Genomic DNA, 72,089 nt, shown 5'->3' on the forward strand with positions numbered 1-72,089 from the left:
CGCCCCCTCCCCCACCATCCCAATGCCTTAGAGGGCAAGAGCCCAGAAACATCTTCCTTTTTGGAAGGAAGTGAATTGGTTAACAACAGGAAGATGCCTGGTTAACCCAGTCCACAACTTGAATGAGGAAGCTGTTTGAACTAGTTTTTTTTCTTGAGTAGTCACTGATGAAGGCAAGGATTTTTTAAAGCTAAAATGTGGTTGTTGTTTTTGGCAAGGCTGTTACATATAATAATAGTAATGAGCACTAATATTTCCATTCTTTTCTTTTTCTTTTTTAAAATTTTTTTATTAGTTGTTCATGGACCTTTATTTATTTATATGTGGTGCTGAGGATGGAACCCAGTGCCTCACACATGCTAGGCAAGTGCTCTACTACTGAACCACAACCCCAGCCCTCCATTGTTTTTTCTTAAATAAGACCCATTCATCAAAGATTTTTTTCTTTCTTCATTCTTTTTTCTTTTCCATTCTTCCTTCCTTCCTTCCTTTCTTTCCTAGCGTTGGAACCCAGGGCCTCATATATGCTAGGCAAACTTTCTACCTCTGAGATATATCATCCTCTTTTATTTTTTATTATTGAGACTTGCGTCTCCTTAAGTTTCCTAGGCTGGCCTTGAACTTGTGATACTCCTGCCTCAGTCTCCTAAGTAGCTGCAAGAGAGGGTAGCTGCTATGGGATTGAGAAACTGAAGTTAACAATGGCTCCCAATTCCCTTCTCTGCACTATTTCCTCAGGTTCCCAGGGGAAGGAGTTCTTGAGACATCAAGAAAAGGATATGCTGTGGAAATGGAGGTTGAACTCTACAGTGTGTAATTAGAATTTCACACCTATTAACCAGAATAAACAAATAAATATCAACTCAATAGAGAAACAGACAGTCTCCTGTCTTTAAAGTTGTTCAGATGAGGGAACAAAGTCATTGGCACCTTGTCAACTTGGTGAGGTAGAATCTTATGGTTCTTAGAGCTGAGAGGGGCACTAGAGATTTTATTCCATCCTCCTTTTGACAGATAAGGTAAGAGGAATCAACTTGCCTAAATTTACACTATAAATGTATTAACTCCCCTTCTAAACTACACTATCCAAGGGATAAAGGTTAGCCATGGATTGTAAATGTCTGTACTCTTTCTTCTTCTTCAAATACATTCCCAAATTCCCCACCATTCACACATTCTCCTCTGCTATGGTTGCTGACACCATTCTCCCTTCCATTATGCAGTATCTTCCAAATATCTCCCATCCCAACTTTGCTAGTCTTTCCACTACCACACTTAGGTCAGTTTTTCTAGAAGGAAAGAAAGTCTTCTACCCATTGATATTGAGGATATTTTATTAGATTTTCCAAATATGGACTTGATTTTTATAATTTAGAGCACCTTCAGGCATGGAACCTGGGAGAAGTTTCCTGAGACTGGACCAAAGGAAAAGGGTTGGCAATTACAACCTGCAGGCCAAGTTCTGCTTTCTATTTCTTTTTTGTATGGTATGCAATCAAAGAATGTTTTCTTCTTAAAATTTTTAATTGTGTTAAAAAAAACCCACATGACATAAAACTTACCACCTTAATCATTTTAAAGTACATAGTTCAATAGTGTTATATAGTTCATGCTGTCATGCAACATATTTCTACAACTTTTTCCATCTTGCAAAACTGAAGCTCTATATACATTAAATAACTTTCATTTCCCCATTCTCATGGCCCTGGTAACCACAATTCTTTCTGTTTCTGAATTTAACTACTTTAGATGTCTCATATAAGTGGAATCATATAGTATTTACCTTTTTGTGACTGGCTTGTTTCACTTAGCACAATGACCTCAATGTTCATCCTTGTAGCATGTGACAGTATTCCCTTCCTTTTTAAGATTGAATAATATTTCATTGTGTGTACACACTACATTTTGCTTATCCATTTATCTGTCCATGGACATTTGGTTTTTCCCTACCACTTGATTATAGTGTATAGTGTTAACATGAAGATGAATACACAAATATCTCTGTGGGACCCTGCATTCAATTCTTTGGGGAATATTCCCAGAAGTAGGCTTTCTAGATCATATATAATTCTATTTCTGAGGAAACACCATACTGTTTTCCATAGTGGTTGCACCAAATTATAGTTTCAGTAACAATGTACAAGGGTTCCAAATTCTCCACATCTTTGTCAACACTCATTGTCTATTTTTTTTTTGTTTGTTTTGGTTTGTTTTTTTGATGGTAGCCATCCTAAAGGGTATGAGGTGATATTTCATTGTGATTTTGATTTGCATTTCTGTATGATTAATGATTTTGTATATCTTTTCATATGCTGATTGATCATTTGTATATCAGCCTTGGAACTATACACATAGTTCCTCTAAGTTCTTAGCTCATTTTTCTTGGCTGTTGAACTATAGGATTTCCTTACATATTCTGAAATATTAACTCCTTAACTAATATGTCATTTACAAATATTTTTCCCACTGCATATGTTGCCTTTGCATTCTCATTTGTGTCTTCTGATGCATGAAGATTTTGAGTTTCCAGCTCCATTTGTCAATTTTTCTTTTGTTGACTGTATTTCTGGTTTCTTATATAAGAAATCACCATTAACTCCAATGTGATGAATATTTTCCCCTCTGTTTTCTTCTGGTAAGAAAAGTTTTTAATACTCTTTTAAAGAGAGAGAGAATTTTTTAATATTTATTTTTCAGTTTTCTGTGGACACAACGTCTTTATTTTATTTTATTTTTATGTGGTGCTGAGGATGAAACCCAGTGCCCCGCACATGCCAGGCGAGCACATTACTGCTTGAGCCACATCCCCAGCCCTTTTTTTAAATATTTTTAATGGATGAAAAATATCAAAAGAAGAAAAATATTTCTTGACATGTGAAAATTATATGAAATTCAAATTTCAGAGACCACAAATAAAGTTTTATTGGAACATGGCCACACTGATTCATTTATGTATTATCTGTGGTTACCGTCATGCTATAATAGTAGAAGTAAGTAGTAGTTGCCACGGAGACTAAATATAGGTCTCTCATCTCACACTGCTGCTCAGTGAGCTGTAAATTACAGAGATGCATTTATAACTGTAGCATTTCAAGTGTCATGCTTACTTCCACACTACAGCCTTTTAAAAAAATGTCCAGCTATTTGGGAGACTGAAGCTGGAGGATCAGAAGCTTGAGGCTAGCATGGGCAACTTGGCAAGACCTTATCTCAAAGTAAAATAAAAATAAAAGGGTCTGGGGATGTATCTCAGTGGTAGAGTTCCCCCTGGGTTCAATCCCTAGTGCCATAAAAACAAAACAGTGCATATATATTATGTCAAATAAGAAAAACAAAATGGACTTTGTCATATTTTTAGGGCATATTGAAGTGTGGATTATTTAGTTATCTAATGAGATAGCTAAGCATTGTGTTTATTATACAATGACACTATAGCTACAGTATACTAGAAGAATAAATACATGTCGACATTACCATACTAAACACTCTTCACAATATTCAATATTCCCAACTCACAGGGAAGCAATGGCCAGAAAATTAGAAAGTTAAAAATGGACTATCTCATCACAGCAGAATTTCTTCACATGAATTAAAAAATGAAAATGAGGCTGTCACTAAAAGTAAGTTTCCAAGTGGCTCATTTGTTAGCCAAGCAAAGAAATCCATTTACTAATGGTGAGTTAATTAAATCATGTTTTCTTGCAACAGCTAAAGAAGCATGCCTAATGAAAATAAACTTGGTTAAAACTATTAGCCTTTTGATGCTAACAGTTGTTCAAGAGTTGAGGACTACAGGAACAACATCAATAATCAATTAAAAACAAGCAAATAATTTTGAGTAGTTTTCTTTGATTTTTTTTTTTTTTGGATGTGGTACCCAGGGATGCTACTGTTTTTAAATTTTTATTTGAGAGACAGAGTCTTGCTGAGTTCCCTGCCAATGGAAACTGTTTTAGTCAGCTCTTTCACTGCTGTGATTAAAAGACCTGACAAGAACAATTAGAGGAGGAAGAGTTTATTTAGAACTCTTGGTTTCAGAGGCCTCAGTCCATAGACAACCAGCTTCATTGCTCTGGGCTCAAGGTGGGGCAGCACATCATGGCAGAGACATGTGGTGGAGGGAAACAGCCACCAGGAAGCAGAGAGAGAAACCTCCTCTCACCACGGACAAAATATAAACCCCAAAGTCATGCCCCCATTGACCCACCTCTTCTAGCCATATCCTACCTGCCTACAGTTACTGCTCAGTTAATCCTCATTAGAGGGTTAATGCACTGATTAGTTTAAGGCTCTCAAAATGCAATAATTTCTCAAAAATTTATATTTTCATGCATTTTCTCACACACGAGCTTTTGGGGAACACCTCATATCCAGACCGAAAAAGAAACTTAATGTCTGTGACAGTGCTTAGGCTCCTTAAACGAATTCTGCTTTGGGGCTCCCTAATCATTCTTCTCTCTGCTCTCCACACTCTTTAAGATTGAGGCAACTATTGTCTCAATCTGTTGTTTGAGGTTCTTAATCTTTCTGAAACAGGGAACTACTATCAGTCAAAAAGTCATCTGTTTTACTCTCATGAGACCTGATGGGTATTAATTTGAACAGGATGTGATTGTCAACACCAATGATCCAGATTTTCTGAGGCTAGATTTGCAGTACAAGTATCCCCACTAGAGGGACAAAAGCCTGGCTTTCTGTCACACAAGACAGAGAGCTTGCTACTACCTTCTTATTTTGTCACCTTTTTATTCCTGTATTGAGTTACATGATATAAAGAATCCCCATAAAGATATCACCTAGTGATGAACTGGAATAGATAACTGCCCAGAGAGCTATTAAATTGTAGCCTCCAGTTATCTCTGTCTTTGTTTATAAGAGCAGTAATTTAGAAATTACAGATGTGCTGAGTTACTAAATACTCTTTGGGGGAGTATACTAATTCAGCAGTATCTAATGCAGTAACTATGCTCCTTTGAAACCACTTTGGCAAAAGTGATTTTTAGTGGACCTAGAATGGACAAATAATATGCTTTTATAAGTTTTAATGACTTGAACTTTGGCTGCATGTTAAGCAAATTGCCTTACATTCTTACTGCTTATGTATTACTTACACTACTTTACTCTAATATTTTCATTCAGGCATAAGAGAAATAAATGCCACAAAGTAGATATTAAAACAATGACGAAGCTTAAAAGTAATTTGTGACCAAGAAATAAAAGGCAGATAATTAGTCTCCAGGGTACATATTATGTCCCCCACCCCGCAGTATTAGGGATAGAACCCAGATGCACTCTACCACCAAGCTATGTCCCCAGCTTTTTTATTTTTTATTTTGAGACAGAGCCTCACTAAGTTGCTGATGCTGGCCTTCAACTTCAATCCTTTTGCCTCAGTCTCCTGAGTTGCTGAAATTACAGACATGTACCACCACACCCCTCTATTATGTACTTTGTTTTTCTGTTTTAGTTTAGAAAACACAAATTCACAATTTTTCTTGCTTCTTTTGCAGAAACATGGTCTAATTCAAAATTTGTGGTTTGGTAATTTTAGGGATAGTTGTTTATTTTTATTAGCCATCTATAGTGGCTATTAAGCTGAACCTTAATGGGATCAGTCATTTTAGATTACCCAAGCTTTTTGAAAAATAAAGCTTCAGTCACCAGCCCAGCCCCCACAACCCTTACCAAGGGAACATCTGTTTCATTAAATGGTGTTTTATTTTGGTATTCTTCATATGAACTCCCCTTTTTTAATTATAAATGGCCCATCAAGATCCATGTTGACTTCTGGGTAGAGAGTTTATGTTCCAGAAAATTTAAGCAAAGCCAAATATTCTATGCTTATGCCATCTTGACATCTCCAGGATGTGGGTGCACTCTCACAGCCACATTAGTATCTTTAGCAGAAACCGCCCCCCCCCAAATTGGGAAACATCTAATCATGTTTAATTCAAAAGCTTGTCTTGTTTATATGTACTAACGGCTGTGCTTTTATATTTTATACTCAATCCACAGTTTTTTTTCTTTGTTGCTTAAATTGTTCCTCATTTATAGAAAACAATCAAATAAATCAATATTTTATAGTGTTTTTTGAAGAACCCTGTAACTTCCAGGTATATTAGCATCTGAACAAGTCCCAGGTCTGCTAATGGAAAACAATCTCCATTTTAAAGGAGCTTATTTTCATCATGGACTAAAATGGTGGTTTTCAATCCTAGCTGTATGTTAGGATAGACATCCTGGTGAACTTTTAAGAATCCCAATCTCCAGTCTTCATCTAAGACCAATTAAATAAGAATCTCTGGGGTAGAACTCATGCATCAATGTTTTTAAAGCTCCCCAGATTTTTCCAGTTGGCAGCTGTGGTTGAAAATACTGGACCAAATAAGCACATGACACGGAGACCAATACAAATTAAGAAGTCTGACATTTCATGGTTATGGTAAAGAATGTACAGTGAATTCAAGAAAGTGTCTTATTAGTTGAGGAGGAGATGAAAATGAACTGAACCTTGAAAACTGAGCAGAGGGGTAGAAAATATTTCTGGAGTCTAGAAAATGGAAAAATCTGAAAGTTTTCATAATGGGATAAAAAACAAAACTGGTGATGAAGGGAAGATATTCTCCAGCCTCTATTTATTTTTGGGTTCTCCCCCCTCCCACCACATCTAGTTCTTGGCATCATTACATAGTGAATTTTAAACATCAGAATGGATCATTGATGGAGACACAGTTTTTAAATTGACAGATAAAATTTTATACATTTACTGTGTACAAGATATGTTTTGGAGTATGTATACATTGTGGAATGACTAAATCTAGCTAATTAACCTACATATTACTTCACCTAGTTATAGTTTTGTGCTATGAAACTTTATATCCACTCTGAGCATTTTTAAAGAATACAATATATTATTAACTGCATTCACCATGTTGTACAATAGAGCTATCAAATTTATTTCTCCCAACTGAAATTTTGTATCCTTTGACCAGCATCTTCCCAACCCCAAACATCCCCAAACCACCCAACTCTTAGTAACCACCATGTTACAATCTATTTGCATGAGATCAAATTGATTAAATTTCACGTATGAGTGATATCTTGCAGTATTTGTCTTTCTGTGTACGGCTTATTTCATTTAATATAATGTCCTCCTGTTTTATCCCTGTGAATCACCAACTTTCTATCTAGAAGGAAAGGGATCAAGCTGAGAAGAATACAGAAATTCCTACCAAGGAAGTGCCCAGACTCAACATCTTTGAATCAATGTACAAATTTATAGCCAGAATGCATGTGTGCTTATGTATATGTATTTACATCAAATATATATATTTTATGAAGACTAGATCTTTTCTATAAACAATACCCACTCCTCTTCCCAGTAATAGATAAACCATGCAATTCATTAAAACTCTTGAAAAACCAGTAACTTACTTTTCTATAATTATTACAAAACAATTTAGTTCTGGTGTAAGGGACCGGCGAACGATGGAGGAAGAGACCACCAAGAGACCGACTCATGCAACAGCAAAAGGGGGTTTATTGAAGATCCAGCGCACTGGGGCTCCGTGCTCACTCAAGAAGGGAGAGTGGCCAAGAGCCCGGAGAACAACTTGAGCAGGGTTTATATACATTTTTTTTTTAGGGAGGGCAGGGACTTTACATACATCATAGCTTCCTTCAGCAAATCAGTATACACTGCAGGAAAATCAAACAACTCTCAAACATGATTAGCACATTCATTGGTGGGAACAGGTTGGGCGGGAGTGATAGGTCAGTCCTAAAGCGGGGTGGACATTCAAACTGATTGGTTTAGGCCCTGAGGTGACTACGTGCTGAGCTGCACTGGGTCCAAGTTGTTAAACAACTAAGTGGTCAGGGGGGATTATCTAGTGGGCAGTCCCCGGAATTGTCTTAACAGCTACAGGAATTTCAGGCTTTGAGTGTAGCTTAGAAACTTAACAATACCTGGTCCTTTACATTTTAACTTCAGTTTCTTTTATCCTTTCACTGGCAGTTGAAACAGTCTGAAACTTGTTTATCAAACCTAGAAATCCTGACCCTTGATAATACACTAGATCTTTTAACATCAAGCATATAATGATTCAACAGCACCTTGCTATGATCCAATATTAAGCAATGCAGGGCCTTAGAATTAATGAGGAAAACAGCTGGGAAGATGGCGGAGCAGAGGAGGCGACTTTCCAAGTTGCTGTATGGCATGAGACCAAGATAGCAGATACACAGCTTCTCAGTGAAGTGAGTGAAAGAGACATTTCACTGGGATTTAATACTGGACACTCAGAGCAGCTTGGGAACTCAGAAGGTTGGATACAATAAAATAAAGAGAACCCATTGCCAGTGGTGGCTGCCAGAGCCCACCCAGCCTGGACAAAGGGAGGGAGACTAGAGAAAGCCGCATTTCAGGTAGTGCCTTGGCATGTCTTGGTGCAAAGAAATCTAAGATCAAAACCACTGCCTGAACTTATGTGCACCAAGAGGCAGCAAACTGAACAGGTCCTTGACAGGCACACCGGGGTGTTAAATAAATGTGTGCTGTATCCCAACTGGCTGCAGAGAGCTGGGGTGGGAGCCACATTGGGGTCAGCATGTCCTCCATGACATCAACAGGACTCGGGAGGTCAGACAAATAAACAAAAAACCACACATGCGCAGCACTGTATCCCAGCAGGTGCCTAGCGTGGGACCTAGGCGGTGTCTCGAATAACATGACAGAAATGGGCTGGAGTGCACTGTACCTTGGGGGACTTGAATTAGAAGGGCAAGGGGGAGCCTTTCCGTCTTACAGCTCATGTGACCACCTGAGGCAGCCTGGGAGTCTGATTGGTCGTGGTTGAATGCATTCAGGAACTATACTGGGGAGAGCTGAGCTTCTGGGTACAGGTGAGTACAGGATAGCTCCTATGCCCCGTGATTGCATTTCTTGCGAGGCAATTGAGAACTAAACCCATGGAAGTGATTGGCGAAAGTCTAGCTCTAGGGGAAGATGAACCTTGTCTCTCCAAAGAAGGCAGCTTTCAATCTAGCCTGACTAGACCTGAGGCCTGAAGAGATCTTACTGCCACCTCTCTGATCTCCCCTTACAGAACATGCTGCAAAAGCAGTACCCTGGATGTGCACAGATCTGGGTCGAAGGGTCCAGAAGGGTTGAAGCACAAACCACATGTACATCTTAACCCATCCCACCTCATACTGGCAAGAAGGGAAAATGAGTCCTATATCAAACAAATTCAATCCTAGGCCACTCTAACTGGTAACTCAGAGACCAAAACAACAAGAGAAAGGGGTTAACATCCCCCACCCCTTATTCTCTCTATCAGTATTTCACTTAAGAATAATTGGCAAGAGCTGGTGCAGTGGTGCACACCTATAATCCCAGTGGTTAGGGAGGCTTAGGCAGAAGGATTGTGAGTTCAAAGCCAGCCTCAGCAAAAGCAAGGCACTAAGCAACTCAGTGAGACCCTGACTCTAAATAAAATACAAAATAGAGCTGAGGATGTGGCTCAGTGGCCAAGTGCCCCTGAGTTCAATCCCTAGTACCCCCCTCCAAAAAAAAAGAGTACTTGGTAAGAAAGACTATTTGACACAGACAATGACCACCCATTACAATCAATTTTTAAACCTTTATTTTTTATTTATTTTTATGTGGTGCTGAGGATTGAACCCAGGGCCTTGCATGTGCTAGCTAAGTGTTCCACCACTAAGCCACAACTCCATCCCCTACGATCAAATATTTTGACCACTTCAGTGGAGAAGATCCCTTCAGTCCCATCTACACCAAGGTACTAGATTTTTTTAACACAATTTTTAACACATTTGTTTTTCTTATTTCTTCCCTGTGTATATGTAGGCACACACATGTGAATTTTGGCTGTCCTGATTCAGTGACACATATATATATATATATACAATAATTTGTTTTCTCTCATGTTCAGCATTTTTAATGTAATTATCTTTTTCTAGCATTGTCTTGTGAGAATTTGGGTCATTGGATTGTACATCTTAGCTTGATTTTGTATTATTTTCATGTGTTTATTTCTCTTTCAATCTTTTCTTCTGCTATCAGCCTAATTCTGTTGTTCTTTCTCCTTCTCTCGCAATATTGTGTTTCTTCTATTTTTCTCCTCCCTCTGTATAAACATCACCTGCTACTGGTCTTCAGAATTTTCACTGTTCACTTTCTGAAATTGTAAAGTCTTTTGTAACTTCCTAACACATTTCCTTTTCCTGCAATTAACTGTATTTTTACCATTTCAGGATGAAATGGTTTCATATAACCCCTGCCCCCACTATTAATGCTAATATAATCATTACCAGTGTGGATGATATAGCTGACACCCATTATTTGCTTTAAAGCTGAAGCTAGTTCATGGTTATTTTTTTCACTGTTGACAATTGCTGAACCCACCATTACTGCTTAATAGTGACAATTAATGTCGAAGATGTCATGGTAGGATTTGGGTATTTGCTTTAATACTGTTTACCATTTATTGTTTGCAACTGTTGTTACTATGATTTATTTTGTCTGAGTTCTGTGAGGTCCTGGGAAACTGCAGGATCACTAAAAGTTCACAGGTGAGAGATTTTGCTGCAGAACAAAAACATTCCCTCACATTACTCCTACTCAAAGAAGGGAGAAGACAAAAAGCCACAAACCATGAACAAGGACCCAAGAAGGAACAATCAGAGAGGAAACTCAGGTCTCAACCTTTGGAATCTACTCATACCTTAAAAACAGAGAAAGTACCAGAGCAAATAATATAACTACATACAAAAGGACATGCTCCCATAAGGAGGTAGAAGAATACATTTCAATTGATGTGCAAGACCAAGACCTCTGAAAACATGAGAAAACAGGCAAATAAATCTCCCCAAATCCACAATCTCCAACAAAGGAACCCACTTACAGTGAGGTAGTTGAAAACCAGAGAAAGATTCTAAAAAACTGATTATCAAAATGTTCAATGAACTAAAAGAAGATCTAAGGAAGGAATTAAGAGAGCAATTACAGGATAAAAGACCATTTAATAAAGAAATAGAAATAGTGAAAAGAAACCAAGCAGAACTCCTAGAAATGAAAGACAACATCAAGCAAATTACACACTCACTTGAAAGCATCAACAACAGACCAGCTAGTGTAGAAAACAGAACCTCAGCCCTTGAAGACAGAACTTCAGGCATTGAAGACAGGCTATATGTTCTATTCATCCTTAAAGAAGAAGGAAAGTATAGCATTTGCTGGTAAATGGATGGAAATGCAGAATATCATGCTAAGTGAAATTAGTGAAACTCAGAAACTCAAAGGCCAAATGTTTTCTCTCATGTGTGGAAGCTGGAGTAAAATAAAGGAAAGGGTGGAGGGAATAACAAGATTGCATAAGGAACCAATCAAATACAAATTAATAGACCAGCCAAAGGAAGTCTAGTAGAGGAAGGAGAAAGCGGAGAGGGCAGGAGGGAAAACAGGGGATCATGAACTCAAATTGATTTCTATGCATGTATGAGTTTGTCAGAATGAACCCAACTACTATGTATAATTATAAAACTCTAAAAAAATTAATGAGAAAAGATATGCATATATTTAATACTTACATAAAACTTAATATGTGCCAGTTATTCTTTTAATGTTTTAAATATACTATCATATTTATTCCTCACAAGAATCTAATACTATTTTATCTCTATCTTACAGAGGAGGTTATTGAGGGTACAGAAAAGTTAAGCTACTAGTGGAAGATTCCACTTAAGCAAGTGGTCAAGCTGGAATTCAAACCCAGGTAGTTAGGCTCCAGAGCCTACATTTTAAAAACCAATTTTGCTTTAGTGAATTTAATTATAGTAATACTGATTATTTTTCTCTTCATTATGTTCTAGAGAGAACATCACATAACCAGATATTTCTTTGATCAATTTTTCTATGCACTGAAGTTAAAATATTTAGAATTTTCCCATTTTCACTTTTAATTTGTTTTAATTATTTTTATCAATCAATGTATTTATTCATAAAGATTATAATGAAATTTATTTTTTACATTTATCGTTTTACTCTTATGGTCATTATTTCTACACAGTCCAATTTTCTTGGGTCATATTTAATTAATTTGTATTTTACAGAACTTTGTTCTTTATTAAATTTTCAGTTAATGGAATATTTTACTTAGTGTGTTTTTATTCATTTCCCATTTATTTCCATGATAAGTTTTAGAAGTCTAATTTTTCAGGTCACCTTATACAGTTTTCTTACTGAAAAGATGTGATTCTTTTCTTTTTAAAAAAAAATAATTTTAGTTGTAGATGGGCACAACACCTTTATTTTATTTGTTTATTTTTATGTGGTGCTGAGGATCAAACCCAGTGCTTCATATGTGCTTGGCAAGCGCTCTACCACTGAGCCACAACCCCAGTTTGATTCTTAGTTTTTCATCTACAACAAATGAATTCACAAAGCCCTGTTTTGATGAGGGTTGGAATCATTATTTCAGTTTTATACTTAGTCCATTCAGGCTGCTATAAAAATAACACAAACTGAGTAGCTTATGAACAACACAAATGGATTTCTCAAAGTTCTAGAGGCTGATAAGTCCAAGGTTAAAACACCTTCAGATTCTGTCTTGTGAGGACCCATTTCCTAGTTTACAGATGGCAATTTTTTTCTGTGTTCTCATATAATGGAACTGGTAAACAAGCTCTGTGGGGTCTATTTTGTGAGGGCACTAATCACAGTTATTAGGGCTCTGCTCTCAGGGCATAATCATCTCCCAAAGGCCCTACCTCCTAATACATTGGTGGTTAGGATTTCAACATATAATTTTTCAGGGAACCCAAACATTCAGACCATAGCACAGGTATACTTTAAAAACATTAACTTCCTGGAGGTAAGTGAGAAAGACAATATTAGAAGAAGTAGGATGGTAGTAGAATGTTTTTTGGAATTGCTGACATGGATTAAATTTGGTCATTTACAGTGACTTTGGGCAAATGACCAAATCTTCAAGCCCTAATGCTTTCATCTGTAAAATGAGGATAAGATTAGTACCTGCTTCATCAAATTATTAACATCAGGTTGAATGTGATAATGTGTGCAATAGCTTTTAGAACACTGCCCGGCTGGCTCATAGGAACAGATCAGTAAATGTTACCAGGTCAGCCTCATCACCCATAGCCTTTGTTCTTCCATTACACCCTACATGGTTCTCCTCAATGAAGGGGAAATGCAATTCCCAAGAGGTGCAGAATATTCTTGGTGACACAAACAAATACATATGAAAATAATTATAGAAATACTTTGGTAACACAATCTGAGACACTAAGTAATAAAAAAAAATGTCAGTTAGTCTTGTTTGTATTCCCTCTCAGCAAGCTTCTCTGGATGAAAATAGGTGATACCTTGTGATAATTTCTTAGGAGTAGCATATCTCTATGAAGAAACCATCTACATAATGGTTATGCCAGCTGTAGCTCCCTAATTATTGCATCCTCCTTAAGTAGGTTTAGGATATCTCCCTAGTGACTTTATCTTCCATAAGAGAATAACCAGAAGACTAATTTTGGGGTTCCTGAAGTACAATTTTCAAAGACCCTGATGGGCTCTGGGTCCCCCCAAATTCTCATACATATGTATTTTGAGATGGGGTCTTGCTATGTTGCCCAAACTGGCCCAACTTCTGCACTCAAGGAATCCATCCACCTCAGCCTCATGAGTAGCTGGGATTAAAAGCATACACCATCATGCCTGACTTCCCAAATTCTTTTGCCACTTTGCTTCCTGGCTGGGGTCTGAGATGTCTCCTTAAGATGTTTATGCTTTGAGGTTAAGTCTAGTATATGTTTAAAATATAAATTTGGTTTGAGGTGGTAGTAATGGAACTTCTATTTTATGGAACCCCTCCATTTGCTAGATACTCTAAATATAATCTCACAAGAAACCTTTCAGAAGTAGGTATTATTAACCCCATTTTCAAATGAGGAAATGGATGATAGGAGCTTGAGTATCTTATCTAAATTCCCTCTTTGCTATTTGTCTTTCTTTTTTCGCATACTTATTCTGACTGGAATAAATAAATCTGACCTGGAGGACATGGATGAACTAGGGAACAACAAATAGATTGTTTTATATGCCAACGTTTTCAAAGTTCAATGAACAGGTTGATTCAAAATTTCTCTTGGGTTCAGGGTTAGATGCTCAACTTTTCAGATCCGGAAAGTCAGTTTATTCAGTGCACCAGAGTGGTTAATTTGAGGGGACTGCTTCCGACTAACTATATTTGTAAAAGACTGGCATATAAATCATGCAGTTATTTATTATTTTACATCTAGATCTGGTGGAATAATGCACATCTGTCATTTATTCAAGGCATTCCTTCTGGATGGGCATGTCACTGAGGGAGCCAAATTTTGGAAGGGAAGATTGCTTGGTAAACACAGAATCTGAATGGAGGGAAAGGGTGTTTTTTGGTTCTATAGTTTTATTTTCATCGAATAAACATGGTTAGATTGATGTCCTTTTGTTCAACAATGTTGTTTCTCAGTAATGCATGGAAAGGCCCAGAATCTACTCTTTTCTGAAAATTGGCAAATTATTTTCCCCTTTCTCCCTATTTTTAAATTCCCTGTTTTTATTCCATATTTTTCTTATATTTTCACAACAACCTCTTGTCATGCCAGGGAAATTCCAACACAGTGGAATAGATTACAATTTTCCACAGTCATCACATACCAGTTACTCTGGTTTCTTGACTGACCTTGAGGAAGACTCAAGTTTTTCTGACAAGATTTCAAGGATACCTTTCCTATATTTGACATATTTATAAACCTTCTCCCAAAGAATATCCCCTTTAATAAGTCCATAGTCATCCAATAGTAATTGATTCCATTGACTTTCAATTTTTATGATTATCTTTTTTTTCTATCATACCATCCATTCAAACAAAGCAGACAGAAATTTAATGCTGGTCCTTGTGAATGTGAGATGGGAGGTAGTATAGGCAGTATAAGAATAATACTAGATCATCAAAGAAAAATTTTAAAATCTTCTATTTTTTAATCTGGCCTACAATCCAACTCTTTCTCTCTCTCTCTCTCTCTCTCTCTCTCTCTCTCTCTCTCTCTCTCTCATTAGCAGATATCTGTTTCTAGGAATGAATTCTGATTCTTTTCAAATCCCTCAGATGCCAGCCAGGGAAATGAAGACATTTTCTAATAATCTGTCTTTTTGGCTGCCAGTTTGATTCAAATTATAATTGAACAGCAAATTCTGAGACACCATTACAGACACTAGAGATAGTTTACTTGGCACCCAATAAACACATTGTATTTTCCTGAGCTACACATTTCCCTAGAAATGAGAAGCAGAACTACAATTCTTATTTCCTGTATTAGAGAATCAATAGCTTTGATATTTTTCCTCTGTAGTCATCCTCACCCACCTTATATATAAAGGCAGAATACATAAGTGAATTGTTCCTCATATTTATAAACACTTTATTTATATTCAAAATCTGAGCAAGTCTTAGCAAATAAAACCCAAAAGGGCAGACACGTCCTTGGAAATGTAGATGAAGGCCTGTATCTAATAAGGGCCAAGAATTTGGAATTTTTTACGGAAATAGAGTCTTTAGGTCTGACCAAATGGCCATATTGAACTCAGAAGGGCAAGCACAGATCCTGTGACTTAAAGTCATTTCTCCTGGGTGAAAGAGGCTGGCCTGGGTATCATGCCTACTGGACTGCTTTTAGGCCTCAAAGAGTCTCCAGTAATCTTTTGGTTCTATATTTTTCCTTCTTCTTATTCTCCATGGCTTTAGTCCTGCATTCATTAGTCTACACATCTGTGTATATGAGTTTATGTGTATTGTGTATGTGCACAGGTGAATGAGGTGGGTGGGGCCTGGAAGGATGATGGTATGGAGGAAGCAAAGGGAGAGATTGAATTTACTGAAGCAGTTTAATTTTTAAATTCTAAGTAAGAAAAAAAAACCTGATGATTTCTTTGAATCTATAGTCACTTCCCACCTCCAGTGCTTGACTCTTTTCTTCCTGTGGTATCTGATTGTCCCCACCTTTCTCTTTGTCTGCCATCTACAGACTTGAGTTCAAAAGGCTAACCCAAAGCATATCCCCCCAAATACATAAACACTTGATGAAATCTTAATCTGATCAAAGGTAACATGTTTTTTCCCAAAGCTGGATGGAGGCAGAGACCAAGCCTCACTACGATAGTGCCCATAGCTTCAGGGCAGGCAGAGATATAGCAGTGAGGCCTGGCTTGTCCTAGGTGCTGACAGAATCTTTTGCTTCAAGTTTCTCACCATTAAGCATGATGTTAGCTTGAATTTTTTTGTAGACATTATGTATCAAGTTGGGAAACTGGATGGATAATATTGGATTTTGTCAAATGCTTTTTTCAGCATCTATTGATACGATCATGTGGTTTTTCTTTAACCTGTTAATGTGATGGATTATAATAATTAATTTTGAACACTTAACAAGCCTATCATATCTGGGATAAATCCCACTTGGTCATGGTATATAGTTTTTTTGTACATTATTGAATTCCATTTGATAATAGTTTTGTGGATTTTTGCATCTACATGCATGAGAGAAATGATCTAGTTTTCTTATAATGTTTTTGTCTGATTATGATATTAGGATAATGTTATACCATGGAATGATTTAGGAATTCCTTCTTCTCCGGTCTTCTGGAAGAGATTGTAAAGAACTACTGTAATGATTCCCTTAAATGTGTGCTAAATTTTACCAGTGAGTGAACCTGGGCCTGGTGCTTTCTGTTTTGGTAGGTAATTATTCTCTCAGCTTCTTTAATAGATATAGGCCAATTCAGATTGTCTCTTTCTTTTTGTGTGAGTTTTGGCAGATCATATCTTTTAAGGAATTGGTCAGTTTCATCTAGGTTATCAAATTGTAAGCACAGAGTTATTCATAATATTCATTTATTGTTGTTATTATTATTACGGTACTGGGGGTCAAACCCAAGGCCTTGTGCATGCTGGGGAAGTGATCAATCACCAAGCTAAGTCCCTAACTCACCCTTTATAATCATTTTAATGTCCATGGGATCTATATTGATATCCCTTTCTTTTCTCATATTAATTTTTATTTTCTCTTTTTTTTCAGTCTGACTAGAGGCTTATTGATTTTATTGATCTTTTGAGAGAGACAACTTTTGGTTTGGTTGATTTTTTCTATAGATTTCCTACTTTTGATTTCATTAATTTCTGCTGTATTTTTTTCTTCATTTTACTTTGGATTTGATTTGCTCTTCTTTTTCTAATTTCTAGTTTCCTAAGGGGGAAACCCCCATGAATTTTAGATGTTTTTTCTTTTCTAATATATGCATTTTAATGCTACAATTTTCCCTCTAAGCACTGCATTTGCTGCATCCCACCAATTTCAATATGTTTCATTTCCATTTGCATTTAGTTAAAAATATTTTAAAATTTCTCTTAACATTTCTTATTTGACCCATATGTTATTTAGACATGTGATATTTAATATCCAAGTATTCTGAGATTTTTTAGCTGTGTTTCTGTTACTGATTTCTAGTTTAATTTTATTGTGGTCTGAGCGAACACATTGTGTGATTTCTATTCCTTTAAATTTTTTAAGGTGTGTTTATGGCAGGTGCCAGGGATTAAACTCAGGGGCACTCAACCATTGAGTTACATCCCCAGCCCTATTTTGTATTTTATTTAGAGACAGGGTCTCACTGAGCTGCTTAGCATCTTGATTTTGCTAAGGCTGGCTTTGAACTTGAGATCCTCCTGCCTCAGCCTCCCAAACCACTGGGATTACAGATGTGTGCCACCGTGCCCAGCCCTTGATCTACTTTGAGTTGAATTTTTTGCAGGCTGAGAGATAGGGGTTAAATTTCATTCTACTACATATATATGTCCAGTTTTCTCAGCACCATTTATTGAAAAGGCTATCTTTTCTCCAATGTAGGTTTATAGAGCTTCTGTCTAGTATGAGATAACTGTATTTATGTGAGTTACTCTCTGTGTCTTCTATTCTGTACCATTGGTCTAACAGGTTTATTTTGGTGCCAATACCATGCTGTTTTGTTACTATAGCTCTGTAGTATAATTTAAGATCTGGTATGGTGATGCCTTCTGCTTTATTTTTCTCACTGAGTTTTGCTTTGGCTATTCTGGGTCTCTATTTTTTCCAAATGAATTTCATGACTGCTTTTTCTATTTCTATGAAGAATGTCATGGAATTTTAATAGGAATTGAATTAAATCTGTATAGTTTTTTGGTAGTATGGCCATAAAATATTTTATTTATCTTTGAGTTTTTGAAATTTGAATATTATACACATAGCTGTTTTAGTGTTTTTTATGGCATTTAATCTGCTTAGTGTTCGCTGAGCTTCTTGGATCTGTCATTTGGTGTCTGACAATAATTTGGAGAAATTTTTAGTCATTATTTTTTTTTAGTTGTAGGTGAACACAATACCTTTATTATTTTTTAATGTGGTTTTGAGGATGGAACTAGTGCCTCACACATGCTAGGCAAGTGCTCTACCACTGAGCCACAACCCCAGCCCTTTCAGCATTATTGCTTCTACTATCTCTCCTGTTCCTTTCTCTCTTTTTCTTCTGCTTCTGGTATTCCCATTACTCATATTTATACTTTTTGTAATTGATTCACAATTATTGGATATTTTGTTCTGTGTCTTTAAAAAATCTTTTTAGTCTTTATTTTGGGGGGGTGGGGGTGGGAGAGTGGCCACCAATAACCTGAGCTGATATCTGACCCAGGTGCCAGCCTCTGCCTTTCTGGTCTGAACTTGCCCCAAGCCCACCCTGCATCACCTCCCAAATCCTAAATGGCCCCTGCAACATCAAATGGTTGATTTTAATCTTTGCTTAAATTAAAAAATTATATATATATATATAATTTATGTATATATATAATTTATGTATATATATATATATATATATATATACACACACACACACACACATACACATACTGTACACACAGAACAACAACAGAGTGTTGAAAAGGGAAGTCAAGATGTGGGCTGGGGGAAGCTGGGGCTGTGGGGCCAGGCTATGGGAGGGAAGCAGGGTTGGGTGAAGGGATGAAGGGAGAGAAGGGGGAGAGGTTAGGGGCCCAGATCGGGGGGGGGGCAATTTATTTTACAATAAAAACAGGAGTTCAAACCTCAGCAGAATGGGTCTCTGGGAGCCCCAGAGGGCCATCCCCACACTGAGTGAGGAGAAGTGGGTTTAGGGGGATAGGGTGGACGGGGAGCTTGGCTTCAGGTTTAGATCGCTGCCATCACTGGTCAGAGGGAGAAGGACAGTGGTCTCAGCTTCTCCGTGACTTTGAGTTTTGAATAAGCCACGATAGGGTGATGTCAGTGTTGTCCTTCTCTTTGCAGGAGATGGAGTAGCAGCAAACTTCTCAGTCCTGGATGGCAGACAGATTCATTTTTTCTATCAGTTCCTTGTCATCCAGTGCCCCTGGGAGGTCTTGCTTGTTACCCAGGACTAAGACCGGGATGCCCTGCAACTGAGGTTTGTCCAGTAGGTTGTGGAGTACATTTTTGGAGGCCTCGATCTTCTCCTGTTCTGAAGCATCTACCATATACACAATGGCACTCACTATCTGGCAGTAGCGCTCCCACATGTTGTGCGGGGCTGTCTCCCAATGTCCCAGAGCTTGATGGTCATGTTCCCTTTGGTGATTTTGCTCATGTTGAAACCCACGGTGAGGATCATGTCCTCATTGAACTGACAGCTGGTATTTGTCCTATGCTACACTGTTTTTGATCTCTAGGATTGGTGTTCATTTCTTTGCTTGAATTACCTTTGTGTTCTTGTATGTTTTTCCATTAAAGCCCTTAGCACATAATTTTTAAAAACTGCTGGTCTGATGAATGCAAAAATTCTGCCATAAATGACTCTAGCTCTGATACTTGTTTAATTTCTTTAAACTGTGTTTTTGGCTATTTAGTATGTCTTGTATTTTAACAATGTACTGGGGACAAAAAAAATGCTGTAAATGTGTCTTTGGTAATGTAGTAGCAAGGTCTGGGGGGAAATGGGATTAGGAGTGATGTATAGCAAACTGTTTGGGTTCCAAGGCACCTGCATTCTAATCTCAGGTTGATTAGCTCTGTGACCTTAGGGGAAATCCCATGATAGGTAAAATTACAAAGCTATTTCTCTAAGATTCCCATCCTCTGGTTATGTAATCAAACACTAATCTGCACTGGGGGTGATTGTAACTCAGTGGTAGAGAACTAGTCTAATGTACATAAGGCTCTTGGTTCCATCCCTAACACTGAAAAGAAAGAAAAGAAAAAAAAGCAGAAAAACAGCACCAATCTAGGTACATGTGAAGAGATTTGCACATGTAACTAAGTCTGGTAATCCACTCACCTTAAAATAGAGCAAGAACCTGAATTATTAGGATGAACTCATTCTAATCACAGAGGTCCTTAAAAGCGAAGAGAAAGGTGTAATTGTCAGAAATGAAAGAGACAACAAAAGAGGTCAGACAGAAGGAGAGATCAGATAGATACAAAGCATGGGAAGGGCTATATTCACCATTGCTGGCTTTGGAGTTGGAGAAAGGGCAGCCTCTAGAAGTCTTTAGAAGCTAAGAAAAGCCTTCAACTGATACCCAAAAAATATGGGGGACTTCAGTCCTACATGTACAAGAAATAGAATTCTGTCAATATCCTGAATGAACATGGAGGTGTGTTCATCTCCATAACTTCCAGATAGGAATGAAGCCTGGCCAGCATCTTGATTTTGGCCTATGTGACCATAAACAGAGAACTATGTTAGCTATTCTGTCCCTGGACTTCTGACCTATAGAACAAGGATCTGATTTGTTATTTTTAAATCACTAAATTTGTTTTAACTTTTTAAGGCAACAATAGAAAACTAACATCACCTCTTTTTCTGATATTTAACTTCTTCATTTGTACAATGGGGATAATATCATATTCTAAAGATTCTTGTGATGATTTGGAAGAATGTATGTAATATTCCTTTGGCATAGTGCTTGAAACACAGTAAACTGTTGATAAATGATAGATATTGGCCTCTCACTGCTTCAGCTACCATCTTAGTCTGATAATTTTCAAATTGATTTACAGCTCAGCTTTCATTTGAAATATGTTTCTCAGGGCTCCAAAGAGCTATTAAGTCAGGGAGACTGAAGGAATTGTAGGTTACAGTCCTGGCAAGAGAAAAATTCCTTGGCTTAACAGTGTGCTGACCCTGTTGCATTATGCAATAATCTGTAGGAAAAATGTTACTGGGGATATGTATTTATATATTAATAGTGATTATCTCTGAGAGGTAGGGCTTTTTTTCCTTGTGTTTTAAAAATATTTCTTAGATTTTTCCATAAGAATGTATATTCTTTTATCATAACAATAAGAGAATAAAACATTCTTTTTTAAGTATCTGAAAATAAAACATTCTTCAATCTAAAAATACTATGTATAACAGGAGAATGACTCCTGTCTTGGATGCAAATGGACAGTTCATCATCCTGGAATTTTCCATTGTATCCTGTAATATTCTTATAAATTAAGGCATACCTGCAATCAAAACCAGAAATAATTTTTAGGTGAGCAAAAATGACAGCAAGGCTGGGTATGTTGTCACACAGCTGTAATCTTAGCTACTCAGAAGGCTGAGGCAGAAGGATCACCATTTCAAAGTCAGCCTCATCAACTTTGTGAAACCCTGTCTCAAAATAAAATAAAAAGTGCTGAGGATATAGCTCAGTGGGAGAGTACCACTGGTTCAATTCCCAGTACCAGAAAACAGAAAGTGACAGTAAGGGTTTTGTTAAATTGTCTTAATGGAGGGTGATGCTAGGCAGTTTGAGTTGCCAAAAGAGGTAAGTCACTCCTGACAAACTTCAGAACCCAAGTCTCAAATGCCTTGGGATTTATTCAAATTTCTCTTTTCTTGTCTTTTTTGGTACTGGGGATTGAACCCTAGGGCACTTAACCACTGAGCTACATCCCCAGCCCTTTTTATTTTTTATTTTGAGACAAGATCTTGGTAAATTGCTTAGGGCCTCACTCAGTTGCTGAGGCTGGCTTTGAACTTGCAGTCCTGTCTCAACCTCTGGAGTCCTTGGGATTGTAGGCATGCACCCATCACACCTTCTTGGAAGCTATCAGTCCATTTGGGCTACCACAACAGAATACAGTCAACTGGGTGGGTTGTAAACTATGTATGTATTTATTCCTCACAGTTCTGGAAGCTGGGGAGTTCAAAATCAAGGTACCAACAAATTTGATGTCTGGTGAGGGCCTGTTTCCCCATTTGTGTATGGCACCTCCTCACTGGGTCCTCACATAGTAGAAAGGGGAAGGGTCTCTTTTATGAGGACACTGATCTCACTCATGAGGGCTCCACCCTCAAGGCCTGATCTCCTTCCAAAGTTTGTACCTTTAAATAGCATCATATTGAAGATTAAGGTTTTTTAATTGTTTTTAGTGGTTGAGGGACCTTTATTTTATTCATTTATTTCTATGCAGTGCTGAGAATTGAATCCAGTGCCTCACACATGCGAAGCAAACACTGTTCCCCTGAGCCACAACCCCAGCCAGAAGATTAAGTTTTAATATATGAATTTAGAGGAGGCACAACATTAAGTCTATAGCAGAAACCAACACTTATTCTCCTTGTGTTTTTCATGCGTAGCTGTTTAAACTATATGCTTTGGGTCCAAAGACCCTGAAAATCTGCAAAACTGCCACTGTTAAATCCCCTGGACCTCAGGGTCAGTCTTGGGAATTTAGAAATACAGCAAAATCAGGGCCCAATAAATTCCAGATTCCTAGTACCATTTCCTTTGTCAGAGCTCTCACAGACTGATCTAATTTTAGGTCCTGACCAACCAAATGTTTAGAACCAGCAAAGCCAGCTCGGGTGTTCTCCCTTGACCAGGGAGGGTCCTGGGGTGTTGCTTTCTGAGAGTTGGCAAGAATAGCCTTGCTGCCTACCCCAAGAGACGCTCCTAACCAATGCAAAAGCTTTCTAAGCTGATTCCCACTGAGAACCCTTCCAGTCTGAGCAAGACAGAAAAGTTTCCTGCCTTATTATGTTTATAGTCTACCAAAGGAGGCTGTCATTAAACAAACATGCCTGATTAATGAATGGTGCAATTAGTTTGAGTCTCTTCTGCTGCTTTATGCTTTATGAGAGCAGGGTCCAAGTCTGTTGAGTTCACTACTGTACCCCAGTGCCTAGCACGGTGCATGACTCAAGGTAGATAATCAATAAATATGTGCCAAATGAATGAGCCTATAGATTAACAAAATAATTACACAAGTACTTAATTAATTACAGTTTTTGGTTTTATTTTATTGTGTGGTACTCTCTTTTTTAATATTTTTTTTTAGTTTTAGGTGGACACAATATCTTTATTTTATTTTTATGTGGTGCTGAGGATCGAACCCAGTGCCTCGTGCATGCAGGCGAGCATGCTACCACTTGAGCCACATCAACAGCCCTATGTGTTACTCTTTATGAGTAGAAATACTCTTCTTTATTTATCTACTTTGTATTCTCTGTATCACCTCCTTTTATTTTATTGGCTCATTTTAGTTATACATAACAATAGAATTCATTTTTATACAATTATTCAAGCATGGAATATGTCTTGTTCTAATTAGGATCCCAGTCTTGCAGATATACATGATGTTGAGATTCACTGTGGGTATATTCATACCTGTAGATAGGAAAATTATGTCCAATTTATTCTACTGTCTTTCCTATTCCTATCCTCAAACCTTCCTTTCATCTCCCTTTGTCTAATCCTTTGAACTTCTTACCCCCACCCTTTAAGTGCTTTTAAAAATAACATTTATTTTTTAGTTATAGTTAGACACAATGCCTCTATTTATTTATTTACTTATTTATATGTGATGCTGAGGATCGAACCCAGGGCCTCACATGTGCTAGGCAAGTGCTCTACTGCTGAGCCACAACTCCAGCCCTGATAAATGCTTTGAGTGAAAATTTTAACATGAAATTTTAACAGTGCAATTTTAACATGAAAGTAGAAGATCTAACCGGATTGTGTTTTTGTTTCTTTGCAGTGCTTGGGATGGAACCTATGGCCAAGTGCTGTACCACTGAGCTACACTCCCAGCCACTATCCTGGTTTTGAGTGTCAAGATACTCATGGAAGAGTGCCTTAAAGTGTCTGCAGGCCTTATGGAAGGTAAATTTCAGCCCATAGACTCCCTGAAAACTTGGGGTGGATACAGAAGGAAGTGCTTGAAATGGTTCATGATAACTACAGGATATTTGAAGGGGCACAAGTAGTAATATGAATGTAATTATTAAACCACGTATTAGATAGTTATTTTCTGGGGTCCTTGAGGACTAACTAGTCATTGCTTCTCTCTACTAATTATCCATAAAGTGCTCAGCTTGGACCATGGGTATTTTCATATTTTCTTCTGCTATCAGCATTAATTTTCACACCTAGATATATCCTTTCTAATCTGCTTATTTAATTTCTGAACAATCATCTAACTGTGGAGGGCTTAAGGTAGCACATTTTGTACTACTAAGAGAAATTATAGGCCTTTCTATATATGGATGTACACTGGGTATTTGGATACGTGGATTATTGTTGTATTTTGTTTACTCTAAATTGTGTTGATATGTTTTTCTACTCTTTAATGCTTGAATTTTATTGAATATTATGGGTTTTTCACTGTTGTTTGGGTCAATACAATCCCTACTCTTAATCCAGGAAAGATCCAGACACTGGGAAGATTTGCATCAAAGGAAATACATTGTAAATGAAGCATGACTGAACATCCTTAGTGCACTGTACAATTCAGTCTTGAGGTGCTTGCAAAGAGATAAAGACAGGGATGTACATGGTGTTTCTCCATTTTCAAGTCTGCAACATCCATTCTGTGTTTTGTTTGGTGAGAAAAAATATATTTCAAAGGCATCTCAGTCCCTTTCACTCACATTCATTCCATTCACTCTCATTCATTCCAGTGGCTGTCTTCAGTGCCTCCTAACATCTACTTTTTTTTCTGATTTCCCCTCTTTTCCAGGTATATGTGTATGGACTAGAGGGGATACTAACAAACAGAAGAGAAACAAATTAAGAAATAAGTACTTCAGAACTGGAAGTACAGCTCAGTGGTAGAGCACTTGCCTTGCATGCGTGAGGCCCTGGGTTCAATCCCCAACATTAATATATATATAATTTTCAATTCACCTCTAAATTCCTAAGAGGACTTATAATTATATATTTTCATGTATGAATACTAAAATAACTGGCCAGATTATCACTAAGGCACAAGTACCTTGTAAAAGCCAACTGAACTTTATGTTAGTTTTTTTTTTTCCTGAAAACAGAAGGAAATTTAACTTGCCAATTAAATTATTTAAATTGTGTCTGTGTTGCAAAAGCTGACTGACTGGTGAACTATGTATATAAAATAACTTTCAGCTGTAAGATTTTATGATTTTAATCTAGAATGTTAAATATGTGCTTGGCTAGGATAAACTTGAAATGCCTAAGAATGACAAACAGGAGCCTATGAATAGGAGAAGCTGTTTGGTACCTTAGGTTTGGTGAAAAAAGGTATAATTGGGGAGAGAGTGGGCACCACACCTGTGTGTGTTTTTAAACTTTCTTATCTGGGAATTGCTCCTATTTCCTACAAAGGAACAGACGTCTATGGGTCAGACCCCCCACCAATACCCAATCTAAATATATTGCCTTTATTCGATGCATGGAGATTTTTATTATTTTCAGAGAACAAAGTGTGCACACAGCCTCATGGTAAGAGTTCTCTCTGATTTGTACCCACTTTCTTGTCTGAACACATTACCAAGCACCATATTCACCTGAACAGTTCTTACCAATAAAAAGCATTCCACATTAGCCCTTTGCTTTCTTTAAAGTCCAATGCCCAGTGATTTCATTTTCATTTAATCTGCATTTGATGCTTTACAAAACCTGGAAAGGTCACGATTAGTAGAATTTTTGAGTAAAAGGTAATTGCATGAAAAGATTTTCATTTCTTTTTATTTAAGTCTTCTATGCTTACCTAAGAGAGGCTTTTGCCTTTGATTTGTATGTATGCTCCTTCCTGAATTTGCACACATTTTTTTTATTGTTAAAGCCAAGTTAAAATTGGAGTTCCCCAGGGAATTAAATGTGGCTTTTTGTTTAGACTTTATAGAATTCTAATTCCAGACTGAAGGCCATTCAACAGTAAAATGGAGGCTATTTCATCTATTTTTTATTTTCTTTTCTGCTCTAAACCAATTTTCAGAAACTTCTTCCGCTCCATTTTCTCTGATTTTTAAGTAACTTTCCTTCCCCTGTGCTTTCTCTTTCTTAGGTTTACTGATTATTATACCTTTGTGCAGCTCAACTCTTTATTGAATTCTTGGCCCCTTCTGTCTCCCCCATGTCTGTTTTCCTTTCGTTTAGCCCCCAAAGGCAACCTGGCTAAGAAATCGAGTTCCAACCAGAAGGGGAGCAACACATGGAAATGAAGTGCTGAACCTATGCCCTGTTCATTCTTGATTTATAGGTTTAAAACAAAAATTTCAGGATTTTTAAAAAAGCAAATCTGGAAATGCTGTTGAGGATAGGTTTTGGCACCCGCACACTCTTCTAAGGCGGCGTTTGTGATGACTTCATCCCTTTAAAATGTAGTTCTTATGATAGCCACACATGCCTTAGGTCGCTTGAAGGAAGTGTCCTCTGATATTCAATAAACAATACAAGCTTTCTCCATCCTCCCATCTCCAGACACTTCTTGGTCAGCACAGTGTTTACTAAAATGGGCTTCAAGAAGGGCTGAGTAGCTGGATTGTTGAAAGGAAAGACACAATTGAGTGCGTGTGTGTGTGCATTTTCTAAAAAAATTTTATTTTAGGAACATGCATTAGCAGACGAGACAGCTGCATAGAGACACAGACAGTTGGTCCTTTAATTCTGTGGTATTATCAGAGTGTGTGAAGGTTAATTTGCCAGTTGTTATAAAGTAGGCCAAGCAATTCTGGGTGTCGACTTGGATAACTTACTTTCCCATGTCTTTCCAGTTTTCTAAGTGTCATTTAGACAATTCTGCCAAGTTGTAAGAAGAGAAGAGTAAACAAACGAATGAAAATGCAGCAATAATTTTGTGCAAATCTTATTAAATTAGCCACAAAGTAATCTATTTTGGGGCTAGTGTCTGCACATACTAATACAGAAACTCATACTAAGGAAGAAGCACTGGACCTGTGGCAACTATAACTGCATAAAAAATTAGAAATGGTAAAATAAGGGGCTGGGGCTGGGGCTCAGTGGCACCATACTTGCCTGGCATATGTGAGGCACTGGGTTTGATTCTCAGCACCACATATAAATAAAGGTCTATCAACAAATTAAAAAATAAAACTAAAAAAAAAGAAATGGTAAAATAATATGAAACCATTAATCATAATAAATACACATCAATGTTTATGTCTCAGATCTTCAAAAGTCCTTGCTATATGGAGGTTACTTTTAAATAGTGACATTCAAGGAAAAGGGCACTGATAGACTGAGTTAATATGACCAAATGAGTTCAGAACTAGTCACTTAGCATATTTAAACTCATTAGAACCCACAACAATGCTGTGAGATAGTTACCATTAGTCTCATTTTCTTTCTTTCTTTCTTTCTTTCTTTCTTTCTTTCTTTCTTTCTTTCTTTCTTTCTTTCTTTCTTTCTTTCTTTCTTTCTGGTACTGGGGCTTGAACCCAGGGGCACCTAACCACTGAGCCACATACCCAGCCCTTTTTAATATTTTCTCTTGAGACAGGATCTCACTGAGCTGCTTAGGGCCTTGCTAAGTTGCTGAGGCTGGCTTTGAACTCATGATACTCCTGCCTCAGCCTCCCAAGCTGCTGGAATTACAGGCATGCACTATTGCACCTAGCTGGTCTCATTTTTAAAACCACTAGACTAGACTCAGAGAGGACAAGTGACTAAGATCAAATAGCTAGGAAACAGCAGAATTGGGATTCAAATTGATACTTGTCTGTGTCTATTTTAACTTCAAATTTTTGATGGCATAGCTCAAGTGTCATCACATAGCAATTAATTACATGATTATTTAAATTTTTCTTCTATAAAATTTCCAAAACAAATACAAGATAAAAGATTATCTATGCCAGGGCTCAACTTCTTTAAGTGGCTAACATCATCATAGCCAGCATATTAAACTGTGCCCCAGTTTAATTTTGTTCTTAACCTTACTGACTTATTGAATGAATTTTGTCTTCACTAAGATTTTCTTAGCGTATCAAAAATGTCCCTACCTTCTCATAACCAGTCAGTAAACCTCAAGAACAAAAAAGTAATGTTTTTCTTGGGCCTTATGGTTTTGATATGTACATTTGTGTACCAACGTGCCAACACAAAATATTGCTCCACAATAATTCTTTACTCCTTTTTTTTTTGTACTCATAGGCCATGTTATTCAAATGGCACACCGAAATCCAGAGATATATAGTAATCATTCTGCTTCCTCCATTTACTATTTATGTGACTTAAATTAGTAAACATTATTAACCTCAGTTTCCTCGTATATAAAGTGGGAATGAGATCTGTACTTAACTTCATAGATTTTTGACAATAATGGGATAAGGAAATCCAAGTTACTAGTAAAGTGGTTGGTTGATAATAAACCAAACTCAAGATGAGCTACCAGTATTTAGTTACCTTCATCTATGAGGAAATAGTGTACACATTTGTTAAAAAACTAGACTTTGGAGTTTAACTATACCAGTTTGAGTCCTAGCTTTACTATGTAGTATTTATGAGACATTGGTTGTGTAACTTAACATCTCTAAGAGTCAATTTTTAATTTAACTTAATTTTACAGTGCTGGGCATTAAACCCAGGTCCTTGGGCATGCTATGCAAGTGCTCTACCACCTCCAGCCTGGGAGTCAATTTTTTAAACATAAAATGGGACAATAATGCTATATTCCTTTTTTGGTATTGGAGATCTTAAATGAAATAGTGCACATAAAATAGTGTGTAGTTAATATTCAATAAGTGTTATTTTCACTTCTTTTCAAGCATACAACCAATTACATTTCTAAGTTCATTAAATATTACCATTGATTTAGACTTGGTGAGGACAATAACAACATATATTGCATTTTCAAAAATAAAATTCATTGGGTTGGGGATGTAGCTCAAGCGGTAGCGTGCTCGCCTGGCATGCGTGCAGCCCGGGTTCAATCCTCAGCACCATATACAAACAAAGATGTTGTGTCCGCCGAAAACTAAAAAAATAAATAAATATTTAAAAATTCTCCCTCTCTCTCTCAACCTTTAAAAAAAATAAAATAAAACTCATAGTCCCCAGCACCAAAAAATAAAAAATTAAAGATTCAGGAAATTCCAGCAAAGAACTAATCTACTAATGCTTTGACATATACTAATTTCCCATGAAGATCAAAGAACAAGTACATTGTTAACAAGATATTTAAGACCAAAGGAAGATGATAAAATTTTTAAACATATTTTATGATGATTAAAAAATATGAACATGCTGTGTATCAGTACAGAACTATCCAGTGTGGATAGAGCAAGATAAAAAATTCCTACCTCCTAGTTCTGCCTTTTTCATCATTTCACTACCAAACTTTGAGTGATTCTCTTAAACTTTGTTTCAATCTTTTTTCTCACCAAATTGGGAAATAATTTTGCCTAGCTTACTGGGTTGTTATGATCATCAAAAACAATAAAAAAGCAGAAAGTACTTGGTAAAGTATGCATGTGAAACAAAAGCACAGATCCTTTGTTACTTACAAGTGATTCTGGTTACTTTTGCAGTATTCTTGCCCTTTTTAGCTATTTAATCACAGCACAGCAACCCAGCTTTTTGAAAGTATTCAAAGATACTTAATAGGAAACCCTACCTTTGAGACATTTTAAGGCAAAAACTTCACTGTATTGTATGAATTTGGGGATTTTTGACTAGCTGGGCAGAGGTTTTATAAAGGATTCTTCTTCTTTGGATCAGAGTAGGGTTTTAATTGCTCTCAAACCAGCTGTCCAGGATCATAGGCTGTTATTTTCCCCATTAAACCTATCACCTGCTCCAAATGTACCAGTAAGATGACTGAAACATTTCAAAACTCAGGGAAGCATTTCTCTTGCTCTTGACTGAAACCAAAATATCTATTGTGTGAAAGGATAGAAGCAGGAAATATTTCTGCCTCAGCTCAAGTAAGGGTTTATATTGAGAAAGATCTCAAGGGGTCTAGGGGAAAGATTATGAAATATATCCCCCTCACTAGCCAGGCAGCTGGGGATAAATTCAGGAAACAACTATTTTCTACAATAACTGTCTTTGTTTCAGGGTAATAAGATAATATGGCCCAGTGACAAAGACTTAAATAGTCCTGAGTCCCAGTATTCATTCTGCCACTTACTAGGTATTTGACCTTGGGCAAACAACTCCAAACTCTCTAAAGGCCCAGTTTTCTCATCTGTAAAATGGAGGGTAATATCAGCCCCAAAGGGGTGATTTGACAATTATATAATTCACATGAGTAACTTTGCTTCCTGACAGACACATAGGAAGTGTTCAGAAAATCTTAACTGCTCTTATTTATCATCATCATCATCATCATCATCATCATCATCATCATCATTATTCTCCCTATTATTATATAATTAGGAGGTTCTCAGCTTAGAATTTAGGTTTGTACCTCATTCGTTCTCTCAGAAACAAAGATATTATTAAATATGTCTTTTCATCATACCTTTTAGCACACACATTTGTTTAGAGTCCTTTTGGAGGTATTCTGTCTTTGACCCTCACAAATCACCCTTCACTAAATTTTACTTATTTTGGGGCATAAAGTAATTCACCATGCCTCGGCACTGCCTGGAGTCAACTAGTAAGGGGTTGGATTTGACGACCTCTCGGCTGCCTTCCATCCCTGAGAATCTATGATTCTATGAGTCAGTGTTCAAGGGAAAAAATGAAGGGCTGTTTGGTGATGAGTGACAGTTCTGTCCTAAAAGAACAAAGAACTTACTCACTGTGCCAGAAGCCATGTTGAAGATCACAGGATCATGAATTATAGCTCTACTACCCTCTGGCAGGACAGGAAATGAATCTCATAGACAAATTGTGCTGGGAGAGAGATTATGGATTAAAGGCTCCCATATTCATGACTTCCAACCAGCCAGCGCATAGACAATCTCAAGTGCCAAAGGCCACCCCTGTATACTTGGGGTGGGGGGGAGATGGAAATATTCTTAAAAAGAGAATAAAATTCCAGCCAAGACAGTATTTCTGAATCTTTCCCCCTTTGCTGGCAATAGCTATGATAAAGAGCTCAAAAGACAATCAGAGCCATCATCGGTAAACTTGTGGCTTTTGAGAAAAAATAAACCATAATGATGGAATTTAAATGTTACCCTGTCTTATTCCATTTACCATCAACTGGGGGTTGCCCAGCAGGAGAAATGAGATCATTTCCCTCTGAGTGGCTAGCTGAGCTTGCCCACATTCATTCTTCTTCCCACATCGTGTTTTAGCAGGCATCAACACGTCAGCAGCTTCTGAAATGTGCCAGATCTGGGAAAGCAGGGCACCATCACTACTGCAAGGAAGAGTTCCCCACCTCTGCAATGGACTCGCCAGCCACTGTTTTCTTGTTTGCTTGTCGAATGGTGGGGTGAGTTTAAGGAAGACCCTCTTCCTGGAACACTGCTTGGCTAACCTTTAGAACCATAAAACTCACTAGCCAATCTTCCCAATGCATTCTAAACACTGCATTTCTCCTCTGCATTTTTTAATAATACAATTTATTCTATTTATTTATATGTGGTGCTGAGAATCCAACCCAGTGCCTCACACATGCTAGGCAAGTGCTCTACCACTGAGCCACAACTCCAGCCCCACTGCATTGGTTTTAAGTGCCCCTTTCTCAATTCTGTTTCTTTTTTTATATATATAACTTTATTTTGTTTATTTATTTATTTTTTATGTGGTGCTGAGGATCAAACCCAGTGCCTCACACATGCAAGGCAAGCACTCTACCACTGAGCCACAACCCCAGCCCTCAACTCTGTTTCTTAAATGGCTGTGAGCCTGGAGAGGCTGCTGATATTGGGAAGGAAACGCAGAAGTTGTCTATCATTCAAAGAACACAAGCAGGGCTGGGGGTGTAGCTCAGTGGGAGAACACTTGCTCAGCATGTGTGAAGCTCTGGTTCAGTACCACACACACACACACACACACACACACAGAGAGAGAGAGAGAGAGAGAGAGAGAGAGAGAGAGAGAGAGAGAGAGGAGAGAGAGAGAGAGAACCAAAACAAAACACAGGCATCCTAAAATATGAATTGTTGATCTTTGTGATACCAGAAATAGTACTCTAAACTTAATAAGTAGCTGTCTGTCTTTTAGAAATGAAATGTGTTATAATTGTTTGGTATACTACATGAATAATGCAGGAGTACATTCTCGTGAAAATTCATACACTGAACTATCTAGAACTCAATGTAAGTCTCCCTTCAATTTTATCCCTGCATTCCAATCTTATTCTTTTTCTGAGAAGGATCTACCATTAGCCATTCTATATAACTCTCCAGTCCTTTATATACCTATGTACCAATTATATGCAACATACAGATAAATCTTGGCTTTCCCTGGTATAAGTCTATTTAATACTAGTAAGCTCTCCCGTGCCCCACACATACACTTTATCTTACCTAATTCTAGCACTGAACCACTCAGCTGAGTTTAGGAGAGGGTGAACTAATAGTTGCACTAGTAGACATTTGTTTGGATATCAGGCTATATGCCAAGACCAAAGATTATCTATTAAATTTACTCTCTACTCATTTCTTTCTAGCAATCATACACTAAACTGTTCTTTGCCTTTTGCACTTGAAGGTGAATGGATAATCTGGAAATAGATTTGCAGCACTGAGCCAATTACCTGGGGCAATGTTCAGTACAGGCAGGTTGGACACACATTCATATTTTTTTAGTTGAAAGGTCCCTTAGAGTCCTTCTGGAATTCCTAGTTTAAGTTCTTTTTTTTTTTTCATCCAATGGAGCTACTCTTAGTTTAAACTCTATGGCCAAGATGAGAATGGTATCAAAGAGACTAGAAGCCAAGTTTATTGATTCCTGGTTTAAGTTCTTACCATATGACCATCCTGACCCAGTAAAATTAGTTTTGCCTTCATCATAACATTAAGATGAAGGTACTATGATGTGAATGTGTCCCCCAAGAGAAAGTATTGAAAACTTAATTCCCAAATCAACAGTGTTGGGAGGCAGGGCCTTTGGTGAGGTGTTTAGGTCACGAGGGCTCCTCCTTCATGAATGAATTAATGCCATTATAAAAAGGCTTGATAGGAAAATCTGGCAAAAATCATGGTCCAGTAAGTAGGTAAGACTGGCTGTATGTGAAACTCTGAAACACCTGGGATTAAGGAGCCTTTTCTTATATTGCTATCCAGCCCACAAATCTTCGATGAATCTCAATTTCTTGCCATATTTAATCTGTCATGTCAAGTAGAAGAGGGTGTTGATTATTCTGTGTTGCTCTCAGTGGCAGAACTAGAACCAGTAGGCAAAGTGATAGGGAGGTTTATTTCAGGTGATCAACAGAAATTCCTCTAAACAAGAGCTGTTACACAATGAAGCACTGGCTCAAGTACTCAGCTTCCTCCCCCTGGGGAGATGTATAACTAGGAGCTGGGAACTACCTATCAAAGGTGTTGTAAAAAGGAATCATACTTTTAGGATGTAGTAAACCACTGACAACCTCAGCACTGATGACAGCCAGCCTCTCTTGAATGGTGGCTCCAGGCCAGGCACTCTTCTTGTTGTTTTCATATGTTGCTTCATTTATTCTTATATCAACTGTGGTAGATACCATTTTATCCCCATTTTACAGTTGGCTCTACATTTGTGATTAAGTGTATAGGCTATGGAGTAAGACCATGGCTATGTCACTTACTGGATAAATGATTTTGAACAAGATGCATAGCCTGTTTGGACCTCAGTCTCCTCATCTTTACAGTGGAGGGAAGAATAGTACCACTTCATTGGGATGTTATAAGGATTGTGTGAGATAACATATAAAGCATACTTGACATACAATAAATATTCAGTGGTCACTATTAGTCTTGTCTTCATTAAATCATATGCCCTTTCCCCTAAAGTTCAAGACATAAAACCAAAAATCAATAAGTGGGGTGGCATCAAATTAAAAAGCTTCTTCACAGCAAAAGAGTGTGAAGAGAGAGCCTATGGAATAGGAGAAGATTTTTTTCACCTGCTACTCCTCTGATAGGGGATTAATATCCAGAATATATAAAAAGCCCAGAAAACTCAACACCAAAGAACAAATAATCTGATAAAAAAAAACAGGCAAAAACAAACAAACAGACATTTCTCAAAAGAAGAAATACAAATGGGTAACAAATATATGAAAAAAATGTTTGACATCTCTAGCAACAGGAAAATGCAAATCAAAACTACTTTGAGATTTCATCTCACTTCGGTCAGAATGAAAATTATTGACAATTCAAAAATAATAAATGCTGGCAAGAATGTGGGGATAAAGGTACACTCATACACTGTTGGTGAGACTACAAATTAGTACAACCATTTTGGAAAGCAGTGTGGAGATTTGTCAAAAAAAAAACAACAACTAGGAATGGAACCACTATATGATCCAGCTGTCCCTCTCCTCAGTATTTATCCCCCCAAAACCCTAAAATCAGCATACTATAGGGGTATAGGCACATCAATATTCATAACAGTACAGCTCACAATAGCCAAGTTATAGAACCAACTGAGGTGCCTAAATGAATTGAGAAAATGTCACACACACACACACACACACACACACACACACACACACTGGAGTTTTACTAAGCCATTAAAAAAGAATAAAATTATGGCATTTGGTGGTAAATGGATGGAACTGGAGACTATCATGTTGAGTGAAATAAGCCAGACTCAGAAAGTCAAGGGTCAAATATTTTCTCTCGTAAGAGGAAGCTAGAGCAAAGTAAGGGGAAAAGGGGGTGGGTGGTCGGATATCATAAAGACAGAGGATCCATGAAATCGAAGAAGATTGAGGAGGAGTGATGAGAAAAGGAAGGAAATGCAGAATGAATTTGACAAAACTAGGGTCTATGTGTGTATAAATATACCATAGTGAATTCTGCCTTTATGTACATCTAGAAAGCACCAACTAAAAATAAAAAAATAAACTGGGCATGTTGGAGTATGCCTATAATCCCAGCAATTTGAGAGGTTAAGGATGGAGGATTGTGGTGAGCCGTTTCTGTGAACTGTGGCCGCCATTACAAGATGGCGCTGGTTTCCCCTGTAGTCTGTGACAAACAACTCCTTATCAGAATGAGTTGGCATGCTGTGACTTGGCACCCTGTGAGAAAAGTCCACGTGGCAGCTTCGCATTGGGGCTTGAGGTGCTTTATTAAGGCTGGGAGGGGCATCCAGGAGATAGAAGAAAAAGTATCAAGGACCTGAATAAACTGCTGAGAGAAGATTCCCGAGTTGCGTCTTCCTTGCGGGCAAGGGGTCGCGACAAGTGGTGCCGAGACCCGGGAACCAGAACTTTCAGTCAGTCAGGGGTGATACACCGGTTAGTCCCAGGTAAGTGGGATCTGCGATGAAAGCAGGGATAGTCCCAGTAAGTGGGATCCACGTCCAAAGCGGGGTCAGCTCCTCTACAAAGAAAGAGAGAGCCTCATATTTATTGCAGCTGCACTGTGTACTTTCACTTTTGTTTTCTGTGTTTCTTTTGTTGTGTCATCTCGTTTTTGTTTTTTGTGGTATCTCTTGTTGTTTTTTGTGCGTCTTTTGTTGTTGTGTCATGGGTGTCGCATCTTCAAGTCCGCTCCTCCTGGCCCTAGATGGCCTGTTACGTTCCAAGGGCCTGGAAGTGAAACGTAGTACTTTAGAGAGATTTTTACAGAAGACAGATATTGCTGCGCCGTGGTTTGCATTTTCGGGCAGCCTTACTATACCTAGTTGGGACAAATTAGGGAAAGATCTGGATTTCGCTTACAAACAAGGAACTTTAAGGGGCAGTACCATTCCGCTTTGGAAATTAGTGAGGGGGTATATAATGGATGGTAAATGTCAGAAAGCTGTGAGCGAGGGTCAAGCCGTTCTTGAGCAATTGCATGAAGAAAAATCGGAGGGGTCACATAGCGAGGTAGCAGAAAGTATTAGGAGTAAGAGGGGTGAACAGATAAGGGAGTCTGAAGTTAAACAGAGGAGAAGGCTCTATCCGGACTTGACTGAGTTAAAAACTCCCAAGGACACAAGTAGCTCGGACAGTTCTGAGGAATTAGATCCACCCTAGCCGCTCTCAACCCCGCCTTCTCATCTTCCCCCTCCCTATCAGGCCCACAGAAAAGTCTTAATTGACCTTCTCCAGAATATTCACCATGGCTTATTTTAGGACTTTCAGCAAAAGAATCTCTACAAAAAGGTTTAATGTAGATAAACTTCCTATTTTCATGTTGCCCTGTTTTATTTGGCTACTGTCTGAAAAAATCAGCATTCCAGGCACTGGACACTCCCTTACTAGTTTTTCACAAAAATATGTAAACAAGGCCTCTGGCCTTCAGCTGGGCTTCACAGTGCTGACTACATTTCTAAGATAAGGGAGTTACTAACTGGGCTCCAGGGTAACAGCTGGCAGGAGGAAAAACTGGAAAGGGAGATAGAAGAACTGGAGGGTCAATTAAAAAAGTCAAGATTTAAAGCACCTACGGCCCCGATGCAGTCATGCTCCCTCCTTGTAACCCCGATTGGGACAAGGACAACCCCAGAAGGCTGGGGGGTGTTCAGTGGCAGCCTAAGACGGCCCAAACTTCCCAGTAATTGAAAACTTGGATGCCGATGGACAGCCGGCCAGAATACATGTTCCTTTAGCCTTTAAGGATATTAAACAACTAAAGGAGGCAGTTACTAATTACAGACCCCTGCCAATCAGCCGACACCTAATGACTGGCAACAGCTTTGCATGGCTGTGTTGTCCGGAGGGGATTTTTTGTTGTGGAAAAGTGAAAATCAAGAGAGGTGTCGCAAGCTAGCCCGAGTCAATCAGGACGCCGGCTTCCCACGGCGTAACCTTGAAATGTTAACAGGCTTGGGATTATATGCTATCATAAATCAACAAATTAATTATAATCCTGGGGTCTATGCTCAGATAGCTACAGCAGCCATTCAGGCTCGGAAGGCTCTACCTATTTCAAATGCTAAAACAAAAATTTCAAAAATTGCTCAAGGACCCTCTGAGCCTTATTCTGACTTCCTTGCCTGATTGATGCAGGTAGCAGGAAAAATATTCCCTAACTTGGAACAAGCAACGCTGGTCTTTAAGCAATTGGCTCTTAAAAATGTAAACTCCTATTGCCAAAATGCTATTAAATCTACCAGAGCAAAGAGTGTTGATGACATGATTCGAGCTTGTAAGGATATTGATGGAGCTCATATTACTGGACAGGTTCTGGCCGCTGCCCTCAAAACGGGAACAGGGGCCCACCCCAAGGTCTACTGGGCAATCCAGGGACGGAATGGTGCCCCGGGGAGTGGGCAACTTTGTCACCTCCCACGGACCAACCCCTTTCTATCTGTAGACTCCCTAGGGGAATGCCAGGAAGTACAGGATGTACAACTGCAACCGCAGGTCGCAGAGACAGAACAAGCTGCTACCCCAGTAAGATCTTGGCCAGGCGGGGGAAAATGCAGACAAAATCAAACAAAATGCAATCGGCTAGGAAAACTTGGGGAACTTTTGCCCCGAAAATGGGCAGCTGACTCCATGTTGTTTGCATCACCATGGTAACCATGGGGTGCCTGGCCGGAAGAGCTGCTTCCTGGTCCCACCTCCCACACTTTTGCGGGCTTCCGATTGGTTCTTCCACAGTCACTCAGACAGGACTTCTGGTCCCGCCTTCCAGCCACTAACCTGTACTGCTGTGTTTCAGATTTCTACAGGAGCTGCTCAGAGCCTGTATTTTTTTAACAAAAAAAAAATGCCTACCTGTAAATGCTAATGAAAAATATCTTTTTCAGACAAAACTTAATTCCACAGGTTTCTATGTTACAGTCCTAAATTTAAGCTAGTTCTAAGTTAAATAACCTGACTTTTTCTCTATAGTTGTGTTACTACATAATGTTCTATTGATGAGAGATATCAAATATGCTTCTTTATATTTTACTTTTAATTTTGAAGGTTATGAGGATACATTTGCTCGCCACAGGAACAAGCCGGCAAAGTTCCTGTGATGACCAAAAAATCCTTATTTTCATTGCTAACTATAAAAATAAAAATGTATACTCAAGGATCTTATTTCAGTTACATCAAGTGACATCACATAGAAGAGTGCACTCCTAGTTAAAAATAAATTTAAATGGATCCAAATATTTTAAGACCACGTGGTTACATAAAGTTAATACAATTATAAGTCATGTTCTTATTCTTAATATATATATATATATATTTAGATATTTAGATAACCTATATTTGTTAATCTATAAATTAATTAGTACATGCCTAATTAATTAGATAATATATATTTGCCTAATTGTTTTTCTTCAACAGAAAACCCATAATTTATGTTTTATAGTTACATTTATCAGATACTCTGCCTTTTCAGTTACAGATATTTGAGATAAATGTGTTTACTATAAATTTGCTTTTAAGTAAAAATACAATCAAATAATTTCTAAATCTCAAAGCAGAATTAATCAACACATTTTATCTGGGATTTTGGCTGCTAATCAAAGGATAGATCTGCTTCAAGCTCAAGTTGAGGAATTGTCTGACCTAGTACATTTGGGTTGTATTGATCAACGAGCACATTTATGTATAACCTCTGTCAGATTTTATGATTCCAGAAATGCTTCCCGCATCATTGGCGAATATTTGGCCGGAAACTAATCCATGGAAGCGGAAGACATGATCCAGTCTCAACTAACCCAAATAGCTGTCTTGAACAGTACCCGTGTCGATCCCGTGACCTTGGGACAATTCACCGATTGGATATCTTCTGCCTTTTCCTTTTTTAAAGAGTGGGTGGGGGTAAGCGTTTTTGGTGCAATGTGTTGCTTCGGTATGTTCCTCTGTTTGTGGTTTCTCTGTCGCCTCAAGGCCCGCAATGCTCACGATAAGGCTATAATCATACAAGCTCTTGCAGCTTTAGAAAATGGCAATTCACCTCAAGTTTGGCTTGCGCATCTTAAACAGTAAATCTTTGACATGGTCGTTGCACCCCAAGTTATTATAACATTGCACTGGGATCGACATGTCTTTCCTCGCTGTTCTCTTAGTGTTGGAAAGCCCTTGCACTCTGCCGGTCTTGCTGCCATTGCACGCAGATGGGTTTCCACACTAGTGCTTCTCTATCGCTTTAAAGTCCGTGCCTTTCTTTCAGGGTGCTGTCAACTTGTTTGTCGTTATACACAGCCACAGTTCAGCCTCAGCTATCCCCCTCCGTCCACCATCGTCACGGTACAGGATGCGAGGCAAGGCACTGCACTTGAGTGATCCTTGGAGTGGACCTCAAGGAGAGCATGTCCTATTGCATGCGGGTTTGACGTCCTTCCTTACCCCACCTTATCCACGCCCCGCCCCACGAAAAAAGGCGTCGGCTGATATGGCCTCGGATCTGGGGAAGGCGCCTCCTTAGGGCTGAGCCATACTATGCAGCCACTTCTGCACAGTGGGATAGAACCTCTACTCTCGCCTGTATTGTCATACAAAAACAAAAAAAGGGGGAACTGTGGTGAGCCGTTTCTGTGAACTGTGGCCGCCATTACAAGATGGCGCTGGTTTCCCCTGTAGTCTGTGACAAACAACTCCTTATCAGAATGAGTTGGCATGCTGTGACTTGGCACCCTGTGAGAAAAGTCCACGTGGCAGCTTCGCATTGGGGCTTGAGGTGCTTTATTAAGGCTGGGAGGGGCATCCAGGAGATAGAAGAAAAAGTATCAAGGACCTGAATAAACTGCTGAGAGAAGATTCCAGAGTTGCGTCTTCCTTGCGGGCAAGGGGTCGCGACAGAGGATCACAAGTTCAAGACCAGCCTCAGCAACTTAGCAAGGCCCTAAGCAACTGAGTGAAAGCTTTCTCAATTTTTTTTAAAATGAAAAGGGCTGGGGATATAGCTCAATGGTAAAAGGCACCTCTGGATTCAATCCCCAGTACCAAAGAGAAATAAGTAAATAAATAGGTAAATACATACATACATGCATACATGGAAAACTAGTAGAGTAGAAGAAGGGGAATAGAGAGAGGGAGGAGGGGAGAGAAAGAGGAGGCACTGGGGACTGAAATCGAGTAACTAAATTCCATGCATGTATGAGTATGTCAGAATGAACCCAACTATTATTTATAACTATAGTGTACTAATAAAAGCATAAAATATTATATGGTCTTTGGGGAAGGTGGCTACATTTCTTCCACATCCCTCATCTCAAGTAGCTCAAACCAGCCATAAAGAAAGTATTCATCCAGTGTGTACTTATGGCCAATGATGTTGTACTGAATACTTCCCAAAGCTTCTCCGTGACACTTAATATCTTGTTTTATCACCATCACTGTATTCCTATTAACGATTTTTCTCAGTCAGCCCCTCCCAACCCTCCACTTTTTCCTTTTGTGAACTCCACTTCCATTTCTCTCTCTAGGACAGTACATAGCTAATCATGATGATTTGTAAGGTACAGAACTGCTTGGTGTTTTCTAATTACCAATAACCTCAATTGCTAAATAAATGAAAAAAATCTTTTTTTTTTAAAGTTGTAGATAGACACAACACCTTTATTTTACTTGGTTTTTACGTGGTGCGAGGTTGGAACCCAGTGCCTCACAAGTGGTAAGCAAGTGCTCTACCACGGATCTACAGTCCTAGCCCTTGAAAAAACATCTTTGCTGATAACCTCCCTAAATTGTGACCCAGACTTTCATTGTTTTGATATCCTGCTACACTGAATGCCTCTCTTATATATGGAACCTCAGAACCTTGCATGTTCTGTTCGCAGCTTATAGATTTCAAAGCACTTCCTTAGTACTACTTGTTGTTTGCTTTGTTTGAGAAAGTTCCATGAAAGAACCTGATACAGAGACAACTGTCTGTTGGGAAGCTCTTTTTTTTTTTTTTTTTCCTGAGCCCTTTGATATCATTCTCTCTCGTCTTGGTTTATAAGCTTTACATGAAAGGATGGGGGAGGGGAGAATTTCCTTTTCAGCACAAATTGGTAGCTGTTCCTGGAGATCACGCTTCTGAAGCCAGGTGCCGCCACTTAGCTTAATGTTTCATGATGTGTCACCCTGCAAATTATGAGTTGTTTGAATTGATTTCCTCCACACAGCTGAGCTACAGCTTTTGTTCTATTGATGTTTGTCTCAATTTCTGAGTGTGTGTTACTTCCAGACAGAAAAAAATCACATGTCTTATAAAGAATGTCATTAACTCACAGAGCCTAGTCTATGATTAGAAGGTTTGGGAGATAGGCCTTTTTTTTTTTTCATCCAATGGAGCTACTCTTAGTTTAAACTCTATTGCCAATTCTTACTTATTTTCTACCTCCTTTGAACACAATATGCTATAACCTTATATCTGTAAAACCAGGTTATATTGAGTTTTGAAAATAGGGATTTATTTTTACATTCAATCATACAAATATTGACTGAGCACTTAACTCCATGTCTCAATTAAACCGTTTGGGAAATCGAAGCGGCATGGATATTGGGCCAGGCTTTTAGTGAGTTTCTAATCTTTCTGAGGATTCAAGACAAACCTTTAATAAAAACAGAGAGCACCCTAGGTTCTTAATCTATTTTCTACATTGAATATAAGCAAATGCCTCCAAAATAATGATGGCCTCTGGGGTGGGTCACTTTGCTGATGAGTGGAAAAACCACAGTGAAGTGGGCTGTTAACCTTTCTCCAAGAGCAGCAGGGCTGCTCTGAGCAAGCTGAACTATCCAATTGTCTGCCAGTGCTTGTTCATTCGCATGTGGCTATGAGGAACCACAAGATGTTTTCATGTAGGAATTGCATCCAGTCTCTGCACCTCCTCCACACACAAGACACACACACACACATACACACACACACACATCTAAGCACTGGAGCTTGAGTTTGTGTTTTTCTGCTATTATTTCATTGACCTGTTTGAGCCTTCCTCAACTGGAGTGTTAAAATTGGGATTGAGCTTTGAGATAGAAAGGGACATAAGATGACCTTTCATTTCTCTCCTCTCTTTTCATTGCTTTGGTGTTTCCATGGAAAGGCAACCTTGACTTCAGTGCAACCTCAAAAAGTAGTAGTTGTTAGCACAACAACTACAAACCAGTAGAAAAGAATGAACACTTCTACATTCATATTTGATAAGATATCAGCAGGAGTCACATCAATAGCTGTTATTCCTCCAACTGGCTGCTCCACATCCTTTTCATTCTATCTGAAAAGATAGATGTGAAATTGCTTATGATTTTTATGCAAGTATGCACCAATTTCAGGAAAGTGGGTATCTGGTGGCAACTATTTTAGGGGATCTGCTAAATTATTAAAATAAATATCTTCATTACAATGACAGTTACTTTAGTAGCTTTCTTTCTTTTTTAGTGCTGGGACTTGAGCATTCTCACATGCTAAGCAAGTGAGAGCTACATCCATAGCCTACATTATTATTATTATTATTATTAAACAGGCTACAGACATTTCTACTGTTGAAAATAGTAGAGTTGATAAAAGCCCTGCCTCCATTACTTAGGAGACAGATACTCTTAATCATTACATATTCACAATAGCCAGTTGGAAGGATGCATTTGCTGATTTTGGAAGGAATGGCTGTGTCAGCATCTGTACTACAGACCCCAAATTTGGGATTTCTGGGCTGCATGTGCCAGTTCTAGGTGGATTGGGAAGCTGTACATTGGTTTTCTTCCTTGTAAGTTCACCTTACTCCACATACAGAGCTGCTAGGTAATCTCTGGCTTGACTTCTGCTTTGCTCTGAAACTGCTCCTGCAGGAATGTTGATGTCATCCCTGGTGCATCCTGGTGAAAACATTACTGAGTCTTCTGGCCAAATGCTGTTCTATGCCATACTAATGCCAAATTCTCAACAGACAAGTCTTACGGAATGTAAGGAGGAAATATTAACAATGATTGAAATGAGTCAGCAAACACTGATTGGAAGAGGAGGCTTTAAAATATGACTAAGATTTGACTAGAAAGAAGAGGCAGACCATGCATTACAGTCTTTGAATCTGCAGGAATGGGTCAATGGGTTTGATAATGTAAAATCCTATACTACAGGGATTTGGGGCTGTTGTCTGTAGATATTTCAATCAAACCAAAAAACTCAAGACGTGAGCATTTTCCACACCTGCTTATTAACCTATTACTAATGAAGTCTATGTAAACAGAAGTGACAGCATTTAGGATAAAGAAAATAATGCTCTGTATCTCTGCTTAAGTTTGTACATCCTGCATAGAGGCTCTGGGTACATGGACAGGAGGCGGGCAAATCCCACGGGTACAGGCAGTGTTGTATATTTTTGGAATTCATCCATTAAGAGGGGACTTTTTTTTTCCCAATTCATCTGCCGCCAGGAAATGGCATTTTGTAATTTGCCAGAAAGCACAATGTGTACCAGTAGAGGTCCTAGCACTGCTGTAGACTTATAGAATATGGCTTTGGAAAAGATTCATACTGCCTGCTATCTTTAAGCAAGAAAAAAAATCAGTAATTTTGTTCTTTATTAAAAATTATCTGTAGAAGTTCCTGTGGCTTTGTTGGATAACACATTTCAGCCTTTTCATATTTTTTCCTCCTTTCATTTTGTTGGGACTAATAATAACAATCATAATAATTAATAACATATGCCATACTGATGGAGAAATTAAGGCCAAGATCAAAACTAAAGAACATGCAACTAAAGTCAATTATGGTCTCAGTAACTGGTTTCATTTGTATTGAGGCCTCTTAAAAAAAGAAAGACATTTCAAGTGGCCATAGTGCTAAAAATTTGTCAGATCATATGATGTTAAATCTCAGCAATGGAATGAAGCTCAGAAAATTTGGTTTCTACTCTCAATATTTACTAAGTGTTGATCTTGGTCAACTCTGTATGTGCCTCAGTTTACTTGCCTATAAAATAATTTGGTTATTTTTAATGATTCTTCTAGCTCTAGAATTCTTTTTCATTTTGCTAACTTCACTTGATGCCATAAAGGAGATCAGAAATAATAATCACCTGGTTTAATTATCCTTCAATATATAAAATAAATATATCCCTGGATTATTTTTATTTGTTGGGTAGAGCAACCTTGAATAAAAGCAATTCTACTTTACCATTACCTTACATCCTATAGCTAAAGATGTATTCCTGGGACTTGAATTTTTAAAGTTACATTCCCAGACTTGGAAAACAAGCAGTTTCGTTTACAGCCTAGTTGCTTAAAAATCCCAGACATTCTGGAGATCATACAAATTTTCATTTCTGAAACTTTGATAATAATCTATCAAAGGTGCAGATGGTGAATCATTCATTCCCCTCCCTCTTACTTATAAACCCCTGTTATTATACTCTTGCCTTGTTCAGGTAGAACTGGTGTTCCCTGGTGCAAGTAACCTTAAACAATTCCTACTCCTTTTCCAACAAAACCAAGGAAGGAAGACATAGAAGAAGGGAGGGGGTGCTAAGGACATAGTTCAGTTGGTAGAGTGTTTGCCTCACATGCATAAGGCCCTGGGTTCAATCCCCAGCACCACAAAAAAAAGAAGAAGAAGAAGAAGAAGAAGAAGAAGAAGAAGAAGAAGAAGAAGAAGAAGAAGAAGAAGAACTGTACTGTTTCTCCTGGGCCCCTCCTTTTCTCCCCATAACTGTCCCTCAGATCTCACCAGAAGATATAAAGAGCCATGAATTCCCACTGCTATTCTGGAGTTTGTTTTTAGCTGTACATTTGATGGTACCATTAAACAGTGGGGCTTGAAGCATTTTGAATGAGCAATTCTTCAATTAATGCATTTTACATTTATTCCCTGCTTTATAAATTATGCGATGGAAAAATGTGGTATTGGAGTTCTCCTATAATGAGGCCTAATTGCACCATCTGGGGTAAAGTGATAGTAAGTGACTTGCTCAAGGTCAAGGAAGGTATGATTTGTCCACAGAGAAGCCAGAAATAGAACTGAGGTCTTGCTGACTTTCAGTTTAGTTTAGCATCTCATAAACCACATTCTCTTTCCCCTGCACATTTTAACTCCTGTGGTTTGCCATGGGCCCAGATATTAGACAGCCTACAAACCTAAGCAACCATCAAATGGTCAGAGACAGTAAAATGGGCACCATGGTGGAAAAAAAAGTCTATGTCATTGTTAGTAGCAAGAATACAAAGTTGATTTTAGTGGTAGAAGTAGTTACTCTACCTTTTTTCCTTCTGCAGACATTTTCTTTTCTAGCAGAAAGCATGGTTTTTTGTTTATTTCAGTCAAAAGCATATTTTCAATAAAAAAGTCATATTGTCTTTATAGTTGTGCCTGCAACTGAGGTAATGAAGTATGGAGTTCATTTGTGAATGTTTTGAATGGCAACGTCTCCTTGAAATTATTTTTGCTGGGAACTCAAATGAACATTCTTTCAGAACAGTCACACTGTTGTAATTGGCAAACCTCTGAGACGGTATCTTGGGAGGGAAACAACATGCAGTTGGGAAGGAATACAAAATCCATAGACTTGCAACCTGAATTATCTGTTTCATCGACCATATTTTCATGTTTAAAACTTTCTCCAGATGGAAAGACAAGATCCTAGATTCTTTAACTGTGAAAAACCTGTAGTCAATTTAGGCAGCAGGACATCACATTTTTATGACATCTTTTGTTTGCCTGTATCTTATTACCTGTTTCTTCAAGATGTGTCTTATTTCTATCCTAAGATATATTTGACTATTTTTACTTGACTATTTTAAAAATTTCCTTAAATGTCTCTTGGAGGAAGTAATGAATTTTTCTCCCATAGAATCATGAAATACCTTTTGGTTATGGCTCAGGCTTTGCGTCTATTTAAGGATGCCTGCATTACTAAACCCTAAAATTACTGCATAACTCCTGATCAACTTTGAAGGTTTAAATAATTGATTTAAGTAAGTAGATGTATGCTGCTTCATCTTCTAATAAGGAATTCATCCCCTCTGAAACTAATTTCTACTGATGATAGAATCTTTCAGTTACAAGGGAGTGATGGAATGAGGTTCACTTCTTAGAAGCACTGGCTATGTACAGAAAGCTATCCGCTATGAAAAGAACTCAATTCTTAGGTGTCTCTGCAAATGCCTTATGAGTATTTTCCCTTTATTTTTAAAAATTTATATTAATTTATTATATGTGTCAGCAGAATGCATTACAATTCATATTACACATATACAGCACAATTTTTCATGTCTCTGGTTGTAGGCAAAGTAGAATTACACCATTAGTGTCATCATACATGTACTTAGGGTAATGATGTCCATCTCATTCCACCGTCTCTTTCACCACTGGATAGATCTTCCAGAAAAAAGCTGAACGAAGAAACTACAGAACTCAATAATATAACCAATAACAGACTTAACTGATATATATAGAATATTTTATCCTTCAATGAGCAAATACACTTTCTTCTCAGCAGCACATGGATACTTCTCTAAAATAGACCCTATATTATGCCACAAAGCAACTCTTAGCAAATACAAAAAAAGTGGAGATACTACTTTGCATTCTATCAGATCATAATGGAATGAAATTATAAATCAATGATAAAATAAAAAATAAAAGCAACTCCAACACCTGGAAACTAAATAATATGCTACTGAATGAACAGTGGGTTGCAAAAGACATCAAGGAAGAGACTAAAAAATTCTTAGAAGTAAATGAGAACACTGATACAACATATGGAAATCTCTGGGACACTATGAAGCCAGTACTAAGGAGGAAAGTTCATTGCATGGAGTTCATCCCTTAAAAGAAGAAAAAGTCAACAAATAAAAGACCTAACATTATATCTCAAAGCCCTAGAAAAAAAAAAGAACAAACCAACACCAAAAGCAGTAGAAGACAGGAAATAATTTCCCCCTTCTTTTATAAAATGCCTTTGATCCCTCAGAAAAATGGCTTTCTTCTAACCTCCAGAAATATGCTTTCCTGGGATCCCAAGGGTGATTGCCTGGGTCAGGTTAAGACAACCTAGAGGCCAAATGCTGCTGGGAGTTTTTCTAATCCTGCAGAGCCCTAGAAAGAGAGCATGGCTACCTCCATTCAAAGTCAAGTAATAGGGACACACAAAACTAGTGCAAGTTCATTGGGAAGTTAAATGGAGTTTGGGGGTATTTTTCCAAATTCATTTTCCTAACCCAAAGTACAAGAATCAAAGTAGGATGTGATGTCTTCCCAAAAGCTCTAGTGTGTCAAAGACCATGAAACTGTTGTTTGCTTATGCTTTAGAGAAAACAGTATGTGTATAGTTCATATAAACACAGAAAATAACCTATTCTCAATAACATGCTTGGTTTTCTTACTTGGAACCTGACTTATGTGGACGAGTTCCCTCTGTCAATTTAATTTTGGATGATTTGTATCTTCTATTTGCAATGCATTGCATCCCAAAGCACCAAAATATTTTTGCTCTGCCAATTATCATAATATTAATTACATAAAATATAAAAGGTTCAAGGCTGGTCAAATACTTCATCCAATTTCAACAGCTTAAAAAAGGTTGATATAAGAAAGCGGTATATGCTACTTGGAAATAACTCTGAATGCTCTACTCATTCAGGGCTGCTAGCAGATCAAAAGAAATTTTGTCGAGCTTAGCAAATAATAAATTGTGTTTGTTTTTACTTACTGTCATGAACCAAGTTTCAATAACCCTATGATATTTAAAGATTCTATGATGAGAGACTTTAATGACTAAGTTGAGAAATACCAACCAGGAAAGCAGTTGACTGTTAATTTTCTCTAGTTATCAGCTGGTGGTAGCTGATATTATTATAGCCACATATATTGTGGAAATGTGTAAGATAAAGTGTAGTCTTTCAATTTTTTCTTATAGATCAAAATTATAACCAGATTTCATTTATATGTGCTCCTACTTCCTCCTCTCTGCCATCTTTAAAAGCCATTTGGAGTCTGAACTTCTTCCTTAGGTATTCCAACTCATCCTGCTTAAGAAAATCAACAGGGGCTGGGGATGTGGCTCAAGCGGTAGCGCGCTCGCCTGGCATGCATGCGGCCCGGGTTCGATCCTCAGCACCTCATACCAACAAAGATGTTGTGTCCAGTTCCAAGAACTGGAAAATAAATATTAAAAATTCTCTCTCTCTCCTCTCTCACTCTCTCTTTGAAAAAAAAGAAAAAGAAAAAAAAGAAAATCAACAAAAGGCCATTAAATGGTTCAGGAAACATTTATCACTTGACATGCATTAGTTCATTTAATCTTTACAACAATCCTGCATAACAGGTTTTACATTTATCCTTATTTTACAGTCAAGGAAGCTGAGTTACAGGGAAGTTAAGCAACAGACTCAAGGTCACATAGCCAATAAGTGACAGAGATGATTTTAAACCCATGTCTGACTAATTCTAAAGACAGATCTTTCCATCATCCCCATGTTTCTCTTCTCTATCCTCCTATGATACCATAATTTGCACTATGCAATTTTATGCTAAACTGTTTTAAAACCATCCTATTGTTGAGTTTTATCTCCCTACCTACATGCTGATCAGGGTGAGGAGAGGCAGCATTTCTAACTCTTGCTACCTCTGTACCTCTAGATGTATACAACAGACTCAGTAACACGTGACCGGTTTTTGTCTTCAAAATTCTTTTAAAAATAAATACTTTGGAAAGATGTAACTGATTTTTAAAGTTGTTGTTATTTTTTGCTGACTCGATAAGTCTTCCTGCAAAATACCCTTTTTACATTTCCTTGTGATTATAGTGATTATTATTTCAACCATTCAATTGAAACTTCCTAACTTTCCCTTTAACATGGGAGGTAATGGTAGTAAAGAAAACACTTTAATAAATAATTACATCATCTCTATTTTTTGGAAGGAAAGATTTTACATGAAAAATTAATTACAAATCATAAAATGTTTAAGCTGAAGGGATCTGGGAGATCATTGCATAATTTATCTGCACCACTTTCATAGTTCTTACACCTCTCTACTTTGTATTTCAGTCCTTTAGGTACAAATCTCCTATTATTATTGTTATTATCATTATTATTAGGGATTGAACCCAGGGGCACTTTACCACAGAGCTACATCTCAGTCCTTTTTATTTTATTATTTTTGAGACAGGGTCTTGCTAAATTGCTGAGGTTTGTGCTAAGTTACTGAGGCTGGTCTTGAATTTGCAATCCTCCTTCCTCAGTCTCCTGAGTCACTGAGATTATAGGCGCATGCAACCACACCCAGCTCTACAAATCTTCTACTTCTAAACTTACAAGATCCTCAAAGATAGAAATGTATAAATACGTTATATTCAAGACATTTTTTATTCCATAAAAGGTCTTGCATCATGTCTGTCATGTATTCAGTATACATCAAAGATTTGTGAAATGAATAGATCAAATCCACCACTCTTAGTTCCAACAGATGTGGAAATGGATTTGCAAGTATTTATATGACTCTAAGATCATAATGCTAGCTCCTGATAAAACCAAGTGTAGAACCCTGTTATTCTGATTGTTAAGCCAATGATTTTTCCACATCTTGTTTCCCAGCTCATTAAAAATGGGTATGGAATTTCTCTGAGCTAGCATAATCCATCATTTGCCTTCAGTTAAAACTCTTGTTGACTTCCTATGGATCCATTGGGAATATACCCTTTGTGGGAACCAGTACAAAGAACAAACATAAGGCACAAAGAAAAAAGAATTATTTGTTCCCTCTTAGTATTCTTGGCCAGAACGGGTTATATATTTAGTAATGATAAGACAGATTTAAGCTTAAATGCTAAGAGGCAAGTCGAATTGTAATAGTTTAGGTGACTAGGATATATATTAAGGAATTAAGCCAACCTCTGCCAAGACTTGACTTAACTCTATGTGAATATGTACTGGGTGTAAAATTAAGCATAAAATGAAATGTCATTCTGAAAATTAATGGTTATAAATCAAATCATATAATTTATAACATAAGCTTTCAGCAAATTAAGAAATACCTTTTGTGAGCTTGATTAAGGAACATTAAATCAAAACATTTTAGCATTATATTATAGGAAGCAATCATCAGTAAGAAACATGGACTAGGTGACTAATTTATAGTAGAATATGGGAATTGGAAGACAAGAACATAGAGTCCCTGTCCATGCAAATTTACAGTGTCGTGTCAGAAATGAGACATGTCTATAAACAGATGTCTACAAGGAAAACAAAGAGAGTGACTGTGAAGTAAACATTAGAATTTGGCCTTTATCCTTGGTCAGTGGGGACCTTAAATGCTTTTGAACAGTTATGATGAATGTATATAAAGTGGTGTTTTACAAATATTAATCTGATATAGGTATGCATTGATTGAAAGATGAAATATGTGTAGGAAGACCAATTTGGAAACTGTTTTGCAATAATCCATATGAGAGGTATTGCGGATGAGGACTAAGATGAGAATGAAGGCTATGTAAGTAAAGAAGATCTCAGTAAAGAGATTGTAAGGTCACAATTTATGACTTGATGACTAAATGGATTTACAGAAGAGATGTTAAAATTGACTACAGGGCCGGGGCTGTGGCTCAATGGTAGAGCGCTTGCCTAGCATGTGTGAGGCACTGGGTTTGATCCCCGGCACAACATAGAAATAAAAAATAAATAAACAAAATAAAGGTATTGTGTCCATCTACAACTAAAAACAATTGACTGCAAATAGAAAAGTTAGCTCTTTGTGATTGACTTTATTATATTTGTTTCCCTGGCTGGTTTGGATCTGCTGCAATGCAGAAACTTTCATATATTATCTTTAGATTGGCAATATCCTAGAATAAATTAGGCAGTATTATTCATGTATTTTGGCCTTCACATTAGAAAGTCATTATAAATAAAGGTAATTGGAGGATTTCTTGATGGCAAAATGGAGCACTTTAAGGTCATAAATGGAACTTAAACTCCCAACAGTACATAGCACAGTGCCAAACTCATAGTAGGTGCTTAACAAGCACTAGAACCAAATGTAGTTGTTGGTGTGGTACAAAGATTAAAGTTTTACTTCTGGGTCTACCAAGAAATAACCTTTGGAAAGTCACTTAACCTTTCCATATCTCCATATCCTATTGGCACTGAGGACCTGAAATAATTCTTCCAACTCTCCTAGGCCCTGAATAGATGATTCTAAGTTTGACTTTGACACTCACCAAATCCTTTTCTGTAGGCAAACTTCACTTCCAGCCCCTACTCAGGACCTGGATCTGTAGTGAGTTGCCTAGACTGGATTTTCCCTATGATCATGATGTCTTGCCATGCTCTGACACTCTCCTCTCTCTTATTTCACAACATCTTTCTTCATCCCACCTCTTCAGTTCAACTCTTTTTTTTAATCAGTGTTAATCTCAGCTAGGTGTTAAAAGTAGATGAAATCTTAGAGTAGTTTTGATTTGCATTTCTCCAGTTGCTAAAGATTTTGAACATTTTTTCATGTATTTGTTGATCAATTGTATTTCTTCTTCTATGAAGTGTCTGTTCAGTTCCTTAGCTCATTTATTGATGTTTTTTTTTATGTTAAGCTTTTTGAGTTCTTTACATATCCTGGAGTTTAATACTATATCTGAGGTACATGTGGTAAAGATTTTCTCCCATCATGCTAAGTTAAATAAGCCAAACCCCCAAAACCAAGGGCAAAATGTTTTCTCTGATACAATGGATGCAAATTCACAGTGGAAGGGGGTTAAGGAAGAATAGAGTTACTTTAGGTTAGATAGCAGGATATGGGGGTAGGAAGTATAGTAGAATGAATCAGACATTATTACACTATGTACATATATAACTATACAACTGGGGGGATTCTACATCATGTATAACCAAAAGAATGAGAAATCATACTCCATTATATATGATGTATCAGAATGCATTCTACTGTCATGTATAACTAATTGAAACAAATTCAATATTTTTTAAAATTAGATGAATGGATAAAGAAAATGTGGTATACATACACAATGGAGTATTACTCAGTCATAAAGAATGACATTATGGCATTTGTTGGTAAATGTTTTCTCTGATATGCTAGTCTATAATTAGTGGAAAAGGGGGCTGGGGTTGTGGCTCAGTGGTAGAATGCTTGCCTAGCATCTGAGGCACTGGGTTCATTCTTCAGCACAGTATATGAAAAAATAAAATGAAGGTTTAAAAAGTAAAATAAAATTAGTACAAAAGACAGAGATAGATACATACATACATACACACACACACACATATGGAGAGAGAGAGAGAGAGAAGAAATGAGGGGAGAATTCCATCAAAATAAAAGAAAGATCAGTAGAATGGAAGAAGGGAATTGAAGGAGAGGGGGAAGGAATGGGATAAAGGAAAAACAGTAGAATGAATCTGACCTAACTTGCCAGTGTACGTATATTAATATACTATAGTGAATCTCATCTTCATGTATATCTACAAGAATTAATTTTACAAAAATTGTAAATAAATAAAAAGATCAGTAGAGTAGAGGAAAGGGAACAGGGAGAGGTAGAAAGGGGAGAGTATGGGTAGGTACTGGAGACTTAATTGAAGCAAATTATATTCTATGCATTTATAATTCTGTCAAAATGAATCCTAATGTTATGTATAACTATTATGAACCAATTAAAACAAAGTAGAGCAAGGGTTGGGGACATAGCTCAGTTGGTACAGTGCTTGCCTCACATGCACAAGGCCCTGGGTTCCATCCCCAGCACCATACACACACACACAAAAAGTAGAGCAATCTGATTCGACAATTTCATACTAAGATAGGAAAGACAAATCACTTGAAAGGTCCTCAAGAATCCTCTAACTTTAGAAAATAGATTCCATTATCCTGAGATTTCAGATAAAATAAAAGACTAAAGTAATGAGGTTCAGGAGAGAGAGATTTAACAAGACATGCTTTTAAATCATATTTTGTAAACCTGGCCCTGTCATGCAGATGGGTTCAGATTCAGGAGTACAGATTTTCATCCAAGTCATGGAAAGCAGACTAAAAAGTGGACCATAATTTTAATGTTCACATTAGACTAACCCCTGCTTAATTTTCATTTAGCACCTATTCTATATCATACAGTGGTGTTGGTAGTGGTGTTTTCTTTTTCTTTTTTTTTCTTTTTTTTTTTTTTTTTTGTAGTGTAGGGGATCAAAACCAGGGTTTCATGCATGCTAGGCAAGTGTTCTACCACTACACTGTACTCCCTGCCTTGGTAGTGGTGTTTTAAATACAAGTTGAATATAGATCTACCTCCAAGGACCTTACAATATACTATGAATGACAGAAATCTAATACATAGGTACTTAGAAATGTATTGTCAGACATCTCACCCAAATTGGGTGAAAGCCTTCAGGGAATGCTCTCCCAAGATCAAGCGTCATGAATTTATTTCAAGGTCTACAGACCAGGGACAACATGTATTTTCATAGCTGGCCTAATGTATGCAGTCAGTATACCAGAAATATCCATTCTGGACTAAGGCACAGAGGATTTACTTTTCCATGGTACATGTAACTTGCTGCAGATTATCTTAACAGTGGTATCACAAAAGCCAATTACTCTAATTGTGAAAGGACATATTTTTATCTTCTGGTTCACTAGGTATTTTGAAGAAACTAGCTCTGAATAAATAGTTCTTTGCCATTTAGTGTATCTCCAAAAGGCAAAGTCATTAATTGCCATTAATTCGAGCCTTCTATCCTGACCTTCTATAAACCCTTGCTTTGGTTCATTTAAGCTGTACTTCTATCTAAAGATTAAAGAGGTTTTATATTCTAGTAGAAGAAAAACCCTGAAAGGCTTTTTATTTGGTGGCTGTCTCCTAGTTAAGTGCAAAAATCATCAGAATAAAAACACATTTCATGATGTTCTTCTGTTTAAGTGATTAAACTGAACTATGTCTATATAAAGGCTATTCAAAGTTCAGTTGAACTGGGAGTATAAGAAAAGCCTTGGGCATTTTGGAGGCTGCAAAGTACATGGAAAAAAGTCTTCCAAGTTCAATGTACTCTGTGAGGGACTATCCAGTTCCAGGGGTAAAATGTGGGAGCTGCATGTGCACAAGAAGCACAGTAGCCAAAGCTTCTCCTGCAGCCGCCATCACCCTCCAACCTCACAGGCCTTGGGTCCTAGCCAAACAGACACTCGTTGGGGAATAAATAGTCTGATCTGTGAACATTTTGCACGATGTAACTGAACCTGTTGAAAGAAAAAACCAGGAATGAACTTATCCTTCTTACATCATTTTCATGAAGATTGCCAGTTACTGAAAGATTTCTATGTGCAAGTGTGCTCTTTAGATGCACATATGCATATAATCAAAGACACAAGCCTTTTGGTTTCCAATATTGATGCCACGGCTCCCAGCCTCTCTTTTTTTTTTTTTTTTTTTAAGTGCTAACTGGCTGTAATTGGCACCAGACACTTAAGAATATAAGTATTTTATATTTGTCAGTATTTCCTTTGCACTTCAACCTAGGCTACTTGCTGGCACTCTGACGCCTCGCTGACTGGCTGTCGGTCACAGGAGTAGCAAATATACAGATGAATATACCATGAAATGGCTTGGGGCACTGAAACAGATGTGCCTCTGAGCATGAGTGACAGTACAGACAGCAGGGAGTAAAGCTGCTGGTAGGTGGGCTGACTCAAGCTGGAATGAAACTCAACTTTCTTGTGAGACATGATGTACTCCAGAAACTTCTAAGAGATTCTAGACACAATGTTAGACCCCTTCCTGCCTCTCCTCATCCCTTCTCAAACATCTCTTCTCTGTTTCCCATCCTCAACCCCCACTCCCACCCAATATACATTTACATCATTGCTCTGTCCCTGTCTGTCACTTTCCCTTTTGCTGTCCCTCCTTCCTTCCTTTTTTCTCTTTCTCATACCCCCCTACACACACACTAGAGTCTCTAGGCACTGAATATGCTTCCCATAAGTCTACCAACTTTGAAACTCTTTCAAAGTTCCAAAATATTACTCATCAGCAAATTTTGAGTAGACAGTCCCTGGGCATAACTTCTATAACCAACTACCATGCCATGCTGTGGAGTTGACTGGGGCCTGTGTCCCCATAGGCCTTCTTTACACTCTTGGAGAAGCCTATTGTCATTCTTTGTCATTTATGGAGTGGTCTTTTTGTTTTTGAAGCAAAAAAAAAAAAAAACAGAATTTATTAGAGCAATAGAAAGTGGAACTTCAAAAGGAAAGGAAACCCAAGAGAGAAAAATACCAGAAAGTGGCTATTGTCTAGGGCTTTATATGAATCTACAGGGTTAAGGAAACTAGCTCCCTATGCAGTCCTGGCTAAAGCACTTTGTCAACAAATTTTTCATTCACACTTTGGTCCAGTCAAGTTACCCTGCTTATTTTGTTGTTGTTGTTTTGGTTTTGGTTTTGGAATGTTCTTGTGATGAAAAAGTTAAAAGGGGAACAATAGTTTTGCACCACAGTGTTTTGAACATATATTCTGCTATCTACCAACACTGACCAGATTTTTATTAAATTCTATAGAAGCCCCATATCTCATCAAGATTCATCTTTTTTTTCTTTCCTTCCTTCCTTCCTTCCTTCCTTCCTTCCTTCCTTCCTTCCTTCCTTCCTTCCTTCCTTCCTTCCTTCCTCCTTCCCTTTTTCCTGCCTGCCTTCCTTCCTTTCTTTCCTTTGGCACTGTGGATGGAACCCAGAGCCTTATGGTGATTCATCTTCTAGTCTGAGAAAGAGATTTAGTGGATTGCCAAAATAGTGTCATCTCTGGCTCTTCAGAGCACTGTGGCTGTTTACTGAGGCAGACAGGAAAACACTGAAATGACTGATTCCAGACCCAAGCCATCCTTTATTGATTATAGGTCAGCAATGACTCAGGAAAAATATAATTAAGAATAACACTTCTGCTTACTAGATGTTCATAGCTGTTCTAAGTGCTTTACATGCATTATTGCATTTAAATTCTCAAAATAGCCAGGTGTAGTGGTGCATGCCTGTAATCTCAACAGCCTGGGAGGCTGAGGCAAAAGAATCCCAGGTTTAAGGCCTGCCTCAGCAACTTAGTGAGGCCCTAAGTAACTTAGCGAGATCCTGCTTCTGAATAAATAAAGGGGCTATGGATGTGGTTAAGTGCCCTTGGGTTCAATCCCTGGTCCCCCCCCAAAAAAATTTTTTTAAATTTTAAAAATCCTTAAAACAATCCTAGGAAATATGTAGTAATATTATCCCCATCATACAGATGAGAAAACTGAAATGTAGAAAAGTTGAGTGATTGCCCAAGGTTACACAGCTAATATTTGGCAGTGGGAGGATCCAAAGCACTTTGGCTTCAGAGCAAAAAAGACCTTACCAGCTGTGCTAAATAAAAGCCTAAGACTCAAGTACATAGATCCTGTTTATGTAGAGTCACCCCCATGGTATGATGGCAAATTCATTGGTTATTGGCCGCCTGTCTCAGGGGCCAGTTTGCAAGAGATTACTATTTTCAAGGCTTCCTTTGATGCTCATTTGAATCCAACTTCATATGGAAAAGGGATTTTGGAGGGAGAGAGTTGAGGAGTAAGTGTCCTTTACCAATGAATGTCTTCTTCACCTCCTCATCTCATGGTCCTTCTAAGAATAGCTTGTTATTTTTCTTGTATTTCTATGTGAACTCTAAAATAAACAGATTATCTCAAGCAATATAGATGAAATGAGCGGTCAGTTCAGGATTTATGGATTTGCATTCATTTCAGGTATGGCCCAAAGACCATCTACATAAGAAGTATTTGTGAACCTTATTAAAAATGTATATTCCAGCTAGGCATGGTGATGCACACCTGTAATCCCAGTGATTTGGGAAGCTGAGACAGGAGGATCATAAGTTCAAAGCCAGCCTCAGCAAATTAGCAAAGCCCTTAGGTAACTTAATGAGACCCTGTCTCTAAATAAAAATGTTTTACAAAGGGCTGGGGATGGAACTTAGTGGTAGAGCTCTCCAGGGTTCAATCCCCACTACACTACCAAAACAAAACAAATGTAGATTGCAGACTTCTATGCCAGACCTACTGTATCTCTGATGGTAGAGTCTATAAATCTGCATCTGCAAAATGCTTCCCAGGTAATTATGATGCACCTGAAAATATGAGAATCACCCCTCCAGTAATAGTCCCTGGAACTGATGGCCTAGTGGACCTGGCTCTAAACTAATTTCCTATGTGACTTTGGTGAATCAATTTCTATTGACGTCAGTGTTCTCATCTGTAAGAAAGGAACAAATGTCTTCTTTCTTTCCTCTCAAAGTTGTAAGACTTACATATAAATGTGTGTGAAAGTTCTTTAGAATTTTTTAAACACACATGTTATTATCATCATCATCATCATCATCATCATGGGTGGGGTGAGGGACAATAGCCTGAAAAAGAATGCTGTTGGCAAGGAATGGAGGGAGGGTAATCCAGTTTCCCAGTTTCTTTCTCTTTCCCATCAGAGTCCAGACAATGGATTATAGTATTATGGAATGTCAATGTTCCTTCCAAGTCCCAGCCTCCTTCCCCCATCTCTGTGCTTTTGCAGTTTATTGTTAGCAGTGAAGAAGTTTCCTCTCTTCCACAATGTTCCTTTAGGTGAAAAACCTGTCTGAGCAGCTTGAGGTCAGCTCCAGGTTCTGATTGGTGCCCAACATGACACTGTCAATCCATTAGACATTGAATCTTTCCCTTGACTTATTAGGAGCAAATGTTAAGTCACCAATAGTCATCTGCATATTAGCAGTGATGGGAAAGCAACAGATACTTTTTGTATCCCTTCATATTCAGGCATAGGGATGTTACATACCATGGCCAGTAATTTTTTTTTTCCAGTACTGGGAATTGAACCTAGGGATGCTCTATCACTGAGCTACATCTCCGACCCTTTCCATTTATTAGTGTTTTTTGTGGGTTGTTCTATCTATCTATTTACTTTTTTGGTGCTAGGGACTGAACTCAGGGGTGCTTTAGTACTGAGCTGAATCCCCAGTCTTTTTTATTTCTATTTTTACAGGGTCTCGCTATGTTGCTGAGGTCATAACTAAATTCTGAGGCTGGCCTTGAACTCGCAATCCTCATGCCTCAGCCTCCTGAGCCACTGGGATTATAGGCCTGTGCTGTTGCGCCCAGTTTATTTTTTATTGTAGACAGGGTCTTGCTAAATTGACACCGCTGGCTTTAGATCCTGTGATCCTCGCTACAGGCAGTAATCTTAATAGGCACAGAAAATATTATTCTTTCTTTACACTGAAAGTCTTGGTTTATTCAGGCTGCTATATCAAAATACCTTAGACTGGATGATTGAGAAATAATAGAAATTTATTCCTTGCAGTTCTGGAGGCTGGGGAGTCTAAGACTAAGGCACTAGAAGACTCAGTGTCTGGTGAGGGCTGCTCTCAGCTTCATAGATAGTGCCTTGTTCCTGCATCCTCACAGACAACGAAAGGGGCAAACAAGCTCCCTCAGGCCTCTTTTATGAGAACACCATCCCATTCATGATCCTAATGACCTAATCTCCACCCAAAGGCCCCACCTCTTAATATCATCACTTTAGGGATTAGGTTTCAACATCTGAATTTGGAGGGGACACAAACATTCAGACCACAACACCTAAGGAGTCCAAGCATTTGTTTCTGATAAAAATGGGGGATCCATTTATTTTTAAGATTCATTACTCTATTTAGGCCCCCTTCATTATCCTCCCCTCTCCCAAGTTTTAGTCAGAGGATTTCATAAAACCTGTCAACACTTCTAAGATTCAAATTGGATTTCAGGTTTTGTCCAAACATCTGGCTTTCAATTTCTGAGCGCCTCAGTCACTTCAGTCTTCTGGAAAAAGAAAGTCTGCCTATTCTTGTCCATTCCCCGAGTGCTCCATCCCACTGGCTTTCTGTTCTGCCATTTTGATTTTCCACTCGGGAAACACATTTCATGAATTTTAGCTTGTAGAGCAAAGGCTACAGCCGAGGTGACCTCCACATTCACACAAATACTCCACCCAAGGCAAGCAAGTGCTGCCTGGGAAGTCACAAAGAGGAGGAAACAGAGAAGAGACAAAAGGAAGCTTTGACGAGCAGTTCAGCCAGGCCAGCCCTTGGAAGAGAGCCAGCGCTGGGGAAGCCGCAGCAGCTCCGGGCTCCACAGTCAGTCTGGAATGCACTTCAATACAGCCCAGCCTCCATCTCGTTAGAGGCCTCGCGTTTGATGATTCAGCTGCTTCCTGGCTGCCAGGAGAGATTTGGCCAACTGTTTGAAAAACACTGTCTGCCCCCGACCACACTTGTTTTTATTCTCTGCCTGTTGTCAGGGGCCTCTTCTGAAATGGAACACCTCAGGAAATCAGACCCAAACTCCGAGGAGTTTATGCTGCCTCTTGTGCCCCCTTTTCAAAGGCAATTAAACCAAAATAGGAATTGTTTGCAGCAAAGTGCTTTCCTAGTGATGTTGAAAGCAGACAGTGTGTTATCAGGAAATGATCTCTCACTAGATCTCCTTTAGATCAAATGAAAAACATAGTGTGCTAGCAGGCTCATCAGACATTAAAGGCACAGCTGAGATGGGCCATTGCCGAGCTCCCCATATATCAGTTTGTTCAAAGATGCAGGTTAAAGGGCAATGGAGACGAGCATTTGGGGAAGGAATTGAGCAAGAGCCTTAGCTTACATTGGACACTTGAACTTAACTGTATGCTTCTGACATGTCCTTTACAGCTACAGGCATCACTTTCTAACAAAGAAAGCTCACTTTGGAAGTGGGCTTCCTCATCCAGAAATGAGCATATAATCCTTAACATAGCTTGGTGGTTTAGAAGATGGTCTTTGGAGTCAGACTGCCAGCTCCACCACTTACTTATTAGTTCTGTAAACTTAAGGAATGTGGTGACTTCTCTATGCTTCACTTTTCTTATTATAAAATGGAGCCCATAGTAATAGCTCCTCTGTGGGGTTGTGAGATTTAGAGGATATAGGAGTTGTTACAAGTACAACATTTCAAATGAGGCCTAGCATATGATAAGCCTAAGTTAATGCTATTAACTTTTATCATTATTATGTCCCTGAAGGTATTCTAGCCAAACCCTCTCATGTATCACATAGCAGAGTGATTGACCACACAACTTTTTTTTATAATGTGGCCTTGGGTTTGAATCCCAGTTCCACCACTTACTAACATTTTGAACTTAAGTTACTGATTTTCTGTAAGCCTCAGTTTCCCCACCTGTAAAATGGGGATAAAAATGTACCTACTTCAGAGGGGTTTTGTGAAGATTAATAAAGTATGTGATAAACTATGTAAAATGATTAGTGTGGTAGCTGGCCCAGAGTAAGTGCTCAATAATTGATAATGAATAATATGTCTAATACTCTGTGACATTACGAACTCCATATCTGTTTTATTTTTCTTGGCTCTATTTTACTGTATAATATTTTAAAGATTTGACCTCCATTAAGAGATCCTTATATCCAAGACTACTATTTCTCTCCATTTCCAAAAAAAAGTGTGGTGTTGTCTTCAATAACTCCTTGCTCAGGAAGAAGCAGAGTTAACCAACAGGGCAGGAGATGGAAAATGGAACTCCTCTTTCCTCAACCTTTAGATGCTAAAGTCATCTCAATAGTCAATTGGGCCAGTTAACTGAAAACAGAACCAATTGGAAGTAAAACTAGGGTAAAGTGGAAATTACCAGTCTCTTTATAAAAATGTTTTATTGGTTGTCAGGCTTTGGGCCCACTCAATAGTATTCAATTTATTCTTTATTCCTCTTGCATGATGAAAACCTGGGTGGAAGGGGTAGCAAGGAAGAGAAGAAGTTCCTGGCCTTCAAAACCCCACCTGTATAACAATAGGTACCATGGTGCATGCCTGTAATCCCAGTGACTCAGGAGGCTGAGGGAGGAGAATCACCAGTTTGAGGCCAGCCTTGGCAATTTAGTGAGCCCCTCAACAACTTAGTGAAACTCTGTCTCAAAATAAAAAATAAAAAGACTGAGGATGTAGCTCAGTGGTAGAGCACCACTGGGTTCAATCCCCAGTACCAAAAAAAAAAAAAAAAAAAAAAAAGGAAAAGGAACAAATATATATGATAAGTATGTAAGATACTATAAAGTAGATTCTCGACATTTCAACAGCAAAAAGCAGTGAACAATTAATAGTCACTGCAAACAACAGCCCACTTGACTATAATTCTTAATTGTTGTTTATTGGGCAAAACAGATTCCTCTGGCAGAGATTTCTGAGTTGATTTTGAAAACCAAGGCAAGTAAAGCTGGGCTATAGTAGAAAGAGCATATGCAAGTCCTGTTAGCAGTGTCGTAAAGAAGAGCAAGATATATCTGCAGAAGTTTCATGGATGGTTACACTTTGTCCACATGGAGTGGGAGAAGACAAGGCGATTATATCTCAAAGGTAAAGTGTCTTCTCTTTCAGCTGTGTGGGTTCAAAATCTCCACATTCAATTTACCCCAAGGATGATTCAGCCCCAGAATGGTATAAGAATGGCTTATACCATTCTAAATCTGAACTGTATCAAAATCCAAGTATGTGGAGTGCCTGTTTTCTGACCGGATGATCTTCTTGATCAGGCAGTTCATTCATAGAAACAACTTCCTATTAGATTTTATGTTGTGGTATAACTTAATGACATATAATCTGAAAAAAGGAACTAAGGTAGCTCAAAGAGATTCCTTGATCTGCCTAATGGAACCACCTCTACTGCCTAAATATTTCTTGCCACTCCTGCGCCCATATACCTGAAGTCAGAGCATTCTCTCCCTGGGAAGTGGTGGAGACACTTAATGTGAACAGGTCTATATTAACCATATTTGCAACATGGATGACAATGTTGATTTTAGGAAAAAGTCTACGGAACATCTAACAAAGCTCTAATGTCCCCCAGAATGATTCATCAAGTCTTTTTGAGTAAGCAATTTTTTTTTTTTTTGATACTTGGGATTGAACTCAGGGGCACTCAACCACTGAGCTACATCCCCAGCCCTATTTTGTATTTTATTTAGAGGCAGGGTCTCACTGAGTTGCTTAGCACTTGCTTTTGCTGAGGCTGGCTTTGAACTCACAATTCTCCTGCCGAAACCTCCCAAGCTGCTGGGATTACAGGTGTGTGCCACCATGTGAGGCTGAATAAGTGATTAAAAAAAAATGTGTGTGGGAGGTGTCATGGGGGATGGAACCAAGGGCCTCTACCCCTGAGCTACACCCCTAGCTCCTAAATTCTTTTTTTTTTTTAACTTTTTTTTTTAATATTTATTTTTTAGGTATAGATGGGCACAACACAATGCGTTTATTTTTATGTGGTGCTGAGGATCCAACCCGGTCCCCTGCGCGCTAGGTGAGCGCTCTACCCAGCGCTCTACCACTGAGCCCCAATCCCAGCCCCATCCTAAATTCTTTTTAAAAATTCCCTTTTAAATGTTTAAAGAGTCTCTTGTTTTTCAGATGCCCTAATCAGGATAAGGGCTGACCCTAACCTTTAGGAAGAGCTCCCAGCTGCCACCAGATTCTATGATAAGGCCTGAAAAGTCCTATTCCTTCTGAACAAAGAGAAGTTTATTTTTTGCCTCAACTTGAGAAGTAGGCAAAGATAAAAGCATGGTTAGAACTTGTGAGAGAGCAATAGCTTTATGCAAGGGAGCTGGAAGTGTCTAGCCCATCTCAGTGCTGGTATGCAACTGGTCTATCTTTGACTTTTGGTGAACCAGTCAATCAGCTGACTTACTAATTCCTTTTCTAAGTCATTTCCACCCCAAGCACACATTACTAGCCACTTCTTTCTTCTCACCACCCCTTTTTTCCTCAGGTATTTATTGACAATAGTGCCGTAGTAGTATCATAGTATTAGTACTGTCCCAGGTACCAATTTGTGACTCTGAGGTTTGTTTGTAGTATCTTTTTTCTTACTATTTCCGACCTGTGTGTTGCTTTCTAAAATCAGTGCACACTCTAAGTCTGAACTGGGCTCTTTTGGCTCTTTTCCAAGAGACATTACTCTTTTTATGTCACAGACCGTTTCCAAAAAAAATGATTTGAGTGAGTTTATTTGTACTCTATTACAACTTCTCAAGATGTGTCGCTTACTTTCCCAGCATTCTTAGAGTAGATATTACGAACATCTCAATATTATAGAAATATGAATTTCAAATCACATTAGAAAAATGTATTACATTGAAATGTCAAGACTTTACAACAGCATTATCGAATAAGGAACTCCAATAATTTTATGAAATCAAAAAGACAAACATAATTTGTGTAAGTTGTATAGAGGAAGAGCTAGATTCCTCTACTTAAATAGCCTGATATGATGGAAAGAGGGCTAAAAGTAAGAGCGGGAAGGAAAAGAGACATATATATAATTCATTACGTATTATTATGCTCCATGTCATTTAATTCAATTTCCACATGAAGACTTAGATTTGGCTCTGCAGCAATTATGCATTAGTATGGTCAAACAAATTATTTTTTAGCAGTACTGCTCTGATTGGTTAGGGCCCAGTTGTTAAATGCTTGAAATAGCATTTAAAACCACTCCAAGCCTACAAGATAGGTATTAATCCTACAAAGTAGTTTTTTTGGCCAACATTTCAAAGAAAGGCTTTGCACAATTAAGTAAACCTATGACCAGTGATAGAGCTTTATGCAAAATTATCTCATTTACCCCTTTTAAATGCCCTTTGTGAGGTATTATCCCTTCTCATAAAGAAGCTGAGGCTCAGAGATTAAAATGCCCCAACTGCTCAGGCTTCTAGAGAAGCAAGAGTTGGAATTCAAGGCCAGAACTGTCTCAGAGAGTTACATTCATTTCACTAAATGCAGCTACCTCCAGAGGTCTTTTCCTAAATTTGTGGCTAAGCTAGTCCTATGTCCATTTATTAAATTTTTGGGGTTCCTAATTTTGTATTGTTGATCTCAGTGATCTCTGAGTTCCTCTCCAGCCATGTCAATGTCTAAGTTAAAGTCCATGTTCAAGAGGGCAGTGAGACATTTGTGTATACTCCAGTCATTCCTTCATGTGGAGTGATTTCATGAGATGACCAGTTATATCATTTGCCTTGACAAGTACTCTCTTGCATAAATAGGGGAGGAACAGTTCAGAGCTCTGACTGAGTACATTTCAAGGGTGGCCCTGTGGGAATTGAGCATATTGAAGATATAGTTGGTTGATTCTGCTTCTGTAACTAAAATTCCCAGGGAGCTAAGGCACTTTGGCCTCGGTATCTATACTGGGCAACATCATTTCTGAGGAAACTTTCTCCTCCTTGTTTTGTACCACAACATATTTTTGAGAAGTAATCAACATCAGAAGGCCTGGGTTGTGGTTAGGGTTCTCCCATTCCCTTGCTGTGGAAGCTTAGGCAAGGAGCTCCCCTTGTTTTCTCATTCTTTAACCCTCATAGAGTTGTTTTCAATATCAAATGAGATAATGGTGTCAAAATGCTTTTTTCTGGTTTTTTTTTTTTTTTCCAGAGCAGAGGATTGACCCCAGGGCCTTGTGTATGCTAGCTAGACAACCTCTCGGCCACTGAGCCACACTCTCAACCCCTCAAGATGCTTATATATATATATATATATTGTGTCCATGTATAACTAATATATTAGTTACACATGGACACAATATTTTTATTTTATTTGTTTCATTTTTATGTGGTGCTGAGGATCAAACTCAGGGTCTCACATGTACAAGGCGAGCACTCTACTGCTGAGCCACAACCCCAGCCCCCTCAAGATGCTTTTTAATTGATATTTTCCTTTCAAAATATATTATTGTATTCCATGTTTGACTTCTTACAGAATTCCTTTATAATCATAGAATATTAGCATGGAAATAAATAGGTCTTTGATATCTTCTTCAGTGGTTAGAAAAATGTTATAAATAAAACCCCATTTCAATAGAAATCTTATTAGAAAGAGCAATAAATAAAAGGATAGGCTCAGTGATAGTGTTGCTTGCCTAGCATGCATGGGATTCTGGGTTCAATCCCCAGCAATACACACACACACATTCTCTCTCTCTCTCTCTCTCTCTCTCTCTCTCTCTCTCTCTCTCTCTCTTCTCACACACACACACACACACACTCACAAGATAGGAACAGTATTTAGCTGCTCTCATTGAAGCAAAGGAGGGTGTGATCAAGTCTCTGCCAATTCTGCCTTTTACCTTCATAGAGTCCCCTGGTCCACTGTTCAGAACCCTAGGTTCCTATACAAACACAGTTGAAAATCATTTATATAATACACATCCTCGGAGACAGATGAACCTGAGTCCCAGAGAAGGAAATAGTCTTTCCTTGCACCATACACTTCATAGGAGAAAAGCTGGGATTAGAAAGCACACAACTCACACATAATATGGCCATGGATTATTCTTGTGTAATGGTCATTTCAGTGAAGACACAGGCAAGAATATTATATTGGACGTGGAGTGTTGAATTGGAGTAAATATACTTTGTTATTTTTAAAAATGATTTTTAGTTGTAGATGGACACAATATCTTTATTTTAAATTATTTATTTTTATGCGGTGCTGAGGCTTGAACCCAGGGCCTCATGTGTGTGAGGCAAGCACTCTACCACTAAGCCACAACCCCAGGCCCATAAGTATACTTTAAATAGACTGTTTTGGTTCAGATATTTTGGAGTGAGGGGTATAAATCTAGATAATCTGGCTCTGGAACCTAGGCTATTTATGGTTTGGGGTTTTGTTGTTTTTGTTGTTTGGGTTTTATTTTCCTTTTTTTGAGGAGGAATACTGAGGATTGAACCCAGGGGCGCTTAACTTCTGAGCCACATCCCCGCCCCTTTTAATATTTTATTTAGAGACAGGGTCTTGCTGAGTTTCCCAGACCCTCACTAAGTTGCTGAGGCTGGTTTTGAACTCATGATCCTCCCTGCCTCAGCCTCCTGAGCTGCAGGGATTACAGGCATATGCCACCACGCCCAGCTGCTCTTGATGTTTTTTTGAAGCACATACCATAGTGTCTTCCACATAGTCGATGTTAAATATGTTAATCCTCTTCTGGTCTTACTGAAACAGAAAATATATGGACAACCATAATTCAGGGAGGTAAAGAAAAGGGAGAGAGGGAACCAAAACATTTTACTTTAGAACAGATCAAGAAGCAAACATGGAGTTAATATTCCTATTCTTAATCACCTTCCCTGCTTTCCACTCTCCTCCATCTCCCCCATCCCCCAGAAAATCATCCAGTTTGATCTTTGAGTCAATGCACCAGAGCTGGCTGCCTTCCTACCATAGGACTCCATCCAAACCTACACCCACACAAGCCATGTGTCTACTCCCTCCTGTATCTCATTAAAGGCCATGTTGATGATCCAAACAGAATGGGAAAATTATGTTTGGGGAGAAGACTGTATGCCTGGATACACTTGGCTGGGGCAGAATTTGCCTGTCTGCAGAAGTTCACTCAGATGAAAGAGGGAATTCTGCTTCCTATCCTTTCCTCTCAGGATATAGTCTGTAATAAAGTTGCATTTGCATTACACTTTATATTCTCCAAAGAACCTTTACAGATGTTATCACATGTGATCCTCACAATGAACTTGTGAGCGAGGAAGAACTAGTTCATTCAGTAAGTATTTAATATATCCTACTATGTGCCAGGCCTTGTGCTAGACCCTGGCTAAAGCATCTGAATAGGATTAACTCCTATTCATACTCCCAGCTCAACATGAATGTCATTTTTTCAGACAGGACTCCTCCAACCCATGTCCTTCTTATATCCATCATAGGGCTCATCCTAGGACAATTTAATTATGTATGTGTGTATTTATTTATTGTCTGCCTTCCATACTTACATTGTGAGCTTCAAGAGCATTAAGACTTTGTCATGTTCTCCACACTGGGGAAGATTTCAGTCTGGTAAAGGGAAACAGACAAGTACACCCAGAAGCACAATAAACTAGTCTCAATGCTTTGGAAGAGGTCTGTTTAGAGTGGGAGCCTAACAACAGGAAGGACAAATTCTATTGCTATGTGTCAGAAAAAAGCTGGATCTTGAAAGATTATACGAGGTCAAAAATGGTACTTTCCAGAAGAGAAAGCAACACAGACAGCATCATGGAGGCACAAAATAGCATGCCATATTCTAGGAACTGTAAGTACTTTGGTAATTTCTGAAGCTTATAATAGTGAAGGGTGTGAATTAGTGAGAGATGAGCTTGAAGAAGCAGGAGCCAGATTAGGAAGAGGATTTTGAGTGCTGTAACACCCAATTTGAATTTCATTCCATTCATGATAATTCTAGCTACCATTTATTGACTATTCCCCCATTCACAATACCAATAGCTACCATTTATTGACTAATAACTTTGAGCTGAGTATTTTATATACGTTTTAAAAATTTTATTATAGAAAATTTTACACATATGTAGAAGTGGAAAGAATGGTATAATGAACTTCCATATACCCATTACTCACTCAGTTTAATTACCAACTCATACCAATTGTTCTGGTGTCTTAATCCATTTCTTGTTGCTATTTTTTTTTAGTACTTGGCATTGAACCCAGGGTCTCATGCATGCTAGACAAATGTTGTACCACTCAGCTACATCCATAGCCCCATTTTCTTTTTTAAAAAATATTTTTTAGTTGTTGATAGTCCTTTTTATTTATTTATATGTGGTGCTGAGAATCGAACCCAGTGCCTCACACATGCCAGGCAAGTGCGCTACTGCTGAGCCACAGCCCCAGCTCCCATAGCCCCATTTTCTACTGCTAATTAACACAATGTCAGAGATTGGGTGAGATAAAGAAAAATTTATTTTGGCTTATGGTTCTGGTTCAAGGTTGAGGGACTGCATCTGGTAATAGCTAGCAGTCCCAAGGTAGTGCAGAATATCACATAGTTACAGATAGGGAATTTATACGAAACGTTAACTAAACTGGCTTTTACAGCAGACCCACTCTCCAGATAATCCACTAATTTCTTGAATGGATTAATCCATTTATTAGTGCAAGGCCCTAAGCACCTCTTAAAGGTACCACTTCTTAATATCTCATAATAGGGATTAAATTTCAATAGGGAATAACCCCTATTCAAACCATAGCATCTGGTAATCTATTGTTTTTTAAAAATTACCTTCCAAATTTAGTGACATAAAACAAGGATTTTATTATATCCTACAATTCTGGGAGTCAGGAATTAGGCAGGGCTTACCTAGGCAATTCTGCTCCTTGTGCACCAACTGAGGCCAGTCAGTAGTACTCAGCTGATGGGTGGGCTGGCCTGTAGGGCCAATACAGCTTCACCACCAACCTTGTGTCTTGATGGGGATGGAGTACCTAAATATATATTCTCTGGCGTAGTGTTCTCAAGGTAGTCAGAGTTCTTACTGTCTTCTCCATAAGCAAGTGACCCAAGAGCACTAGGGATGCTTCATTGCCTTTTCTGGCCTCATCTCCAAAGTCACACAGTATCACTTCCACTGTTTTGGTTCTAAGCAAGTTATCCTTATCCTCAGGCTTGCTAAGATTCAAGGGGAGCAGAATTAGATTCAGCCTCTTAAAGAGGGGTGGGTGGCAAAATTACCTTGTAGAACAGCATATAGGATGGGAGATATTATCTCAGCCATATTTGGAAAATACAGTCTGCCACACCAATCTTGTGTCATCTATACCCCCCTTGCATACCCTCCCCACTTCTATGGGCTATTAAAAAATAAATCCTGTACATTGCTTCTCATCTGCAAAACTTTCTGCATATACAGACTCATTTAATCATCGCCCTATCTCTACGAGGGTGCATTTATATTGCTATTTTACTAATAAAGAAACTGAAATCAAAGCCACAAAACTAGTAGTTGGCTCAGGCAAGATGTGAACCTAGTATGTTTGGTTCTAGAGCCTATGCTTTTTCCATATTGTTATTTTATGATAGGGAGTCCCTGAGAGATTATAAATAGGGAAATAATATAATCTTGGCCTGGTGAAAAGATCTTCCTAGTTGCAATATAGAAAGTAGATTGGAAAGGGCCAGAGTGGAGACAGAAAAACCAGCTGAAAGGCTGTAATTAGTCTAGGCCAGTCGTTCTCAAATTTTAATGTGCATATGAATCACCTACACATCTTATTAAAATGCAGATTCTGATTTGGTAGGTCTGGAGTGGAGCCAGAGATTGTGCTTCTAACAAGCTGCTGCTTGGCTGAAGACTACATTTGGAGTATCAAGAGACTGGGTTCAGGATGAGGAGAGCCTGAGCTAGGGAAGTGACACTGGAGAAAAGGAGTAGCAGAGAAAAGGTAGGCTGTATAAGAATTGTTTGTTGAGACATAGTGCCATAGACACTAAAGGTGTCCATTTGATTCCCATTTGGTTTTAATTTTCCAATTGATTCATAGGGAGAGTTAAGGGAGCTCAAAGATTACATACCTAGTTAGCAGCTAAGCTAGGACACAAACCCAAACCTATTGGTTCTCATCCCAATTATTTACCAACCAAGGGAAATCATACAATACAGCCGTAAAGTATGAATGTTCCAAGTAAAACCAAACAACTCAAGTCTTGTACCAATGCATTACACCCAAATTTTCATTCACATTTGCTGCATTTTAAATTTATCTCACTTATCTATTTCTTAAATTCTTTTTGCACGTGCCACTGTTTCTCTAGCATAAGGTAGAACATATGAATGAAATATCACATGTTTTACTATATGAATTTAAGTAAAGCAGCATTTTCTGGTGTTTAAATTACTAGGATAGCTGGGTGTGGTGATGTATGCCTTTAATCCCAGCTGCTTGGGAGGTTGAGGCAGGAGAATCTCAAGTTGAAGGCCAATCTACAACTTAGCAAAACCCTACCTAAAAAAAAAAAAAAGAGTGGGAGGAGCCTGCTTACCATGCATGAGGCCCGGGTTCAATCCTCAGGTACCACTGCCCCCACCCCTCAAATACTAGGATATTCAGGCACTATACTACTGGGGTCATGGAACACTTCTCTGAGTTTGAATGAAGGAAAACTTTACAGAAAGGGTAGGATTTGACCTGGATTTCACAGGATAGGAAGGATCTAGACAAGATGAAAGGAATGAGGGAAACATTTCCAGAGGCACAAGGGTGAAAATAAGATTATGGGGCAGGAGCTGGGGTTGTGGCTCAGCTGTAGAGCGCTTGCCTCACACGTGCAAGGCCCTGGGTTTGATCCTCAGCACTACATAAAAATAAATAAATAAAATAAAGGTATTGTGTCCAATTACAAAAATATTTTTTTAAAAGATCATGAGGCAGGAAAATACACAATGTGAAGTACAAGCCCGTCTTGGTGTTTTATGCCTGCTAGTCCTAGCACTTGGGAGGCGGAGGCAGGATCCTTTGAGCCCTGGAGTTAGAGGCCAGTCTGGGCAACATAGCCAGATCACATTTAAAGGAAAAAAAGCCTACATCTTTCAAAATATGAATTGCATATATGAATTACATACTAAACCTCTGCTCACATTCCTGCCACCACTACCAAAATATCAGCTATAACAACAAAGGAAACTATGAGCAGCCTCTTCTGCACCCATTGTTTTAGAAAGAATTCCTATTTCTACTATATTAAGGAGGTGAGAGTGGAGATGGGATGCGAATAAGATGTGAAGTGACACCAAAGAGAGGAATAGTACAGCCACATATATATCTGTCTATCTGAATAGGCATGTGTTTAATGACAATCCACATCGGAGGGAAGGGTGGAGGAGGCTCTCTAGCTATTTTGTTCAAACCCCGATCACCACTTCCCCTCCTTCCCAGGAAACATCCACAAATGCAGGGACTTTATGTTTAATTGTTTAAGAAAATCCCAGGCTATTTTCTAAAGCAGCTGCACTATTTTACAATCTGGCCAGCAATGTTCAAGAGTTCCAATTTCTCCATATCCTGATCACTACTTGTTCTGGTGTGCCTTTTTGACCACAACCATCAATGTAGATGTGAAGTGGTATCTCATTGCAGATTGGGTTTGCATTTCCCTGATGGCTAATGATGTCAAGTATCTTTTCATGTCTTATTTTCAACTGGCTCTTCATTGCTGACTATAGGCATTTCTTTGCTAACTCTGGAAACATGGAGTTACCATTATACCCAGCAATTCTACTCTTACATGTGTACCCCCAGAAAATTAAATATATTCACCCCCCCCAAATATACAGGAATATTCATAGCAGTATGTGGGGGATGGGAAGGATGGTGGAATGAGATGGACATTATTACCCTATATACATGTATGATTACACTACCGGTGTGACTCTGCACCATGTTCAGCCAGAGGAAGAAGTTGTGCTCTATTTACCTACAATGTGTCAAAATGCATTCTACTGTCATGTATAACTAATTGGAGCAAATTTAAAAATAAATTAATTAATTTTAAAAATCTAGTACACTTATTTAAACTAAGATATAGTAACATGTATTTTTTAAAAAAATTATTGTAGAATTTTTGTATATATTTATACATTTTATTTATATTATATATTTACATATGCTTATCTATTTTATGTATAATTACATATATAATTTATTGAATGGGTAATTTATTGATTGATGGATGGATGGAGTATTTTAAAGCAAGTCCCAGACAGCATATCATTGCAGGGAAACACAAGCCTATATGGAGCTGAAGGTATGAGATGGAGGCCATGTTTTACTTAGCTCTGACACTAACTAGCTGTATGATCATGGAGAATTTAAGTACTTAGTCTCAGACTTCTTTCCTTAAAAAAAAAAAAAGGAACAAACTAGATTTTATTACTTTACAACATTAAAATTCCATGACTATTCAA

This window comes from Urocitellus parryii, chromosome X (genome assembly GCF_045843805.1).
Source record: "Urocitellus parryii isolate mUroPar1 chromosome X, mUroPar1.hap1, whole genome shotgun sequence".
In the NCBI taxonomy this organism is placed as follows: Eukaryota; Metazoa; Chordata; class Mammalia; order Rodentia; family Sciuridae; genus Urocitellus; species Urocitellus parryii.